At 37.9% G+C, this 72,089-nt stretch overlaps 1 protein-coding gene across 1 annotated transcript; it reads right to left on the bottom strand.

The window, feature by feature from the left end:
- Positions 1–55,758: 55,758 nt before the first annotated feature.
- On the bottom strand, positions 55,759–56,703 carry KIF4_1 (Kinesin- protein 4). The gene is made up of 2 exons (XM_051208266.1): positions 55,926–56,703; positions 55,759–55,889 (listed from the first exon to the last, which is right to left on the bottom strand). Exon 1 carries the CDS (start codon positions 56,336–56,338, stop codon positions 56,024–56,026), a length of 315 nt encoding a protein of 104 aa, XP_051063902.1. The 5' UTR covers positions 56,339–56,703; the 3' UTR covers positions 55,759–55,889; positions 55,926–56,023.
- Positions 56,704–72,089: the final 15,386 nt, after the last annotated feature.

The following is a 72,089-nucleotide window of genomic DNA, read 5'->3' as shown; positions in this document are numbered from 1 at the left end:
AATTATAGATTAATAGTATACACGAATCCCGACTCATTTGTCCTGGTGAATAATCCAGAATACAATCTTTTGGTGTAATCACTGTAACTAAGTAGTTTTTTGTCTGGGCTGTACAGCAAAGTTTGTGCTCATAGATATGATAGGCTCAACATTTCAAATAGAATAGCCGCTTCCAAGGAACAACGAGCGTAGTTCTACCACAATCGGTATGGCAACTCACCAGATAACATGAGAACAACCGGCCATGATGGAATAATGAGGCAGCCGTCAAAATACATTGTTAATTACGAAAACCTCGCGCAAGGGAAGTGATCTAACGAATGTGGGATAAGGACAAATGATAATAGTCTCATCTTGAACCAGTAAAACACGAAATGAAGGGAGTGAAATGTAGTGACCATACATTTAGCGATAAAAAAGAGGGACTATTAATACATAGTGTGTAATAGAGTGATCTCCATTTACACATTCGCAAAAAATGCTGCATCATTTCACAGCCCTCTAGCTTCAGATTACCACCTCTAATGCAAACTAAAATTAATAAAACTTGGCGAACAATCCTCAGATTCATTAAATTTATGTCCATTTTATAGCATCAAATCCCTTTACGTTTTTTATATCAACTAGAGTAGCTAAGTTTAGTTTTCTTAAACTGTTACTGGCTTTTCAGTCAATGAAATTTCACAGCCATGTACTTAGTGACATCATGAGGTATTGGTGCTTAAAGTAGGCGAACAGCTAATCCATTGTCATGACAGAAACGAATCACGGTTTCTGAGGCGTTGCTCTACTTGATTCATTAGAAAATAACAGAACCGTCAAAAATGTCAGAGGTCAACTTTTCAAACATGACTGGGGAAATCGGTTCTTATTCGTCCAATTGACAATTTTCCCAGCTTATTTTATAAATTTTTGTTTTGACTTGACCTGTCTTGAGGAGTCGGTTTCCACCTTGTCCTATTCCAGGTGAAGCGATAGTCTTGGAACCTGCTCAGGATGATGGTATGTCGATTTAAGTACTGACAGAATACGCGTCGCCAATCCCCTACTGTTGAAAATATCAGCAGAGTTTTGTTTTCAAGCCCAATTCAATATTAGAATAGTTCCTGGTAATAAACTGATCTTATATATGTAACGCTTTTACCATGGTAACATGAGTATTAACTTGGACCGAATACGTCAGTTTATGATACTAAAAAGTATTTGAATTAATGTACTAACCAAGAATTCCTTGAATGGTGAAATTTATAACAAACAAAAAGATGAACACAAGTGAATGTATTTAGTTTTAAATTTTTAATCAGTGCTCAATCAGGTACAATGGAATCACTAGTCAGTGGAAATACCACAGCCACCACTGCTTTAATGGACATTCAGATTCCCGTAATCTGTTGTACAACTTAGCTCCATCTTGGGTATTTCCAGTTGTGTATTGGACACAGACTGTATGATCTAGAATGCCGTCATAAGAAATATAATTAACAACCGAAATTGGAACGAACTCACAAGGGTCCTTTCAAGGTATTCGGTTGTTGTAACTGGCTTGCATGTGATTTATACATTTGTCGACCTGTTTTAGCAAATCTTCCGTAAATTGCGGAAAAAGAGTTCTTGTGCGAAGATTGTTTTGCTCATACAATTACATTGTGGTTTCTTCTGTGTACAGTCTGGCGATTCTGCACTGAACGGCTCCAAGATTGTGCTCAGTTTTTCTCATTTAGTTTCCGTCATTTGTAAGTTTTTAGACAGATAACTCACCAATATCATGAATGATGATCAACCATGACCTATCATAAGAAGCTCATGATGTTCTAAATTCTTGTGAGTCGCTCAATGTTTTGTTTTCTCACTTCAAGGTTTTTTTCAATTTTAAACTTTTGCATATTCTTTGATTTGCTTTCTATCCTTACCATCTCTAAACCACATAATCTGACCTATGATTCATAACTTTCACGATTAGCAGTGTGACACACTAAATCTATATCTAATCCACAAAACAGAAGACTTAACCATCTGATTTACTTGTAACATGGAACAAGTAGTGACAGTGTATTTCAGCAAGACTCTATGAATAAAACGATATTCATACACACCACAAACGTAAGAAAGTCCAACATGACAAAGGAGGGAAGATGTCGTTACTGACAGGCAAACATGATGGTGAGGAGATAACTTCGATTCACCCATGTGTTCAAGGCAGAATATTTTATTTAATTACGACTCATTGTGTTCAATTGGAACGTCACGAACCAGTGGTATTGATACTAATTTATTATGCAAAATACCCATTTAAATCGTGTTTGTGATGTGTAGATAGGCCTGACAAGCTTATTTTGTAAATAGTTTTTAATGTTATTTGTATTTATTTTGTCAATTTTGCACTTTATGTACATTTGTCATTAAATGACTGTACCTGTTGTTTTAGTAAATGACCTTGAGCACTTTTTCCGTTGTGTTACTAACATAGCGTGACACACTTGTGGCTGTTCGCAAATACACTACTACGCACACACTCCTTGTTCTATTCTCACTCGTTATCGAGCCAATTGCATTCTAAATCGAATATTATCCACATTTTAGACTGTTGTGTCATTACTATTACATCCTACGTCAAAGAAACTTACTGGAGTCATATTTACCTCATCGGAGTTATTACTCATTTATAATTGTGGATTTTGGTACCAAAACTCAACGGAATACGCGACAACTAGCTGATTTTAGTAACGTCTCTGAACTTTTATTTTGTGTTACTAATTTATAAATTACTAGTGTTATATTGACTTTTGGACGTAATAATTTTATTGCTAATGTTTGGTTAATATACTTTTGTTCCACCACAGTGACGTTGAATTGGTTTCACTTCGTACCGAGTAATCCTATTCTAAGCAAAACTGGACATTTCACTATAAACGAGGCGTGCTAATGAGCCTATTAACTCACTAAAGATAAAAGTGAGCTGAAATAGCTTCGACAAAAAGGGAGATATCCATTTGTGTATCAGAAATTTTTTTCAGAACTATATTTTAAAACTACACATAATCTTATACTTTCAGCTTCTCTTCTAACCCCCTCCCTTCATACAGTTGTTTGTCCATTCAAACCATATTTACATTTTTTCTTCAACCTATTAGAATGCTCTTGCTTAAAAAGTACCTTAATAATGGGAATTTAGTAGTCACACCTTCACTATTTCACCACATATGACTCAATTTCAATAGGCATGAACGTCGTCTATCTTGTTTCTTGTCCTTCCTTTGTCTTACTTCCTTTTCCAGCCCCCTCAAGATATGCCGCCGATAAAGCATATGGAACAGCTGATTTCGTTCTGCGCCACCATTATTACCTCAGATGTTGATGAAAGAAATAAGGTTGCGTTTTATAGAAGATCTCAAACTTTCGTGGATTTAAAGTGGCATTGGGCCCTGGCTACAAAATCCTGAAAGCTGAACACGGTACAATTGGGAAAATAGATATTCAATATTCAACGTGGAGAAAAACCCAACAATAAGGAATGCGGGAAGAATAAGTTGAATTAATTCGAGTTGATCAAATGGCATGGCTAGGACTTGCTGGCGTTGTCCTTGTTGAGTGTTACCTCATACCTTATACTCTAATTAAATATATTATTCTATCTCTAGCCTAAGTGTGTTCTTCATCATATATTGATGATTGTTACGATGCGACAAGGTGGTGCAGATAATATTGTGACTTCAAATCATAACAACCGAGAATGGGGAAACTTACGACTAGTAATACTTGGTTCTGGAGAAACATCGAATTATTACCGAGGGGTGTGTATACAGTGTAGGCGTTTGTTCTGTATTAATTCTTGCAGCTACCTAGATACACGAACTTCTCGACTACTTCTATCTGTTCACCATCCAGGGTGAGTGCAGGATTAGAATCCTGCCAGTCTTATAGAAGTACTTTGCACTTCGAAGGTGCAAAGCACATACCATACCTACGGACACTGATTGCCAACTGATTAAGTGCGGATTGCATGTCTTGGGCATTATCGCACAGTAAGACAATATCATCCGCATGCTCAAGGTCGAGAAGTCTTTCTCCAGGGAAACAGATCCACACCACCATTACTTACATCTATCAGAGCTGCTTCCAGAATGTCATCGATGGCAAAGTTGAAGAGGAATGGTGAGATTGGGCAACTCTGCCTAACCCCACTGTTCGAATGGAACAATGGACAGAGGTGGTTGTATGCCCTCACTCTGCCTGACGTGTTTTTATATAGGGCTTTTAGGATGTTAATAAACTTCTCAGGCACACCCTTCTTCAATAGACAATCCCAGAGAACAGTCCTATCCAACGAATCGAAGGCAGCCCTGATGTCAAGAAACACTACGATTGTTGGCCTTTGATAAGTATGGCGGTGTTCTAACATTTGGCGGAGGGTGAAGATATGATCAATACATCCTCGACCAGAACGAAACCCAGCCTGCTCCTCGCGAGTCAATCTTTCTCGAGTTTTGAACAACTTACGAAGTATGACTTAAGCCAATAGCTTGGACGCAATTGGAAGTAGACCAATCCCACGATAGTTGTTTCAGGAACGAAGTGAACCTTTTTTAAAGATAGGGACAACTATCGACTCATTCCATGACGTTGGCACACTCTCTAGCTCCCAAACCTTTGTAAACAACGCCGTCAGTTCCTTAGTCAGAAAGTCACCACCCTGTTTAAAAAGAGCCGGAGTTAAGTCATCTGGACCAGGTGATTTGTAACGCTTCAAGAGTTGGAGTTCCTTGGGGTAAGATGAAAAATTTGTGGAATGTCCAAATTTATAAGAATGTTTACACAATATACTGATCAGCTCGAAGGTGCTTTAAACATTTCACAGTCTTTCTGAGTTTTGAGGAAACAAATAGTATCACTACTGTATTTCCAGACCGTTCATAACTTTGACAACGAAATGCTCACTACTAACAATAATAAACTATCTGCTCATGAGTAAAAGCTCTCAGTAAACTTACTGCAGCTAATGATCTTATTCTTCAATAACCTATCTTGTTGACTTTTCGAAACTTTTCGTAGTTCAGCATTTTCGTTTTCTAACTGGTCAATGTGTTCATTAGCGGCTTGAGGACGAGATTGAATGTCTTTCATCTAGACATGAACAAACCAGGAGAAGACATTAGTAAGGACGTGAATAGACTAGTAAAGGTGGTTGGTATTTCCTTATAAATGCTTTCGCAACAAGGAGTGATAAACTGAGAGTGGAATAAAGGGGTTTAATAAAGAGGATAATAAATCGAGTGATTAGAATGGGAATCTGTGCCGTTTGGTGTGCCTGAAATGTGTCAGGCATGTCCAGCCATCGACTGTACGACACTTGAGTAGATTGAGAAAGAAGTTTAATATGATTGGACTAATGAATAGCATCTGCCACTGACTGTTAGGCTGAGACTGTATTGGATGAGAAAGATATCATTTTTCAGAGTTTCGTATCAAAAACGATACCTATGAATGAACACCATAAATTTGAAATCAATCGCAATGGAACAGATGTAGTTGTTCTGATGGATGGAAGGCTAAGTTATACCTTATGTTTATTTAATAGACTGATTCACATAACTTGATATGCAATTGCTACCGGAACACAAAAGCATATTATTACTATTATTATTGTAGATCGCTGAAGTTTTGAAGTGCGAGCACGTAAATTAGGATGTAAACAACGGATTGAGACAATTGAAGCTGCTATTCGTCAAAAGAATGTTCTTCTAATTAGTTTAGAAGCTGCAGCTGAACAAGGAGATGAATCTTATTGTTTATTATTAAACAAATACGAATCTCAAATTCGTGAACTGGAATCAAGTTATTGATTTTGAGCAGGAAAAATCCAAGCTTTTGGCAGAACACAGTAATGAAGAATTAAAAGAGTATGTTTTGCATTGTGTTTTGTATCTTTCATGAAAGATCCGCTTGATTGATATGAGAAAAAGTGTTTAGTGTAATCGATCCTTATAACACTACCATTAACTATGCGTTTTTATCTGCTTGTTGTATTGTGTGCTGTTTATAAATATATTCTACACATACTCTAGGTATTGAACATTCTCAGTGTATGATAATTCGAACTTATGGACGTGTCTTAGACGTGGATTTGATTTAATGCACTTTCCGAATCAAACTCGAGTTTACTTGATCAATCGTCTGTGTTTTAAGGTTTTTAAGCGATATCTAGTGTGTTGATTCATATAACTATCGCTTGCTATAATTAGAAAATGAATAAATTTCATGATACCTTTCATCTTTACAAAAAATACAACGCATAGTGCTTATCTTGGATTAAAACCATATAGATCACTTTATTTCATGTATTATGATCATTATTTATATATTTTAAGATTTCACTGTTAGTGATTACCGACGTACGGCTTACTGTATATATGTACCGGTTCAACTTGTCACACCTGGTCAGCACATCGGGAGGAAATCAATAGGACCATAAACATAGAATGGTAAATAACTCCTGATATAGCAAAAGCCTGAATACAACAAGCAGTTCAAAAATAAAGAACAATTTGTTTCAAGGATAAGTAGTTGTTGATGGTACCTAACTCAAACCTAGTGGATGTCGAAATTTTAATAGCTGTGCCATTGTGACTAATTTTGAGTCGTCACCCTTAACATCTTCAAAAACGATTTCGTAGTTGGACTTTGTTTCATGTTGATTGTTAATGATAAAGATCTACGAAAATTTGGAGTTTTATTTTATACCGAAAAGTGATAGGTAGTCGGTTCAACTGCCAAACCCGTTGGGTTACGAGGTCCAATCTCTTGACAACAGCGCTCTCTGAAGTTATTTTTTGCAAAATTTATTATGAACACCCGATCGGTAGTTGCCTCAACCATTTTCATGAAGATTTTCCTCCAAACTTAACGTCGCTACGTCAAACCTTATCAAGTAACCATTAATAAAGTGGTATGGTTTAATTTTTTATTATACTAAGTTTAATTGTCATACTTTTTGAAAAATCAGTTCCAAAACGCAACGAGAAGCACGTCCTAAGACTATGGAACAAGAATTAAATCAGACACGTCGTTGAACACAAATTACTTTGTGATGTAAAATGTGAACAACTGATCTACCTGCACCACTGAGCCTGATTTTAACCCATGTCACTAGAGGTCTTCAATCACAGATCATAATGCCTTGGTAGGACCGAGGGTGGGGAGCGTCCACTCTGCCTCTCGAAATGCTCTCACATGGCCACATATATACAGCCTTCTCGTGGCGAGGGTGTTGTTTACGAAATTGAGACGACGAAAAGAGGATCTCAGGTGCTTTTACCCAGTTGGTTAGTACAGGTCCACGTAGGGGAGTTGGGAAACCCTGATTCCAAACCAATAATGCACATGGACTTCAGGATCCTGAGGGAACAAATGACATACGAACCAATTGTTGGTCACCGATTACCATGGGGCTGCATCTCTCAACGTTGTTTCACTGTCTTGTGGATTAGACCTTTAAGTTAAAAAATCGGGGTATGGCCCCCTAAAAAACCACCTTCCTTGGTTTGGGCGCCCGGGCAGTATCGCAGCCCACAGACAAATCAACTGACGATTACTACTGGAAATATTTATCTTGCTTTAATTAGCATTCAAATAAATCACACTGACAATAATTGGATGACATCCATTTTTATTCTGTTTTATGTATTACGTCACTTATTTACTCTCTTACATTCTCATTTTGTGTATTCTTATTTTTCAACTTACACAACAGCTCTCCTATGGTGTAAACCCTCTCCTATCTAAACGACCTCATATCATTGACGGGTTGAAAGTTGAGTGCTACCACCGATTACGAATACTGAGACAGTCTGTCTGAAACTACGTATACCAATCAAACTGGTCTTCAATGTTCGCACGTTGATGCAGATCGGACACAGAAAGAGTTGGGTATGTCCTTAGAAAGTCTCAACATCGATGTTTGTTGTACGTCCGAATCCCGTATTTAAGAATATTGAAGCACTACGCATTTGCTCTCCATCTGTCACTTTGAAAAGCATGTTTCACATGCGTTTACTCGCAGACTCTGTGGTATCATGTGTTCCTGTTGGTTTTTGGTGTCACACTACGCCCCAATGTTTAGGCAGCACTAATCAACTAGATCCCCATTAGAAGCCGATTATATGCTGTTAGATAGGAATACCTCATCGAAATGAGAAGAAATCGGTGTGAGAAACGATGTCTTACGTTATCTCCACCTACACTCCGAGAGATTAGAACCCAGATACGATCAGTGATGAGTTTTACCACCAGTTAAGTGCTCACCAGAAAGTGCTTTCGACGGATATTGTAGTACTAACCGGGAACTTGAGTGCTCATGTCAGGCGTCAGCACAGTCATCGTCGATGTGCTACCTGGCTCCCTCCGTCGCATCTCAAGCCTGGATTCAAATTGATCATATCGCGACCAGCGAAACGTGGCCATTAAGGGTAGAGGATACTCATAAGGTACTACTATTTGACCACAGATGTCTTATAGATATTGCTCGTATCTACTGGGATCACCAGGTAAGTAATAGTGAGGTTAGACGCCAGCGTATTAGGGATGATGGTAAATCAGTTGATGAGATTGTCAGTCTACATCGACTGAAATGGTTGGGCCACGTATTTCGAATGCTTGAACATCGATTACCACGGTGCCCAAAGCTGACTAGTGTTAGGGATGGATGAGAGAAAGTTAGGGGCGTCCAAACCAAAACGTTGCACCAGTCCTTGAAGTCACTAACTTCTGGTCTGAGCCATGTTTGTAGATGCTGACTATTTGGTTGGGGTTCGCGCGACTATTATAACCAGTGGTTGGAGACCCTGGGTGTTATGACTCAGAGTCGATCACAATGGCGAAGGTCTGACCTTAAACCATGAGATTACAATTACTTTATTTGTATGAACCAATTATTTATCCCTGTGTCATATCCTTATACGCAATCTTTTGTCGAATATATTACTACCATTGAAGTAACTGCTTCTATGAATTCGGTGTTGATCTTGTTGTGCTAAGTAATTATGGCAATTTGGATCGATGCATATATGTGCCTGGTCATATGTTATAGCTGACTGACTGAAATAAATCATGATTACACTGTGAATCCCCTTACTAACAAGTTTTTGCCTACTAGCCAATCTAAGTTCAATAACCCCTAGAATTTGTAAATTCATCGTGCCACTTTATTTTATCACACTTCAATTTATTCTTAGTGGGCTGAATATGCGTAATAGTCACTTAAATCACCTTATTCGTCAAATGTTTAAATTATAAGTTTCAAGAAATCCTATTTAATAAGACACGCTCCGACTGTTATTCAGATAATCTTTTAAAGCTTTTGTGATGATATAATTTTGATCATTTTATGTAGGTGACAAAACTTCAAGAACATGATCGCCGGCTTCAATGTGAAATGTCTCGTATGGTTTCAGTGCACGAACGGCAACAAGCTGTATTAAAGCGCCGTGTTGAAGCTGCTGCGGCTGCTGAACGTCGACTTAAAGAATTGTTGTTATGTCAAAAGGCTATTAGAAATGGACGTGATAAATGTGTATCTGAAGGGAACAATGCTAAAAAGTAAGAAAGTATTTTATTTTGTGAATGAATGTACATTTGTCCCTTATACTAATAATAACAATCTTGTTCTCACTAGCGACTAACGTCGAGAGGTAGTTCCCAGAATTCCAGTGAAGGTCGTGGATTAGTCGGGTCCACTTGTATAGGTTATAAGGTGTTGCTAGATAGTTGCTCAATATCGCTTATTGAATAATATGAAAAATTAAAAACTGTTGAATAAGGACTAGTCCAAAGGCTAAGCACTTGTCACGAGACTTTAAGTTCTTAAGCCTAATCCTCGGTGTGGTCGTGGATGCTCATTGCGTCCCATTCTAGTACCAAACGACTTTCAAATACTTTCTGGCTTTTTAAATGATTGTCCATCTAAGGATAGGCCATGATATAAAATATAATATCCCACGTCTATCTGCTTTATATGATTGTTTAAAACTAGCATAAATTTTGGTCAGAATATCTTCAAATTTACTGTTTATCACAAACATTAATAACTCGAAAAATCGGGGATTCAGTCATTTAGTCCTAGTTTAGAACCCGTATACAGTGCTCAATGTTAGTCATAGTAGGAATCAGTCGTCAAGAAGCTAGATGTAGAAAAATGTCTGGTGAATTTTCCAAAAGAACAGCTGTCCACGCAATATTAAGAAATATCTATAAAACTTATGAACAAGCTCAAAATCTAATATAGAAATCCACAAGCCGATTATTTTACTATATATGAAGGACATCAGAAAGTACAACCTGATTTTTGAGGCTCTCTAGTGTATAGGTATGGCTCATAAACCTGCAAAATAATTTCGATAAATATTATACAAACGATAAAATGAAATGATCTAAAAAAATAAGTTGGATATCATGTACAAAATAGACTGCTCCAACTGTAATAAAAAGTACATCTGGCACGATAGCCCCGATCTTACTCTTTGTTTACATGAACACCAGTTACGTGTTCAAGGTCACGACGTATTTTCATTTACGTCAATGTATGAAGGCAATTGCGTATACGCGTTTGACTGTGGAACGGTATCTTGGACTGAGGCAACACAAGGAAAGTCAGAAAATTATTTAGAATCTCGGTTCTCAGGTCAATCAGTAGTCAAGAGATTTTTCAAAATAAAATCAATTTATCACTCATTTGAAGCAATAATAAATCAAGGTGAACACATAAGGAATGATCGATCAAAGACTGACAACAATCAAGAGCAAAGCTGACAGGATAGGCCATTTAGAGAAATTCCGATAGCTCACCTCTATCTGAAGTTCGTATTATCAAGAAAAACTGTGAAAGCCCCATGATTAAATCACCCAGCTGCGAGGTTGCAACTCCCTAAATATTCTCGGTACTTAGTTTTTCTTATTATCATTACCATTTGATTATTTCGATTTCTTTTGCTATTTATTTATCGAATTTCATTTCGGGGAATTACTGAGATCTATAGATCTCAGTAACTAGTGTTATAACACTAGTTTATTTCGAGGCTTGCCTTTCCACATGTTTGACATCATAAACGATGGAATTAGCTTGATGCAATTACCGAACATTATGTTTTACACTTTCAAAAAAAAATACTAGCGAATTCTTTAGGTTTAAAATACACATTGATATGAGTGTTTTCATTAATTCTATATTAGCATATCATTTAGTCCCTATTACTTATCGAAATTAAACAGAAACACACAAATATATCAGGTTAATTAATACGTAAACGAGCGTCTTGATATGATATTATTTTCACTATATCCAGGAAAATCATTTACTTTCCAGTGGAGAATTATGACTAGTTATCTGTTCTGTGCATTTTACAGTTATCATGTAGATTAGACTGAAACACGACTAACCTGTATGTAACTGGATGTGGATATATGTCCATACTAATTGTATGCTCATGGTATGTTTCCTCAAAATATTGCATATTTACGTTAGTGTTGTAAACTCGGTGAAAAAATACCGACCTTTGAATTTGAATGTGTTACTCACCGTCATTATCCAAAATTTCTCTGCATTTTGCTTGGTCTCAGCTCTATTCGCTTTTGAGTTTATCATCACTCTCTCAATAAGATACTTGAGTACATACAGTTAACCCATGATATATCGATTTCCGCGTGTCAGGCTTCGAGTTTTATTATGCTGACCAGATAATCCTACTACGTGCATGTCGGTATTTGTTATATTCAGTTCCTTTATAAGCACAACTTCTTTTGTGACTTTCAGAGTAAACATTCGTTCCATAGTTTAAACTGTCTAAATTCTTATCACATTTATCAGATATGATTTGGCTACACGAGTTCGCGCTTGGGTCAAAACAGATTTAGATATCCAAATCAGTATGGATGCTGTTAGGTATCATTTGAGTCATTTTATGGATTCGCGTAAAAAACTTTGTGGTCGTTTATGCACGATCGAAGCCAAAATAAAGTTGCCGACAAGACGGTCAACCTTATGATATGTATATTGAAGAAGTGAACAGTCTAACTGAATCGATTCAATGTCAAACACAAGTGATTAGCGATTTGCAACAAAAACTTATGGATGCCGGTGAAAGATCATCGACAGATGCCTCCGGTCCACCTGATTCGACTGGTCAAATGCTCTCGTCTCGTTTATGCCAACTACATAGCATCCAAGAAGCACGAATAGCTTTGAAATATCTATTCAGACAAGTAGGTTGTACTTTTTATTCTTCTCTAACCAGACTGACCAATTGATGAATCTGTCCAAATTGTCAAGCTACAGTTGAACAGTCAGTTGGAGATTGTAAATCATCATTATCATTATTTTCTGATATGGATGTACAAGTTTGTTGTTTGTTTAAATTATACGTTTCATTCATCAGTGTGTGAGTCATATGTTTATTTTTGTTGTTCTTCAATCAAATTTGTAGTGCACGAGTTTTACGTTTGGGACGTAATATAACGGGAAATCCAGATGGTGGTCCCATAACAGTTGCAGGATTTTCGATTGAAGTGACTATTTGACTGTTTTGCGATGATGAATCTAAACGATTTTTGCATAGACCTAATACACAGTGACAATGTGATGGGACACACGGACGACCAGAACGTTTACAACTACACCGTGCTTGACATGTTCCTCGGCATTTACATCGACGTTTATGTGAATCTGCATCAGATTTTGACTGATTAATGGAAATAAAAATGAATTTATTTAATAACTATTTAACCTCACTATGAATATGTACAAATATTGTTAAGTAAATACTTCGACATTAAACTGTAAAGTGAACTCACTCTTGAATTGCTCACCCAGAACACACTTTATATCACATCTCAATTCACGTTTCCATGTCAAAGAGCAAATGGTTGACAGTTATGATTAAACTTACAGGAAGTATGAAATAGCTCACGTCAGAACCATAAAGAGATAGAATATGTACGATATATGTATACCTGATTTCAATCACAGAGACCATTCCGTTCTAAGAAAACAGTTTGGGCCTATCTTAGCTGATGTATTCATGTCATATGTGGGAAAATATGACGAGCGAGCTTATTAGTGCGGCAACTCTATATAGAAGATGCATGGATGATATTCTAATTATATGTGATAAGGATTTTGATGTTTACCGATTATTGGATAAATTCAATGGTGTTCAAGATGATATTGTGATGACATATGAATCAGAAAGTAATGGCCAATTAGTCTTTTTAGACATACTTTTAAGTCGAAAGGATGATGGCACTATTAGACGGTCAGTGTGTAGGAAACCAATCTGGACGGGACAATACTTAAATTTCCATAGTTTCTGTCCACTGCAATGCAAAAGAGGTCTGGTTAAGTGTCTCTTTGAGGGGACTTTATTATTTATTTATTTTAACACATAGATATTGGTACAAGGAGGCACCAAATACATATGCGCCACACAAATCTCATTCGATATGTGTGAGGGCTGTGATACTGCACGGGTGCCCAAACCGAAGCAGGTGGTTTTCTTAGGAGGCCACTCCCCGAGCCTTCGATCTGAAGGTCTGATCCACAAGGGAATGCAGCATCGTAAGGAGATGCAGTCCCATGGAAGCCGGTGACCAACAATTGATCCATACGCCATTTGTTCCTTTTAGGATACTGGAGCCCATGTGCACCATTGATTTGGAAACCGGTTAAAGCGCCGGACGTTCGCTTCTCGTCCACTCATTTTCGTAAGCAACACCACCGCCACGAGAAGGCAGTGAGTAGGAATTCCCTGGCAAAGGCTATATACGCGTGGCCATGTGAGAGCATTTCGAGAGGAAGAGCGGACTCTCCCCACTCTCGGCCGTACCAGGGCATTTGGAGGCTCATAGAATTTGTACCTTTGACATGGTGGAAAAGATGAAAAGTTACTGACTGATACATTAATAGCAAAAGCGCAAAAGTCAGTTGATGCCAAGACCTCTAATTTATTCAGTTCCAAAGAAAAAGTTTATATCAATCTACCATATAGAAGTGAATCCAACAGCATAGTTTTAAGACAGAGATTGAAAGCAGCCATCGAGAATACCTATTATTACAATTTCTTATTCTTTCTCTCCCCTTTGTTACTCTTTCACTTGGATTTTCATTTAATTGACCTTTATTAATTTTCATATATAAAAATGCCCTGACAAGTATGTGTGACCAGATTGTTTGAATGTATAGAGCAAATACATCACATTTTTCAGATTAAATCCGTCTTCTCATTGTTCTATCGAAATTTATAAAAGGGACTAATTGCTTTAGAATTCTCTTAGATAAAAAATTTCCATGACCCTTATGAAGAACTCAATAAAAAACTACAGTAGAAATGCTATTGGCTTCTATCATCAGCTAATTCAGGTAATACCTCAGACCACTTAGTCATAAGCACTGACAGTTGCTAGCCCTAAACAGATTTCTTTCTAGTTATGGCTCATATACTATTTGGTAGACTAACTACTAGTGTTCAACCTAACTCTTTTTGGTAATTAGTTGAAACTGAAGCAGAGGTCCATTTTAGTATACCAATCCGTTCAGGATGAGACATTGACCGGCCACCAAAGCCCAAGATATGTCCAGGCTAGGAGGACACCCCGAGGTGACACATCGGTACCGCAAGTTGTTGCTGATCAGGAAACGGTTGAGTCAGTGCACAGCTGCAACAGGAGATTACAGTTTTCTGACCTGAGATTAACAAGCCACCAATAGCAAACGAAGCAAACTTTATGTAGCTAGAGACCTGTCCTGTGCATTTAAATCTCCGGTCAACACTATAGTAACCATCAAAAACGCTTTTTGAGATCATCCAATTGGAAGCAAAACTCATCCTTAATAACATTCGGGCTGTAATCTATTGTCACCTTGATAAAATCCTATTGGGAATCCATAATCGGTGAGAGCAGTGAAAATTTAGACCGGTCAGCAGCTTGAGTTTGTTTAGAAGTAACTTTTATCATAAGCAAGCTGCTATATGAGCTAGGAAATAAGAATTAACATTGAATGAAAAGAAGCACTTGAATTAAATGGATAAAATGGGAAAAGTATATCATCAAATCCATCATAAGTATTCACGATCGTATTTGCGAGTCGATTCAGTTATTGATCGAAGAATGTTTTATTAAGGAGCGTCGTCAACCTTTCAATCTGGAGGTCTAATCTCCAAGACAGGGAAGAAAAGTCAGGAGACGTAATTCTATGATACCTAGGACCAGTTCATGAGTCAGTCAAATCCTCAAGACTTTGAAGTTTATGGCCGAGAGTGGGGTGGGCCCGCTCTCGTCCTCAGATAACCACCTGCTTGGGTTTCGGCACACGGGGAGAATCACAGCCAACACAAATATTATCACTACTGTATTTCCAGACCATTCATAACTTTGACACTCGACCACAGGTGCTACCTTGGCGCAGTGGTCAGGCTTGCCTACCGTGATGACCCAACCGAGCTATATTGGCTGGGACATATTTCCTGTAGGTTCTACCATGACAGGCAGGTCGATTGGAGAACGGTTAGACTAAAAGCAGCAACTCAAGGTCGGAGGGCGAAGTCATACTGCTGACTGTAGATGGGTGTGACAGCAGTAAGTTGTTTCTCTCGGACAACCAGCATCTGCAGCGATGCGGCCTTCTCACAAGGAAGGAAGGGGTTAGAAAAGGTCGACCCTAAAATGTCACACTTACGTTACCTCATGGATTTCCGTCTCCGGTGTTAAGGCCCTTTGAAGAACAGAGCAAACACGTCAAAAACCTCCCACAAAAGGCCGTGCGCGACTGGCTCCAAGCAATTGTGGATGTCAATCCATCAACGATCGAACAAATCAGGAGTGGGAAAGCAGAAGGACCTGTAAATATACCGGCTGGGACGCATTATAGTGTCATTGATACTTCGTTCCGTTCGCCGATTTCTCAGCGATGTCGTGATCAATTCAAACATAAGTTTTAAAATTATGCCAAACGAATTTATTTGTGTAGTAGCATACTGGCTAACGCTCCTCTTCAAGAAGGCAAATATGGTATAGGATTTTTGCATCGACTTAAGAACTTCACAAATGCATTCGAGTATTGGTGTTTCAGTAGAAAACTTTTCATTCCAACTTACATTCTCCTCAGATTTTCGTTTCTCTGCATTCAGTTGGGATTCCAATTCACATATTTCAGTTTCTAAATTAATCTTAGAAACTTCAGATGACGATGCCTATGAAATAAATAAAAAGGGCAAGAATAAGCAAAATAAAGAACTGTTCACTAGTCAAATCAGATCACTACATTTTTATAGAGAATAAATAAGTGGAATTCATATCCTATTGGTATTACTTTGCGAAGCCTGTTTACAGAATCGACATTCTGCTGTAACTTACATCATTAAATTAATAAACCATATAGCACGGACGTATGTTGTTATATGTCTACCCAGTGACCACTTATATTCAAATGTAGCTTGACAATTTGGACAGATTCATCAATTGGTCAGTCTGGTTAGAAAAGAATAAAAAGTACAACCTACTTGTCTGAATAGATATTTCAAAGCTATTCGTGCTTCTTGGATGCTATGTATTCGTAGTGATGTTAAATAGTTATTAAATAAATTCATTTTTATTTCCATTAATCAGTCAAAATCTGATGCACATAAACGTCGATGTAAATGCCGAGGAACATGTCAAGCACGGTGTAGTTGTAAACGTTCTGGTCGTCCGTGTGTCCCATCACATTGTCACTGTGTATTAGGTCTATGTATTAGGTCTATGTGATCTGATTTGTATAGTCGTCGGTTCTTTATTTTGCTTATTCTTGCCCTTTTTATTTATTTCATAGGCATCGTCATCTGAAGTTTCTAAGATTAATTTAGAAACTGAAATATGTGAATTGGAATCCCAACTGAATGCAGAGAAACGAAAATCTGAGGAGAATGTAAGTTGGAATGAAAAGTTTTCTACTGAAACACCAATACTCGAATGCATTTGTGAAGTTCTTAAGTCGATGCAAAAATCCTATACCATATTTGCCTTCTTGAAGAGGAGCGTTAGCCAGTATGCTACTACACAAATAAATTCGTTTGGCATAATTTTAAAACTTATGTTTGAATTGATCACGACATCGCTGAGAAATCGGCGAACGGAACGAAGTATCAATGACACTATAATGCGTCCCAGCCGGTATATTTAGAGGTCCTTCTGCTTTCCCACTCTTGATTTGTTCGATCGTTGATGGATTGACATCCACAATTGCTTGGAGCCAGTCGCGCACGGCCTTTTTGTGGGAGGTTTTTGACGTGTTTGCTCTGTTCTTCAAAGGGCCTTAACACCGGAGACGGAAATCCATGAGGTAACGTAAGTGTGACATTTTAGGGTCGACCTTTTCTAACCCCTTCCTTCCTTGTGAGAAGGCCGCATCGCTGCAGATGCTGGTTGTCCGAGAGAAACAACTTACTGCTGTCACACCCATCTACAGTCAGCAGTATGACTTCGCCCTCCGACCTTGAGTTGCTGCTTTTAGTCTAACCGTTCTCCAATCGACCTGCCTGTCATGGTAGAACCTACAGGAAATATGTCCCAGCCAATATAGCTCGGTTGGGTCATCACGGTAGGCAAGCCTGACCACTGCGCCAAGGTAGCACCTGTGGTCGAGTGTCAAAGTTATGAATGGTCTGGAAATACAGTAGTGATAATATTTGTGTTGGCTGTGATTCTCCCCGTGTGCCGAAACCCAAGCAGGTGGTTATCTGAGGACGAGAGCGGGCCCACCCCACTCTCGGCCATAAACTTCAAAGTCTTGAGGATTTGACTGACTCATGAACTGGTCCTAGGTATCATAGAATTACGTCTCCTGACTTTTCTTCCCTGTCTTGGAGATTAGACCTCCAGATTGAAAGGTTGACGACGCTCCTTAATAAAACATTCTTCGATCAATAACTGAATCGACTCGCAAATACGATCGTGAATACTTATGATGGATTTGATGATATACTTTTCCCATTTTATCCATTTAATTCAAGTGCTTCTTTTCATTCAATGTTAATTCTTATTTCCTAGCTCATATAGCAGCTTGCTTATGATAAAAGTTACTTCTAAACAAACTCAAGCTGCTGACCGGTCTAAATTTTCACTGCTCTCACCGATTATGGATTTCCAATAGGATTTTATCAAGGTGACAATAGATTACAGCCCGAATGTTATTAAGGATGAGTTTTGCTTCCAATTAGATGATCTCAAAAAAGTGTATTTGATGGTTACTATAGTGTTGACCGGAGATTTAAATGCACAGGACGGGTCTCTAGCTACATAAAGGTTGCTTCGTTTGCTATTGGTGGCTTGTTAATCTCAGGTCAGAAAACTGTAATCTCCTGTTGCAGCTGTGCACTGACTCAACCGTTTCCTGATCAGCAACAACTTGCGGTACCGATGTGTCACCTCGGGGTGTCCTCCTAGCCTGGACATATCTTGGGCTTTGGTGGCCGGTCAATGTCTCATCCTGAACGGATTGGTATACTAAAATGGACCTCTGCTTCAGTTTCAACTAATTACCAAAAAGAGTTAGGTTGAACACTAGTAGTTAGTCTACCAAATAGTATATGAGCCATAACTAGAAAGAAATCTGTTTAGGGCTAGCAACTGTCAGTGCTTATGACTAAGTGGTCTGAGGTATTACCTGAATTAGCTGATGATAGAAGCCAATAGCATTTCTACTGTAGTTTTTTATTGAGTTCTTCATAAGGGTCATGGAAATTTTTTATCTAAGAGAATTCTAAAGCAATTAGTCCCTTTTATAAATTTCGATAGAACAATGAGAAGACGGATTTAATCTGAAAAATGTGATGTATTTGCTCTATACATTCAAACAATCTGGTCACACATACTTGTCAGGGCATTTTTATATATGAAAATTAATAAAGGTCAATTAAATGAAAATCCAAGTGAAAGAGTAACAAAGGGGAGAGAAAGAATAAGAAATTGTAATAATAGGTATTCTCGATGGCTGCTTTCAATCTCTGTCTTAAAACTATGCTGTTGGATTCACTTCTATATGGTAGATTGATATAAACTTTTTCTTTGGAACTGAATAAATTAGAGGTCTTGGCATCAACTGACTTTTGCGCTTTTGCTATTAATGTATCAGTCAGTAACTTTTCATCTTTTTCCACCATGTCAAAGGTACAAATTCTATGAGCCTCCAAATGCCCTGGTACGGCCGAGAGTGGGGAGAGTCCGCTCTTCCTCTCGAAATGCTCTCACATGGCCACGCGTATATAGCCTTTGCCAGGGAATTCCTACTCACTGCCTTCTCGTGGCGGTGGTGTTGCTTACGAAAATGAGTGGACGAGAAGCGAACGTCCGGCGCTTTAACCGGTTTCCAAATCAATGGTGCACATGGGCTCCAGTATCCTAAAAGGAACAAATGGCGTATGGATCAATTGTTGGTCACCGGCTTCCATGGGACTGCATCTCCTTACGATGCTGCATTCCCTTGTGGATCAGACCTTCAGATCGAAGGCTCGGGGAGTGGCCTCCTAAGAAAACCACCTGCTTCGGTTTGGGCACCCGTGCAGTATCACAGCCCTCACACATATCGAATGAGATTTGTGTGGCGCATATGTATTTGGTGCCTCCTTGTACCAATATCTATGTGTTAAAATAAATAAATAATAAAGTCCCCTCAAAGAGACACTTAACCAGACCTCTTTTGCATTGCAGTGGACAGAAACTATGGAAATTTAAGTATTGTCCCGTCCAGATTGGTTTCCTACACACTGACCGTCTAATAGTGCCATCATCCTTTCGACTTAAAAGTATGTCTAAAAAGACTAATTGGCCATTACTTTCTGATTCATATGTCATCACAATATCATCTTGAACACCATTGAATTTATCCAATAATCGGTAAACATCAAAATCCTTATCACATATAATTAGAATATCATCCATGCATCTTCTATATAGAGTTGCCGCACTAATAAGCTCGCTCGTCATATTTTCCCACATATGACATGAATACATCAGCTAAGATAGGCCCAAACTGTTTTCTTAGAACGGAATGGTCTCTGTGATTGAAATCAGGTATACATATATCGTACATATTCTATCTCTTTATGGTTCTGACGTGAGCTATTTCATACTTCCTGTAAGTTTAATCATAACTGTCAACCATTTACTCTTTGACATGGAAACGTGAATTGAGATGTGATATAAAGTGTGTTCTGGGTGAGCAATTCAAGAGTGAGTTCACTTTACAGTTTAATGTCGAAGTATTTACTTAACAATATTTGTACATATTCATAGTGAGGTTAAATAGTTATTAAATAAATTCATTTTTATTTCCATTAATCAGTCAAAATCTGATGCAGATTCACATAAACGTCGATGTAAATGCCGAGGAACATGTCAAGCACGGTGTAGTTGTAAACGTTCTGGTCGTCCGTGTGTCCCATCACATTGTCACTGTGTATTAGGTCTATGCAAAAATCGTTTAGATTCATCATCGCAAAACAGTCAAATAGTCACTTCAATCGAAAATCCTGCAACTGTTATGGGACCACCATCTGGATTTCCCGTTATATTACGTCCCAAACGTAAAACTCGTGCACTACAAATTTGATTGAAGAACAACAAAAATAAACATATGACTCACACACTGATGAATGAAACGTATAATTTAAACAAACAACAAACTTGTACATCCATATCAGAAAATAATGATAATGATGATTTACAATCTCCAACTGACTGTTCAACTGTAGCTTGACAATTTGGACAGATTCATCAATTGGTCAGTCTGGTTAGAGAAGAATAAAAGTACAACCTACTTGTCTGAATAGATATTTCAAAGCTATTCGTGCTTCTTGGATGCTATGTAGTTGGCATAAACGAGACGAGAGCATTTGACCAGTCGAATCAGGTGGACCGGAGGCATCTGTCGATGATCTTTCACCGGCATCCATAAGTTTTTGTTGCAAATCGCTAATCACTTGTGTTTGACATTGAATCGATTCAGTTAGACTGTTCACTTCTTCAATATACATATCATAAGGTTGACCGTCTTGTCGGCAACTTTATTTTGGCTTCGATCGTGCATAAATGACCACAAAGTTTTTTACGCGAATCCATAAAATGACTCAAATGATACCTAACAGCATCCATACTGATTTGGATATCTAAATCTGTTTTGACCCAAGCGCGAACTCGTGTAGCCAAATCATATCTGATAAATGTGATAAGAATTTAGACAGTTTAAACTATGGAACGAATGTTTACTCTGAAAGTCACAAAAGAAGTTGTGCTTATAAAGGAACTGAATATAACAAATACCGACATGCACGTAGTAGGATTATCTGGTCAGCATAATAAAACTCGAAGCCTGACACGCGGAAATCGATATATCATGGGTTAACTGTATGTACTCAAGTATCTTATTGAGAGAGTGATGATAAACTCAAAAGCGAATAGAGCTGAGACCAAGCAAAATGCAGAGAAATTTTGGATAATGACGGTGAGTAACACATTCAAATTCAAAGGTCGGTATTTTTTCACCGAGTTTACAACACTAACGTAAATATGCAATATTTTGAGGAAACATACCATGAGCATACAATTAGTATGGACATATATCCACATCCAGTTACATACAGGTTAGTCGTGTTTCAGTCTAATCTACATGATAACTGTAAAATGCACAGAACAGATAACTAGTCATAATTCTCCACTGGAAAGTAAATGATTTTCCTGGATATAGTGAAAATAATATCATATCAAGACGCTCGTTTACGTATTAATTAACCTGATATATTTGTGTGTTTCTGTTTAATTTCGATAAGTAATAGGGACTAAATGATATGCTAATATAGAATTAATGAAAACACTCATATCAATGTGTATTTTTAACCTAAAGAATTCGCTAGTTATTTTTTCGAAAGTGTACAACATAATGTTCGGTAATTGCATCAAGCTAATTCCATCGTTCATGGTGTCAAAAATATTTCAGTTAATCGATGAAGATATGTACCACATGTATCTGCTGGATACTGCCATTTTACTGTAATTCTAACTGTTATATCTTACTTCTGAAAAATAAAATTGCTATTTGCAGCAAATACAGACTTATTTGTTTTGATGGAGGTAGGGGGTTCATGGGATTTTTAGCACGACTGTAATAACATTCTCACTGAAGTGCTGAGTGAGTGCGTAGACCAATGTAATGTACCAAACAGAGTGCCTGAGTTACGCGTGTTCCATTAGTGTCGGTTGAGACATTACTTGCTTATCATATGACATTTGAATAAGAAGCTATGGGATTAGACGCAGGGACGGTTAGGATGTGTAACGCGTGTCCATCTATCAGTTGCCGTGGCAACTCATGATGGCTAGAATAAGTTGTGAGAGGACTCGAGTCTGTTAACTCCTCAAGAAAATGACGAAGATATGCACCAAATCAACTTATGAAGAGCGCCTCTAATCACTTAACCTCTACCCATTAGAGTATAAATGTCTTAGAGGTGACCTTCTAATGGCTTACAGTATCCTTAACACTTCTGGACACTCTCAAACACCTACTTAAGCTTGGTTCCAACACTAACCTAAGAGGTAACACCCAAAAACTGGAGACAACATAGCAGAACGGACTGTAGACGCAACTTCTACTCCTTAGGAGTTGTCAAATGCTGAAATCCGCTGCCCGCCGAGCTAGTCCAAGCGACTTCCCAGGAGTCCTTTAAGAGGCAAGTGGATCTATTCTTAAGGATTAAGGATAGTATCATACTATGATTTGCCAATTTCTCTTTCCTCCTTTATTGTTAACATACCTAGGTTCCTGTCTGGAGGTTTTGGTGACCCTCTGCTACTAGACACGGAAGCCTGCTAAGCGAAAGCTCCTTCCATTCCGTCCACAACCATTTGAACACATGAACTAGGTGCTGAGAGGCTCGCTTATCACAAGTTTCTTGCAACGATTAAGTAGATAAGACAAAGTACCATTAGACTCAAAAATTTTATTCAGGAACTTTCATTAAGAATCGAATATCAAACAAAGGTTTAAACCAAGTCCCCGTTTAAACGTTGTATTGGTAATGTTAAGCTGCAGTTTTTGCTGTTTTTTTTCCAAACGAAAGAGTAAAAGAAGTCAAAAAATACTGGAAGTGGTTGTGAGACTAAAATGGACGTCTAGCATTCTTTTTATTATCTGCTGTTCGTTGGGTCTCCCGTAAAAAGTTCCATAGGACCATAGTTCCAAGGCCGAAACAGTTTTTAGGGTCTGTGAAGGCTTGATAAGGTCAGCTACTATTACTTGCGCAAAGCATAACATGGGCTTAGTACCGTATTGCAATGCTTTTATTATTTTGCTCCCGTTTAAGTATTCCCAAAGTAGAAGAACAAACGGTGTAGATAGCGGTTCATAATTTATAAACCTCGCGGTAGTAGATTCGTATATTGTTCATCGAAACAATTATCATCGTCATTAACATGTAGTACAGAAAAACAACAGATATTGAATAAAAATGTGGGTACATATAAAGTGTGACAAACTAGAGAGAAAATACGATTTGTATTTTGTCTTTACCAAAAATCATTGAATATACGTCACCATAAGACACAGAACACTCATCTTCTAAGACTGTAAACTACTGTTTTGCGCGCAACTAAAAGCTCAGAAACTTAGCTATCTTGCTACCGATGTTATTGCTGAGGAAATTGTTTAATGACAGTGATAATGAAATATGGTTAGTGATAGATGTACAGTTTAGAAATAAACACCAAACATACTTATCACTATCTTATAATGCATGACAGCAACAGCATCAAAGGCACGTTTTTTCCTATTTTTAATCAGATTGATCTGAATCCGTATACTCTACTTACTAAACTGATCTGTTTCGTTACAGGCATCAAGCACTATACTTAAGTATATCATAATTCTTTCAACTAAACTGAATTATGCGACAACCAAGAACACTAAACTAAGCAAGTGTTATAGTTATTGTTTCATTTGCACAGACATGCTGCTCAAAGTAGTTAAATGGACATAATTAAACCGATGAAACCAAAACACGAAATATAGGCCAGTTGAAATTACCTAAGAAATTTCTTTTTTTAAAAGAAGGATACGTTTATACTGCTTTCATACTGAAGACAACAGGCAGTTGTTCATACAAACACAGTTTACAGTACAACAAACCTTTCTTCAGTAAAATCATGCACTGACAGTCTATCTGGAAACAATCAACTATGTGAATAAACTCACTATGACTTGGGATATCATCCCAGCGTGCAATGGACGTACAGTGTAACGCAGTCGGACGTGGCGAATAAAAATTAAAAACGGGGCAAAATTAACAAAATAATCTAGTTATTTAGTAAAAAATACATTATGAAATGACAAAATCTGTGGTTACTTGAACGCACAGATGACCCTGTGTGATACATTAAGTTTACATGGTTGCGTTGCGGATAAGTTCACCCTTAAATGCTTGTTGACATTCTGCGGTCCACAAAAATGTTCGTCCTTTGTGCGTCAGGCGATGCAGAGGTGCTGCCAGGGATACGAAATCGCGTACGAAACGTCTATAATAAGAAGCGAGTCTCAGGAAGCTGCGAACATCCTCGGCAGATTTCGGTTGTGGCCAGTTAATAATGGCGCTCGTTTTTTCCTGATCTGTTACCACTCCCTCTTCCGTAATGCGATGCCCTAAAAAGAGCACTTCTTTTTGCAATAGTCGACATTTAGATGGTTTAACTTTGAGGTTATGCTGCTTAACTCGTTGTAGGACTGCCTTCAAATTGGCATTATGCTGTTCCGGCGTGCTGCCATACACAATAATATCGTCAAGGTAAATTAAACACTGGTGCGGTACGAGACCGTGTAGAACTGTTTGCATTAATCGCTGGAAGGTGGCTGGGCATTAGTTAGCACGAACGGCATCACTTGAAATTCATATAGACCATTGGCTACTGTGAATGCGGTCGTTTTTCTATCTTGAAGTCGGACTTCCACTCGCCAATACCCTGATGCTAAGTCTAAAGTCGAGAACCAACGAGCACCTTTCATGGCATCTAATGTAGCGTCTATATGTGGAAGTGGGGGAGAATCACGTTTAGTTATAGCATTAAGGCGGCGGTAGTCTACGCATAGTCGTAGGGAGGAGTCTCTCTTTTTCACTAAAACGATAGGCGATGCCCATGGTGATGAAGATGGTACAATAATCTTTTTCTTTAACATGTCTTTTATCATTGATTCTAATTGAGGCTGGTAATGTACTGGTGCTCGGCGAGATGGTTGACGTAATGGCATGTGATCACCTGTGAGGATGGAGTGCTGTACAGTGGTCGTCCGATTTTCAGAGATATTCTCAGAGAAAACGGAACTAAATTGTTGGAGTGCATCAGTGGTTGCTCGACGGTCCTTTTCACTTATTATTTTGTTATCCTGTACCTGACGTACAATTTCTGAAATTCCCACCTGGGCTACGGACTTAGTTGGCATTTCATGGTGTTGTATGTGCACGACAACTCCACCAATACTCGCTTCTGACTTATTCATGTATATGGAGACCTGGTATTTTAACATGAAGTCGATCCCGAGAAGCATGTCCCAAGTCACTGTGGGGCAAAACCAGAATTCATGTTGAAAAGGCTTCTTGTCTATCGTTAGCTCTAACCCTATCTAAGAACACTCTTTCAAGGGTTCTTCGCTCGCGGTAATTAATGTCGAAGAGCATTGTTTACGCTGAGTGCTGTGGTTAAGTTTTTGCAAGAGGTTTTCCTTGATCAAGGATACTGAAGCTCCTGTATCTAATAGTATATTAATATCAGTACTTTGCACTCTACCCCGAATAGTAACAGGGCATAAATGTTTAACATAGCAAGACGATATATGCAAACGACACTGCCCACCTCTGTTTTTTACGCGGTTATGCCCGCTTTCTTGGCATTTTTGCCGAAACCTCTGCTGTGAAAGCATTCTGTTTGCTGGTCTCGATAGTTGTTCCTTGACGACCGTCCGTTCCATGTGAGAGTCAACTGCCCTCGTCTACTATTCCGGTCAGGGAACTCTCTAATAGCCGCGGCACTTTGAAAGCTATCTTGTCGATTAGGTTTGGTAGCTTCCTCAATAGTCATCACTGTTGGTCGATAGGTCGCCACTGGAACTGACAGTCTTTCAGCAGTCAAAAGTCGAAGTGCTGTTCGTTTCAAACCGGCTGTGTCAGCCGTTGTCACTCGAAGTAGATGTTCTCTCAGTGCACCTGACAGCAGTCCTTCAATAAAACGGGAGCGTGTAATTTCTTCTCGCCCCAAGATGTTCAGGCTAGGGAATGCCTGGGTTGCTATCTGCTGTAATGAATAAAGATAATAGATAGGGCTTTCATGCGGTTTCTGGTGGCGAGAAAAAAATTGGATGACTGTCTGCTGAGTATCCACCTTCAACGAAAAACATCCATCTAAAATCTTCCAATTTTGAGATGATGATTTGCACGCAGTAAAGCCGTTAGCTGTCGTTCGTTTCGCTGCTTCGTCATCTAAGTAGGACAGAAGGTAGTCGAAGTGTTCCGACGTTGGAACTCGACGTAGGCACGTCATTACTCTGATTCTCCAGATATCATAGTCTGGTGAAACTCCTAAAAGTGGCGGTTGGCGGGGCGTTGTGTTGGCTGTTACCTTGCCTGGGATGACTGCGGGTTCATCATGTTTTGCCATAGACAACCTCATCACCACTTGTAGTACGTATTATTAGCGTTTACTTGCAAGCAGGAGCGATCTGAAACACAACACAACAGTCAGGACTGGCAGACGCCACTCAAGTGAGAACACGGCGTGTGAGCACAACAGAGATATATTGGAAATTGAAATACGCGGTTTAAGTATAAGAAGGGAAGTCTATTACAAAATGGTTTTACTCATTATCCGGCAGGTTTAGCTTGCGCAAGCTTTGTTCTTCTCCTTCTAGTACGTTCACTTTCTGTTGTCCTACAATAAGGAAAACAAACTTGCATTAGTAAAGTCACACGTAATGATTTTTGATACTGTTACAATTGACGTAAATAAAAATATGTCGTGACCTTGAACACGTAACTGGTGTTCATGTAAACAAAGAGTAAGATCGGGGCTATCGTGCCAGATGTACTTTTTATTACAGTTGGAGCAGTCTATTTTGTACATGATATCCAACTTATTTTTTTAGATCATTTCATTTTATCGTTTGTATAATATTTATCGAAATTATTTTGCAGGTTTATGAGCCATACCTATACACTAGAGAGCCTCAAAAATCAGGTTGTACTTTCTGATGTCCTTCATATATAGTAAAATAATCGGCTTGTGGATTTCTATATTAGATTTTGAGCTTGTTCATAAGTTTTATAGATATTTCTTAATATTGCGTGGACAGCTGTTCTTTTGGAAAATTCACCAGACATTTTTCTACATCTAGCTTCTTGACGACTGATTCCTACTATGACTAACATTGAGCACTGTATACGGGTTCTAAACTAGGACCAAATGACTGAATCCCCGATTTTTCGAGTTATTAATGTTTGTGATAAACAGTAAATTTGAAGATATTCTGACCAAAATTTATGCCAGTTTTAAACAATCATATAAAGCAGATAGACGTGGGATATTGGTGATCGTCTGCTGCAACTGTGCTCAGACAATCGTCTAGTTTGAGCAAACACAAATTTTAAGCATAAGGAGAGACATCTTCTAACATGGTGACCCACTACACAAAACCAACGATGGACTCAAATAGACCATATTGCCATCGGTCATCATTGGAGAGGGTCGGTAGAAGATTGTCGCTCATTCTGGTGTACCTGCTTGGACTCCGACCATGCACTAATACGGACACGCATCTGCCTGCGCCTCACTGAACGCAAAAAAGCCACATTAAAAAGACCCATTAGAACTGAATTGAGTGGTGAGAAAATCAAAAGTCGGTTCCAGGAACAACTGAGGTCACACCTAGGTAGTTCTGAAAACGAGGCTAATCCAGATGTTGCTTGGAAAGATATACAAGCAGCTGTGGAAACGGCAGTGATATCTATCAGTGACTTAAACCACAGGCTTACAAAGAACCAAAGGATTTCTTCTAGGTCTATTGCACTGATGGATTCTCGTAAATTCATCCCATCAGGCTCTGAACACGATGAAGAGCGACAACAAATCAGATTTAGGTTAAGCAAAAGTCTAAGGAACGACCGTGAGCAGTGGTGGGCAACGAAAGCAAAAGAGATGGAAAAGGCGGCGACTATAGGGAACACAAGACAGCTCTACAGACTAATAAAAGAAACTGGAATCAATAAGTCAAGTGTAAGTCAGACTATTTCGGAAAAAGCCGACATTCTCATCTGCTCTCAGTCCAGACGTTTAGAACGATAGGCGGAACATTTCAGAGAACAGTTCAGATGACCTTCAGCTACTCTACAACTACCCTCCATTCCCAGACAGTGAATGGAACATTGAAGTACGTCCCCCAACTCTAGCTGAAGTTCAAAAGGCTATAGTTAACCTGAAACGAGGGAGGGCAGCTGGTCCAGGTGGATTGGTTTTACAGGTCTTTAAGGATGGTGGTCCAATTTTAGCGATTAGGTTGACTAATATTTTAGCTAAAATCTGGGAGTTAGACGTTATCCCATCTGACTGGTCACAATCACTTATCGTCCTGTGACAACCATAGAGATATTAGTTTGACTAAAATAGTATCTAAAATAATAGCATCAATAATTATCGGACGCCTAACAAAGACTCATGAACTGCAAACACGAGAGAATCAAGCTGGCTTCAGACCTGGTCGTGGCTGCATCGACCACATATTCAACATTCGTCAGGTTCTAGAACACAGGCATACTTATCGACGTCCGACAATGGTGGTCTTTCTTGACTTAAAAGCACCATTTGACTCTGTAGACCGCGAGATTCTGTGGCAGTCTGTCATTGATAGGTGCACCTCAGAACTGCATACACCTTTTGAGGGCTCTTTACTCAAGCGTTACTAGTAGAGTCATAGCTTATGCTGAACTGTCATCGCAACCTCAAGTGGTGTTCATCAAGGCTGTCCATTATCTCCATTTTTGCTCAACTTCATCATAGACCTACTGATGGAAATAATGTTATTGTTCACTGAATTTTCGGGCATTGATCCACTACGATGGGGTCCACTTAATGCTTAGAATACGCAGATGACCTAGTCCTGTTTGGTGAAGACACTGATAAAATGCAGTGTTTTGGTAGCACTGAGCAATAATGCCAGAAAGTTTGGGATGTGTTTCTCCCTCTCTAGATTCAGGTTGTTACTTCAGGACTGGTCTGTGTCAACACCTGAACTAAGGATAGAGAGTAGTCAAACGCATTGACACCTTCACTTATATTGAAAGTCTGATCACCCCTAATGGGTTGGTGTCTGACGAAATCTCTGCGCGATTCAGAGAGCTCGTTTAGCTTTCGCCAACTTACGTAACCTATGATGAAGGCGAAATATCCGTCTATCAATAAAAGGATGAGTAGCAGTTTTTTCTGCTCTACTTTACGGCTGTGGAACGTGGTCATTAAGTGTGAAGGATGCTCTTAAGATACTAGTATTTGATCACAGATATCTTGTAAATATTGCTCGTATCTACTGGGATCATGTGGTGTTTGAATGAACGAATGATTCCTTTGTACATGTTAAATGCTTGATTTCGAGCCATAAGTTTCTGGAAGAAGCGGTTGTAGTTGTTTCGACTTGTGTTGACTAGTGTAGGTGTGTCTTGGTTTGAGTAATGTTGATGAATGCAAACCATTCGTTTAATATTCGTTCAATTATAGTGATCGATTGCTGGAGACAATGGTTGACTAAGTGGAAATTCAGTCACTATGGTGCAGATATATCCACTCGTTGTTTAACTGTGGATATTGAGTTCTAAGTTGTTTCTTACATTTTACTCGTTATTCTTTCTTGTTGATCTACTATTGTGCGATCTTTGCTTTACTTGTAACTTGTTATTCGTCTGTGTTCAACGACTTCATCATATAATCAATCAATTATTTTTTACCGAATCTGATGATCCAGAATCTTCTTTCACATATATTGTGAGCCGCGAGGTGGCTACTCTGAATTCCACCGAATAAAAAACTCCAAATACCCCAGTACGACCACAATACTGTTCCCTAATCTCCAATACATCAGAACACGAACCGTTGGATGGAGGTTGTTTATGGGGTCAGATGAAGAATAATAATACTCTACAGACAATGCATATTTATACAGTTAGGACGACCGTGAATATTGACCAACAGTAAAACGACACGTAAGGTAAGTGAAAAGTCTGAAAACATACCATCTCACGTTCAAGGATAGAATTAGACTTTAAAGAATAATTTTTGGAATATTTCATGAATATCCTAACAATATATTACATTTATTTACAGCTTTTATTATATATCTTCACTCTCATTACTCCACAATGATGATCCATTTTTACTGTTATATTGTGGAGATAGACCTGTATATATTATTTTTCTATGCATGTATATATCACATTCTTACATTTTTTTGTTATTATAACCAGTGTTACCTCCGGACACTCCAGGGAGAGCTACGTGGAGATAGATCTGACAAGCTCATTTTATAAATAGATTTAATATATTATTTGTATTTATTTGGTCAATCTTTCACTGTATATATATTTATCATTAAATGATTGTAACGTTTGTTTTAGTAAATGACCTTGAACTCACTCTCCGTTGTGTAACTACATAGCGTGGCACACTTGTTGTTGTTCTCAAATACACTGCTACACACACACACTCCTTGTTCTACTGTCGCTTGTTATTGAGCTAATTGCATCCTAAATCGAATATTATCCACATTTATAGACTGTGAGCTGAGACATATCGCACATAACAGTGGGTTACATTATTGGAGAGTTCAACAACCTGTACGGAATTATCGAATATTTATAAATGTGGATTTACAGTACCAGACCCAATTACAACACGCAACACTTGGTGAATTTAAGTAAAGTCCATATTTTCATGTTGTATTAATAACTATTAACATTATTATTTACTCTTTATAAATTGGTTAACACTTTTTCGCGTTCATATTTGTCTGGTCCATCACAATATGTTATGTAAACTTTACAGTGACTTTGGTTCTAAACATTATAGGTTGTAAGCAGCTGATGAGAATCTGGCAAAATAAAGTAAATTCATGTTATACTGTTATTATTCTTTGTTCTTGCTCGATTCATGATGATAATGTAAAATAAATGCATTAAAGTAACCAGGTTTCCCCACTATATGTAATAATTCAACATTTATGGGTGATTATTAGTGTCGAAATTACGAAACCACTGTTAGTTTGTTTACATTTTATGGTTAACTGTTTTGTAACTAAACACATCGATTAATTGACCAGTCGCCCAAGGTCGTTGTTATAGCTACCCTCCATTTTCTTTAATCGTAGATAGTTCTATTGACTTAACTAACTAACCACTAAAACCACTAAACTGAATCAGGTTTCACTATTTCTGTCTATGCCTCTGACCTATTTGTCCCCTGTTCTCAGTGGGTGAGAAATGGCTTGAAGATCGTTAGGGCAACTTAAGAATTCCTGCGACTATGCTTTTAACCACTTAATCGTCATCAGACAGATTTGCATTACTACTATTGGTTCTAAATGTTTCTGTGACCATGTTGTTCGAGTGACTTTCGCAGCACTTAACCAATCATCACTGTAAATAGTCAAGTTATCGACATTTCGTAAGTGAATAATTAGTCATACACTTTGTTGATCGGTTGTCCGAAACTTTTCGGTGAACAAGGTAGGTGATATTGATTGGACTATGAAATCGATTCACTTCAGAGTTATAAATGGCTGCTTCACTGGATGATCGTCATTAATTCAGTAAGTTAACCTTCCACAAGTTGTCTTTCGTATTTCTCTTTAGCTAGAACTATAACTATCATGTTGATTAGAAGTATCCAAACTGGTTTGCTAAATAAGAATTCCCGAGATAGTGCAATCTAAGGAAGATAGAACTAGGTGAGCACAACTGAACGCATTACATCTGTGATCGACTAGTCCGTTTAGAGATATAAGGCAGTAATCATCATTGAGAATATCAATCGATGTCAGGCAGTAGATCTTGTGGTAATAAAATGCCGTCACCAGTTTTAATTGAGTTTAGGTTCATCGAAATGACGAACTGGTTAGTTGAATACTGTAAATGATATTGAGTATGTAGTTACCTACTTTTATGGAGAGAACCGGATTGATATAATGAAAATAATAGTTATTATAACCAATTAAGTTGAATGACACTTATTCTAAAGACCATATTTTCACCACTGTTTTCTCTGTAAGATCACTAAATAATTTTATGGCGCCAGTAAATTATCGTTGTGGTAGCCCTGAATGTCATTTTCCGGTCGACGATTTAATGCTATGAGACAACCGCAATAACGGATGTTGCAAGCCACTACCACGTTTGCTGTGCAAAGTATGTTGTTCTACGAATTCCCTGCTTATTCTTGTAGCATTTGAGCTGCCAAAAGTAACTAGAAAATCGCCTTCAAATAAGCAGGCAGCAGTAGATCGGCAGAAGTTTGCTTTTGAGGAAATAGCGAGCGTTATCATGGGCCCAGCTCTGGATTTGAATCGGGTCTAAAGCCGGACCATATTAGGGAAGCGGATAATAAGCATGCCGATGTAGGGCACTGCTATAATGAAGAGCAAAACGTACTTTGAAAAGAAACTAATTATAGACAGTACTGAGGTACTTGAGTCTCAATTTCAGTTCTGGATTTACGTATCAACGCAAAACACACTATGGAGGAGCGAAATCTCAGTGGTGTAAAGGATGTGATGAAGAGACAAAACGAGGTAAATGACTAGCTTACAGCTACACTTACAAAAAGAAAAAGAAGGAAGCATAGTGGAACCTTGGCATCTGAGGTCGAATCAGAATGCAGTGAGGAAATGGTCTCAGGAAACCAAACCCCACAGCGTGTTAAAACGGACCTCGCTTAAAGGTCAGTCGCTTTTCATAACTTAAGATAATCTGTATAATTATGGTCTACTATGATATTAGTACTGCTCTAATAATAGACCTAATCCTAAAATCGTAGATTTGTCATGATACAACTGCCTAATTCATAGGATCTTACGTCTACACCAACTCACTACATCGTAGCAACTACCAATACATGATGGAGAACAAGGTTAGGCTAGAGAATGAACAATATAGTCATTATGAATAGAAGATATATGGTAACATTCCAGAGGGACCACACCTGCATGACGGAGCGATGCCATCGGATCAACTCCAATTCATTCAATACATTCTTTCCGCCTTCTCCATCGCTAGGTATTTCTCCACGTTAAATATTGAATATCTATTTTCCGAGTTGTCTCGTGTTCAGCTTTGAAGATTGTGTGGTTATGGTTCAATGCCACTACAAATCTTCTGAAAAGGGACCAATTGCTATATTTAACACGACCTCATTCACATTAGGTCCTTTATAAGCAAGCTACTCACAGAGACAGTATCACGATAACATCTGTCGGTGCTCAAAACAGTGGGAGATACAGAAAACCCTGATGTCACTGCCATCTCAGAAACATGGTTAACGTCAGAAGCGCTTGATAATGGAATACAGTTATTTTACTTTTATTCAGTAGGGCTATTAGAATAAACCGTGGGAGAGATGGGGTTATCCTGTACACAAAGCTGTTGAGACAGTGGCACATGAATTAAGAACGTGTGAATTGGTGCGCTGCAAGCCGAAATGAGGATGGCAAGCCAATGAATTATTTGTAGCATACCGCAGTTCAGAATGAATGGTGGATGATATACTCCTATGCAAACTTACATCATGGTGTAATAAGTGGAAGGTCCATTTTGAATGTTTTGTGTGTTTGTGAAAATCCCTTCACGTATATACTTGTACTTTGTTCCTATTGATCCCCTTAGTTGTACATTGTTGTCTTTTGATTACATTTGAATTGTTAATACTTGTATTTTTTATTATAGTTTTTATTTTTCTTACGCATCCACTAAGTTTGTGTTTCTTCCCGAACTGCATCTGTGTTGTTTCACTTGACACTTGTTCTTGGCGGTAGCCATATTGATTTGCTCCTCCTTTTGTGTGTTCTATCCAGTCAGGATAGAATAACGTTCATTTGTTGTGACTGGTAATTTTCCCTCATCTTTCATCAACTACTTTATTTATTGTAATTTGGATTTTATTGATTGAACAATTATTGGTTGAATAGCCGGGTGGTAATATTTGTTTAGGTAACGATTTACATTTAAATTTATGATGAATTATAGAACCGCTATTTACCCGATTACTTGTTTTGATTTCGACGGGAAAGGGCGCGTGTCTAACATACCTGGAAGGCTATTCAGCAGTCCAAACCGTAGTTTGGATCTTACAATAAGCGTAAGAGCCTTATAGTAGTTGACTAACGCACTGTCTAGAAATTGGAGAAACGTAGAAGTACGGTCATCAAAAATGATCCGTTTTTGCAAATTTCTCGAAACCATTAATCGTTCTAACTTTACTCCAGCAATTATGACACCCCACCTGATATGGCCTACAAAACTCCCCGTCTCTTTAGGACCTAATCTTCACACACGGAGATGTCACTCAAATAACTTTCCTCCTACCTTTAGAGTGAAGCGATCGTGCGGCCATTTTATTCAAGTTCATGGCTGAAATGGCATATCGAGCAGTTGCGCCTGCCCGTCCTAAAATATGGAAGGCAAACATGAAGGCAACTAACTAACTTACTAACAAAATGGATATATGCAAACAAAAATATAAAAATCAATTTAACATTTCTTGAGATGTCGTTGTAAATCAACTGATTTTACTTGGTTTGTGCCAGGTATTTAAATAGGCCCCATATTTCCTATTGAAGTGATTCCTGTCAGCTATTCAGTCTTATTTTGGAAAGGACAAAAGGCTGGGTGGCCTTTGTTAGTCCAAGCAGTGGCTGTCTCTCAACTGATCACACTTTATTTTGAAAGCGTTGACAGCTGGAGCTTCATTCTCTTGTTGGGGTAATGAATTCCATTTGTTGATGATTCTATAGGAAATTCGATAGACAGTCTTCAGTTTTAGGTAATAATTTCTTCAGTAACATTATGTACTCATGGGCTATCTGGAAACAATCAACTATGTGATTAAACTCACTATGACTTGGGATATCATCTCAGCGTGCAATGAACATACAGTGTAACGCAGTCGGACGTGGCAGATAAAAATTACAACCAGAGCAAAATTAACAAAATAATCTAGTTATTTAGTAAAAAATACATTATGAAATGACAAATTCTATGATTACTTGAACGCACAGATGACCGTTATTACACTGGGCGATACATAAAGCCTACATGGTTGAGTTGCGGATAATATCACCCAATAATTATAGTATGTTGGTGGACCTGTGTTGACCCTTGCATATTGTTTTCTAGTTGAGGTCCAGCTTCTCCTGGAAAATGGTTAGTGATATGTCTGGCGCTATTTTTCCTAGCAAGGCATTCCAGACATTGACTACTCAATGAGAGACCAAACCCCGCCTTTAGTTTAGGAGAGAACTGACAAGAAATTTGTTGTGAGCTTATAAACCGTTATAAAGTGCCCTCGTAAATTCTCTGTCCTGAAAAGCAGGAAAAATGAGGGCATATCATGTGCAAACTTACCACTAAGTAACTTCAAAGCTGTGACTAAGTGACCTCTGATCCTTTTATGTAACAAGGGAATAATATTTATTTTATATAATATATCGTCATACGAGAGATTCGTCATCTCGGAAGTAAGCCTAATTTGTGGTTTTCTGAACTTCTTTCAGTAGCTTACTTTATTGTGACAGAAGCTATTTTCTTGTACTTAATCCTCACGTTTAGAACGAACGAACACTGTATACGAAGTCAAAAAGATTTTAGCATCGACATGGCTAAAGGCTCTTCGTGTTGACTTCAAAGTTCTTAAACCTTCTGGTGGCTATCGCACAGCAGTGTGCAGTAGTTTTTAATTCTTGGCTAACGCGGACTCCCAGGTCATGGTGGGCTTGGACAACGGGTAGCTCAATGTTATTCACCATGTGTGTTCCTGTACCTTGCAGACCAATATGCATCATAATGCACTGCCAAATCCTAGACCATCCAGCTAATTTTTCCATGTCATCTTGAAGCTGTAAACTATCAACTTAATTTTTTATCTCTCCACATATCTTGACACCGTCGGTATGTAACAAGACTGATAATGATAGAAGGCTAGAAAGGTCATTAGCATTCAGGAGGAACAACACTGGACCCAAAACTGTATTTGAAGCACTCTTCTAAGCACAGTTTCCAAGCCAGACAACTTTGAGTTCATCTGTGCTTTTTGTTGACGTCAAACTATGAAGTCCTTGATCCACATAAATAACCTGCCTTCTATACCAATATTACTTGACTTAAATAACAGCCGGATGTGAGAAAACTTGTCAAAAGCCTTACTTAAGTCAATGTAGGCCATATCTATAGTTAACTCTTGATCTTTAGGATTGCACAAATTTTCATGGACTGCCAATAAGTTTGTGAGACGTAACTGACCTGTTTTAAAGTCATTCCGTTTTCCAGGAAGAGTCCATTTTACACCTAGATACTCAAGCATTTCCTTCTAAATAATTTTCCTAGCATTTTAACAAACACACTAGTCAGGCTTATAGTGACGTGTATATTCAATGACTTTTGTACTGACAAAATAAAAACTACGCTTGTGTTTATTGTTTATTGTTCGCTAGAATTATGGTCTACTTCGGAATTCGTTCATTTAACTTTGTTTCTATAATAATAGACCTAATCCTGAAATTGTAGATTTGTCATGATGTGACTACATCATCTGTAAGTCCCTACTTGGAAGTCACGTCGTTTTCTATTCTGACTTGTATCGTGACAATCAGCAATCCGATGTTTAGCGTGTAGTGTGGTGTCCAGTCGAGTTGGACTATGAGCACCACTACAAGGAAACGCGTGCCAAATAAACCAGAAGGCGAATATAAGGCGGAACCAAGTTTATTTTGTTGGCGATTTCGTGGTATCGAACAAATGCAAAGATCGCGCCAAAAAGGATACAAGTAAAATCGGCGGGCGAGAGTACGTGCGTACGAGATCACAAACCGCGGAAAAGTTAAGGAGAATAATAGAGGAGTAAAATGACGGTCACTAGCACAGTTAAACAAACGAGCACAGTAAAACATTCACTGGTACAACTTGTTATAATAATAATTGTTTCCATTAAACCAATTTCGTTCTCTTGATAAAAGTAGGTCACTACAAGCGATTCTGAAGAATACATCTGGGTTGGAAAGAAAGACGGAGGTTACATGGGGTGACCACGCATGTATGGTCGAGCTATTTCATGTCGACTATTTGTCCCCGAGTTTGCTACTGTTGGCCTGAACTTAGGGTTACATGTTGAACGTAAATTTCCTCAGTAATCATACACTCAATTTCAAAGATCTTGCGCTTGGGAACCAATACTACTACAAGCTTTTCCGCTGTGATCGAGTCCTTAAGAAGGTTAGTGGTTGTCTAATATATGCATCTAAAAATATGAAGATGGAAATCTTTAGCGATGCTTTCCTCAGCGATTTTCCTGATTCTATATGGCTTACTGTACACTCTCATGGATGTAAAATGCTAACTGAATGTGTATATCGAGCTCTAAACAATCCTGATTCAACCGAAAGCACTATAAGTTGATATTTCGCTAAGACTGCCTCTCTTAATTTCGCCAGAAAAATTATTTGTGGTAGTTCAAGACTTCCCAGCACTAACTGAAAGAAACTCCAACCCATCGTGCTTTGAAAACATACTCAGTTACTTAGACACACGGTTGGCAGCAACATGTACACATGGGTACACAAAATCACAACATCCTCAACTTGATATTCTGTCACGTCACACCAACATATGTAGTGATTGGAGAGAATTCTCAGAACAGCGATCATAAAACAGTCCTCTATACTGTACTGTTTCTTATAAAGTGCAACAAACCCAAGACAATAACTATGCGATTCCAATATAGAGATTATGCACACGCTGAATGGGAAAACTTTCGATTTCTAATTAGGCACTTTGACTGTAGCAGTTTCTCTACTGATGTTAAGCTCTCAGAAACAATAGAAATATTCAATATTGCTAGACGCTACTATCCCCTCCTAAATTGCTGTGTCTAAGCCGCGGAAACTAAAAGGATTTATTGTACATCTAAAGATCTCAGTACTCAGGATAAAAAAGTAAACAAGAAGAGGAACATACTGCGCTCACTACCTCATGCGAATCACTCAGCTTATGTTGTCTCCTTAAAAGCGCATAAGAAAGAGTGTAGACCGCAACACTCACTCCATACGGTACGATGCTGTGACGTATTATAACCAAACAGTTATATGTGTACTGCTAAGTGAATGGTTTTTCACAATTGGAATAAATCTCGTGCCCAGCACATTAACGTCGAATGCATCGGCAAAAATAATCTTAGTACTATCAATGCTGATCCAGTTACCTACTTACTTACTCACTCCTGTAACCCCTTATGGAAGAGCATAGGCCGACCACCAGCATTCCCTCATCCAACACTGTCCTGGGCAATCCTTTCTAGTTCTTTCTGGTTGATACTCATCCCTCTAATATCTGCTTCCAACTCCCGACGCAGTGTTCTTCGGCCTTCCTCTTTTCCGTTTTACTTCAGGATTCCAATTTAGTGCTCGCCTCGCAATACAGTTTGATAATTTCCTCGATATGTGGCCTATCCACTTCCATCCCCTTTTCCTAAATCCCTCCTCAGCTGGAGGTTGGTTTGTTCTCTCTCACAGTAGACTGTTGCTTATAGTATTCGGACAACTGACATCGAGTACCTTGAGTAGACGATTATTCGTAAATACCTGCACATTTTTGATGGTGGTTATGGTAATTCTTCAAGTTTCAACTCTGTATTGACGTTCGTATTGGAGGTTCTGGCTTTGATATTGGTTGGAATATGTTTCGAGTTCCATGTGTTCTTCGATTGTAGGAATGCTTTGCCTTGAACTCCGCATTAGATCCTGCTTCGATAGATGGTCTTGACATCTATAGAAAGGTCTATGTGTGCTGCTTCGATGTCTAACAATGGGCTCAATGGAGCTGGTCTATTCAAGAGTTCCTCGAAGTGTTCCACCCATCTGTTCCTCTGTCCTTGAATTTCGGTGATGGGGTTGCCTTATATGTCCTGAAACGGTCTCCCTGGTTTACTACATTTCCGTGCCAGTTTCTTCGTTTTGTCATATTGTTGAACCTTTGTAATTGACCTTCTCCAGTTGTCAAGCATTTCTTTAACTTCAGTTTTATCTTGGTCACAACTAGGTGGTGATCTGGTAGCATCAACCTCTCTGCTTGTTGTCATGTCTTCCATTGATATTGTGAGTTTTTAGTGATACAAATATGGTCAATCTGGTTCTGTGTGGTGTGATCCGAGTGAGACCCATGTAGCTTTGTGTATGCGTTTATGCATGAATTATGTACCACCTATGACCATTTTGTTGAATTCACAAGTTTCGTTTCTCTCTCCCAGTCTATGTCGTCCTTGGATATTTCCATATCCAGTGTTATCCATTCCGACTTTGGTGTTTAGGTCTACTGTCAGGATGATGAGATCCTATCTGGAGTGCTTCGCTATGATTGACTGCAGCTTCTTGTATAACTGATCCCCAGTTTCTTCGATGCTATCATTTTTGGATTCAACACATTGGATAACATCCATCATGATTACTTTCTTCTTCCTTTTGAAGGAAGCTTTGACGATTTTGGATACATGAGATTCCCATTCTCTAAGTGCGATTCATGTTTCCTTGTATAGCTTCAGAGCTATTTCTTGATTGTGAGAGGATTTCTGATCGAAGTACAACAGAGTTTGGCCCGAATCTAATTTTTTCTGTCTAGCTTGGCTCCAATGATGTTCACTGATTTCGAGAATCATGAAGTTGTATCTCTTCGTTCTTGTAACTGACTGACTAGTCCTCCTGGTCTCCAATATTGTCCGAAAATTCCATATATTAATAACAATAGTGATTCTGGTTGTTGGAAAGAGCATCAGCCTGGTGACCTTCAAAGAATCTTGGCTGTAATTCTGAGGTGTCATAATTATTCTTTGAACTCAGAGGATAGGGTCTAAAGGTTAGTGTATTTCTAAAAAAATTGATTTCTACGGGATTGGATTGCCGATCACATGCCCAACCCTTCTCCTTTGTATGTGCTTGCGACCGGTGGTAACCCTGGAAAGGCTACGGGCGTAGTTAATGGCAGCTAGTATGAGTTTAATCTACTAACTTTTCATACCTTTGGCTGTTTTCCTACAAACTGTTAAGCATTGTTTACGGTTTATATCCAAGTGACCTACTGTCTCTTTGTTTCGCTTCGTTTTCGGCACCACGTTCTCAGTGCACAGCTATGGGGCTTCTTACGCCCAAAACAGAATGACATACGCTTTTTAAAGCCACAATTCATCGTAAGTGCTCTTCGAGTTTACTTTATAACACATATGATCTTGCTAAACAGTTGTATTGCATAAATATTTGGCATGACCGGGATTCTTACACAATATTTCCGAGTTTGGACCTGCTGTGCGTTTCCCATGGTTACAACGTGGACGCGATTCTGTCCTTGAAACAAATAATTAAAACTGCACGCACGGCACGGTACTGACAAGAAATACTTATTAACTCTTCCGTATATCTGCACAAATATACTGCCTTATATTCTCGTTGATATATATTTGACGACATCACCTGGGAAGCATTTTATCTGTGGACCAGTTTTGTAAATTACCGATCATCCCTGTAAGAATCCTATGTACCTGCTCTATTAAATACATAAACATTATTATCACATTACTGCGCAAACTCTTCTTCTACCATCAAATATCACTATTGTGGTGGACCAGATAATGTACGAACGTAAAACGTATTGACAAAGTTATTAAGGATCAATAGTAATATTAATATATATAAGTTAATTGTTACAAATGCAATAGAAACTAGGGACTTTACTTAAATTCACCAAATTGATGCGTGTTCGGATTTGGTCTGGTGTTGAATATCCACAATCATAAATGTTTGGTAATTCCAATCAGGTTGATGAACTCTCCAGTAGTGTAATCCAATGCAAGGTATGATATATTCCCAATCGCACTCTATAAATGTAGATAATATTCGATTTAGATTTCAGTTAACTCAATCACAAACGAAAGTAGAACGAGGGATATATGTGCAACGATGTATTTGTTAGCAGTCAACAGTATGTCATGCTATGAAGTTACACAACGGAAAGTGTGTTCAAGGTCATTCATTTAAACAACACGTAGAGTCATTTAATGATAAATGAATATACAGTGAAAAATTGACAAATTGAATACAAATAACATTAAAAACTGTTTACAAAATAGGCTTGTCAGGCATACTTCCACACTATATTGATGATTTGTTTTTAACTCTCTCTCTCTCTACATATACTAACTTTTATCATTATCCTGTTTTATAAACATGCTTATTCGGTTATTAACAATTTTTTTAATTTTCATCGCTCTTCCTCCAGACCAACTAAATATTATTCTTAATACTGGAGAATCTATTTCAATGTAACAAACGTCATATAAACAATGTTAAAATAACGTACAATTGTATTTCTGGGGAGACATGAAATGGTTTCTTCGCACCACCTACGTACCAATGAACTGTTTGTGATTAATGATAACAATAAACGTTTTTCTCCATGTCCAAGATAATGGGTTTGTTGTAGTTATTCTCCTATTACGTCCCAGGTTTACGGTTCCGAAACTCAGCCTAAATGTTATTCTTTGGAAAACTTCAAAAAAGTGGGCATATTTTGACAGACATTTACTGCAGTCAGATCCTTCAGAAAGGCTAAGAATTTTTAGAATTATAGATTAATAGTATACACGAATCCCGACTCATTTGTCCTGGTGAATAATCCAGAATACAATCTTTTGGTGTAATCACTGTAACTAAGTAGTTTTTTTGTCTGGGCTGTACAGCAAAGTTTGTGCTCATAGATATGATAGGCTCAACATTTCAAATAGAATAGCCGCTTCCAAGGAACAACGAGCGTAGTTCTACTACAATCGGTATGGCAACTCACCAGATAACATGAGAACAACCGGCCATGATGGAATAACGAGGCAGCCGTCAAAATACATTGTTAATTAAGAAAACCTCGCGCAAGGGAAGTGATCTAACGATTGTGAGATAAGGACAAATGATAATAGTCTCATCTTGAACCAGTAAAACACGAAATGAAGGGAGTGAAATGTAGTGACCATACATTTAGCGATAAAAAAGAGGGACTATTAATACATAGTGTGTAATAGAGTGATCTCCATTTACACATTCGCAAAAAATGCTGCATCATTTCACAGCCCTCTAGCTTCAGATTACCACCTCTAATCCAAACTAAAAGTGATAAAACTTGGCGAACAATCCTCAGATTCATTAAATTTATGTCCATTTTATAGCATCAAATCCCTTTACGTTTTTTATATCAACTAGAGTAGCTAAGTTTAGTTTTCTTAAACTGTTACTGGCTTTTCAGTCAATGAAATTTCACAGCCATGTACTTAGTGACATCATGAGGTATTGGTGCTTAAAGTAGGCGAACAGCTAATCCATTGTCATGACAGAAACGAATCACGGTTTCTGAGGCGTTGCTCTACTTGATTCATTAGAAAATAACAGAACCGCCAAAAATGTCAGAGGTCAACTTTTCAAACATGACTGGGGGAATTGGTTCTTATTCGTCCCATTGACAATTTTCCCAGCTCATTTTTTAAATTTTTGTTTTGACTAGACCTGTCTTGAGGAGTCGGTTTCCACCTTGTCCTCTTCCAGGTGGAGCGTTAATCTTGGAACCTGCTCAGGATGATGGTATGTCGATTTAAGTACTGACAGAATACGCGTCGCCAATCCCCTACTGTTGAAACTATCAGCAGAGTTTTGTTTTCAAGCCCAATTCAATATTAGAATAGTTCCTGGTAATAAACTGATCTTATATATGTAACGCTTTTACCATGGTAACATGAGTATTAACTTGGACCGAATACGTCAGTTTATGATACTAAAAAGTATTTGAATTAATGTACTAACCAAGAATTCCTTGAATGGTGAAATTTATAACAAACAAAAAGATGAACACAAGTGAATGTATTTAGTTTTAAATTTTTAATCAGTGCTCAATCAGGTACAATGGAATCACTAGTCAGTCTAAATAACACAGCCACCACTGCTTTAATGGACATTCAGATTCCCGTAATCTGTTGTACAACTTAGCTCCATCTTGGGTATTTCCAGTTGTGTATTGGACACAGACTGTATGATCTAGAATGCCGTCATAAGAAATATAATTAACAACCGAAATTGAAACGAACTCGCAAGGGTCCTTTCAAGGTATTCGGTTGTTGTAACTGGCTTGCATGTGATTTATACATCTGTTGACCTGTTTTAGCAAATCTTCCGTTTTTGCTGCTTTTACTCAAGTCAATGTATTTTTTCAGGCAATCTGGCTAGTCTTGTGTTATAAAATGTCGGCCGGCTTTTTTCGTTCTGTGTTTTTTCCGCTATTTCTTTCGTGTAGCTATGGAATTTGATGTTTCAGTGTGCTAAAATCCAGAAGTTAGCGTAATACTCTGAACGTTGGAGCAAAATTTTTCCTGATTTTGCTTTGTTTTCTGGGTTTTACCTGCTGCTAATGATGTCACTGTATTTATTCAGCTAAGCTGGCTAGTACTAACATAAGACGTTACGTTTTTAAACGACAATCGGTTATGTTTTACCTTGTTTTCTAGATATCCGAAGCCAAAGTTCATTTTCATTTAGTTAAAATAATTGTTGCTGCCGCCTGTGACTCTAACTGTTCTCATGTTCGTTCCTAACTGTCCTTTATGATGTTATCGGCAAAATGAAAGGAAACAATCTGCGTTTTTTTAATTTTCTTCAGTAGTATGGACAACACTATCCCACCAACGAGTCAAACTAATACAGAGTGCCCAGCAGTAGGGTATATCGGTACTGATTTCGAAAGGACCCAGACTTCCGACAACTATAGATATAGTCACAGATGCTACCAATTTATTGCAGGGGGTTTGTTATAAAAAATATGCCATATAGCAGTAATAGAGGGATTGTACTCATTACTCAGTGCGTTAAAGCAAGCTTAACATTGAAAAACCGGGAATCTGCTACCAGTGTCTAGTGTATGTTTGTTGTTTTGACCATAAAAGGAAGCCGAAGGGTCATGATCAGGGAGTAAAAAGGTAATTAACTGTTATTAAGCTCACTTTTTTATAGATCATATTTCACCACTCGCAAATTTGTGTTTTTTTACGGTATGATGTCAACTGGTACCTAATATGTTCACCCTCACGATGAAAAGTACCTGCAAATTTTCACCTCCATATTCGAATTATTTTTGTACAACTGTCTTACAGTCTGAGTGCTTCGTACGCCCTGGGAGACTAGATTCCTACATTATTCGTAGTTCCAGTATACTTTTCTCAGTAAGTTCAAAGTAGACACTAGTCTTTCTAAATAAGCCTGTTAAACTAATATCCGTATTCTCTATTTCAGCTAATCGATGAAGACATGTACAATGTGCATCTGCTGTATACTGCCATTTTACTGTAATTCTAACTGTTATATCTTACTTCTGAAGAATAAAATTGCTATATGCAGCAAATACAGACTTACTTGTTTTGATGGATATAGGGTGGTTCATGGGATTTTTAGCACGACTGTAATAATATTCTCACTAAAGAGCTAAGTGAGTGCGTAGACCAATGTAAGGTACCATACAGGGTGCATTTGAGTAACTAGTGTTGCATTAGTGCGGGTAGGGGCATTTCTTGCTTGTCATATGGCATTTGAATTAGAAGCTATAAGATAAGAAGCAGGTACGGTTAGGATGTGTAACGCGTGTCCATCCATCAGCTGGCGTGACAACCCATGGTGGTTAGAATAAGCTATGAGGACCCAAGTCTGTAGGTCTCTCAAGGAAATGACGAGGATATGCACCAAATCACCTTATGAAGAGCACCTCCAATCACTTAAACTCTACTCATTACAGTATAGACGTCTTAGAGGTGACCTAATGGCTTACAATAACCTTAACACTCCTGGATATCCCCTAAAACACCAACTTAAGCTTAGTTGCAACACTAAGCTAAGGGGTAACGGCCAGAAACTAGAGACACAACATAGCAGAACGGACTGTAGGCACAACTGCTCCTCCCTAATAGTTGTCAAATGCTGGAATTTTCTGCCGGCCGAGCCAGTCCAAGCGACTTCCCAGGAGTCCTTTAAGAGGCAACTGGGTTTATTCTTAAGGACTAAGTATAGTATCATACTATGATTTACCAATTTCTTTTTCCTCTTTTATTGTTAACATACCTAGTTTTCTGCCTTGAGGTATTGGTGATCCCCTGCTACTAGACACGGAAGCCTGCTAAGCGAAAGCTTCTTCTATTCAGTCCACAACCATTTGAACACATGAACTAGGTGCTGAGAGGCTCGCTTATCACAAGTTTCTTGCAACGATTAAGTAGATAAAACAAAGTACCATTAGATTCAAAAATTTATTCAAGAACTTTCATTAAGAATCGAATATCAAACAAAGGTTTAAACTGTAGCAGTAAATAAATCCCCAAAATAAATAGCTTTAAGTTTTCGACATTGGATACTAACAATATGTTTTAGTGGACTCATCTAGCTGAAGGCGCTCGGTCATGCATCCGCACCAGATCACGTGTGGTAACGCCGTGCTCAACATCAACCGCAATCGCTAGCAAGATTAGATCAGAGAATTCCGATATATTGGTTATCGCCAAATACACTCTTCCGATCTCCTCGACTCTGTCTTTTGATTTCTCTGGGTGGGAACGAAATATATTAGAAAGTGTTACTGGTAGAAGCGTTGTCAAACACTGAATACCTGTGACATCATCAAAACCAAGTTCCCGTTTAAAAGTTGTATTGGTAATGTTAAGCTGCAGTTTTTGTTGTTTTTTCCAAACGAAAGAGTAAAAGAAGTCAAAAAATACTGGAAGTGGTTGTGAGACTAAAATGGACGTCCAGCATTCTTTTTATAATCTGCTGTTCGTTGGGTCTCCCGTAAACAGTTCCAAGGGCGAAACAGTTTTCAGGGTCTGTGAAGGCTCACTCCTGTTGCATTCTAAATGAAAAAAATGATGATGAATTTAGTCAGAAATGTGAAATAGATAAATAAACAAATTAAATGTTTTTTAGCAAAGAATTTATGCAGTTGTGATTTAACTTGAGTTCATGAATATTGGATAAGGTCAGCTACTATTACTTGCTCAAAGCATAACATGGGCTTAGTACCGTATTGCAATGCTTTTATTATTTTGCTCCCGTTTAAGTATTCCCAAACATCTGCGTCTAGTTTATTAACAGGAAAGCATACAAGCAGAGTAAGTGTATGATAAACTAAAAGTCCTAGTTGTCAAAAAGATTCTTAACATTTGTCCACAGCCAGCTGCATTTAATTGAGACACAGAACACTCATCTTCTAAGACTGTATACTGCTGTTTTGCGCGCAACTAAAAGCTCAGAAACTTAGCTATCTTGCTACCGATGTTATTGCTGGAGAAATTGTTTAATGACAGTGATAATGAAATATGGTTAGTGATAGATGTACAGTTTAGAAATAAACACCAAACATACTTATCGCTATCTTATAATGCATGACAGCAACAGCATCAAAGGCACGTTTTTTCCTATTTTTAATCAGATTGATCTGAATCCGTATACTCTACTTACTAAACTGATCTGTTTCGTTACAGGCATCAAGCACTATACTTAAGTATATCATAATTCTTTCAACTAAACTGAATTATACGACAACCAAGAACACTAAACTAAGCAAGTGTTATAGTTATTGTTTCATTTGCACAGACATGCTGCTCAAAGTAGTTAAATGGACATAATTAAACCGATGAAACCAAAACACGAAATATAGGCCAGTTGAAATTACCTAAGAAATTTCTTTTTTTAAAAGAAGGATACGTTTATACTGCTTTCATACTGAAGACAACAGGCAGTTGTTCATACAAACACAGTTTACAGTACAACAAACCTTTCCTCAGTAAAATCATGCACTGACAGTCTATCTGGAAACAATCAACTATGTGAATAAACTCACTATGACTTGGGATATCATCCCAGCGTGTAATGCACGTACAGTGTAACGCAGTCGGACGTGGCGAATAAAAATTAAAAACAGAGCAAAATTAACTACATAATCTAGTTGTTTAATTAAAAATACATTATGAAATGACAAAATCTGTGGTTAATTGAACGCACAAATGACAGTGTGCGATACATTAAGTTTACATGGTTGCGTTGCGGATAAGATCACCCATAACTTTCACGATTAGCAGTGTGTTACACTAAATCTATATCTAATCCACAAAACAGAAGACTTAACCATCTGATTTACTTGTAACATGGAACAAGTAGTGACAGTGTATTTCAGCAAGACTCTATGAATAAAACGATATTCATACACACCACAAACGTAAGAAAGTCCAACATGACAAAGGAGGGAAGATGTCGTTACAGACAGGCAAACATGATGGTGAGGAGATAACTTCGATTCACCCATGTGTTCAAGGCAGAATATTTTATTTAATTACGACTCATTGTGTTCAATTGGAACGTCACGAACCAGTGGTATTGATACTAATTTATTATGCAAGATACCCATTTAAATCGTGTTTGTGATGTGTAGATAGGCCTGACAAGCTTATTTTGTAAATAGTTTTTAATGTTATTTGTATTTATTTTGTCAATTTTGCACTTTATGTACATTTGTCATTAAATGACTGTACCTGTTGTTTTAGTAAATGACCTTGAGCACTTTTTCCGTTGTGTTATTAACATAGCGTGACACACTTGTGGCTGTTCGCAAATACACTACTACGCACACACTCCTTGTTCTATTCTCACTCGTTATCGAGCCAATTGCATTCTAAATCGAATATTATCCACATTTTAGACTGTTGTGTCATTACTATTACATCCTACGTCAAAGAAACTTACTGGAGTCATATTTACCTCATCGGAGTTATTACTCATTTATAATTGTGGATTTTGGTACCAAAACTCAACGGAATACGCGACAACTAGCTGATTTTAGTAACGTCTCTGAACTTTTATTTTGTGTTACTAATTTATAAATTACTAGTGTTATATTGACTTTTGGACGTAATAATTTTATTGCTAATGTTTGGTTAATATACTTTTGTTCCACCACAGTGACGTTGAATTGGTTTCACTTCGTACCGAGTAATCCTATTCTAAGCAAAACTGGACATTTCACTATAAACGAGGCGTGCTAATGAGCCTATTAACTCACTAAAGATAAAAGTGAGCTGAAATAGCTTCGACAAAAAGGGAGATATCCATTTGTGTATCAGAAATTTTTTTCAGAACTATATTTTAAAACTACACATAATCTTATACTTTCAGCTTCTCTTCTAACCCCCTCCCTTCATACAGTTGTTTGTCCATTCAAACCATATTTACATTTTTTCTTCAACCTATTAGAATGCTCTTGCTTAAAAAGTACCTTAATAATGGGAATTTAGTAGTCACACCTTCACTATTTCACCACATATGACTCAATTTCAATAGGCATGAACGTCGTCTATCTTGTTTCTTGTCCTTCCTTTGTCTTACTTCCTTTTCCAGCCCCCCTCAAGATATGCCGCCGATAAAGCATATGGAACAGCTGATTTCGTTCTGCGCCACCATTATTACCTCAGATGTTGATGAAAGAAATAAGGTTGCGTTTTATAGAAGATCTCAAACTTTCGTGGATTTAAAGTGGCATTGGGCCCTGACTACAAAATCCTGAAAGCTGAACACGGTACAATTGGGAAAATAGATATTCAATATTCAACGTGGAGAAAAACCCAACAATAAGGAATGCGGGAAGAATAAGTTGAATTAATTCGAGTTGATCAAATGGCATGGCTAGGACTTGCTGGCGTTGTCCTTGTTGAGTGTTACCTCATACCTTATACTCTAATTAAATATATTATTCTATCTCTAGCCTAAGTGTGTTCTTCATCATATATTGATGATTGTTACGATGCGACAAGGTGGTGCAGGTAATATTGTGACTTCAAATCATAACAACCGAGAATGGGGAAACTTACGACTAGTAATACTTGGTTCTGGAGAAACATCGAATTATTACCGAGGGGTGTGTATACAGTGTAGGCGTTTGTTCTGTATTAATTCTTGCAGCTACCTAGATACACGAACTTCTTGACTACTTCTATCTGTTCACCATCCAGGGTGAGTGCAGGATTAGAATCCTGCCAGTCTTATAGAAGTACTTTGCACTTCGAAGGTGCAAAGCACATACCATACCTACGGACACTGATTGCCAACTGATTAAGTGCGGATTGCATGTCTTGGGCATTATCGCACAGTAAGACAATATCATCCGCATGCTCAAGGTCGAGAAGTCTTTCTCCAGGGAAACAGATCCACACCACCATTACTTACATCTATCAGAGCTGCTTCCAGAATGTCATCGATGGCAAAGTTGAAGAGGAATGGTGAGATTGGGCAACTCTGCCTAACCCCACTGTTCGAATGGAACAATGGACAGAGGTGGTTGTATGCCCTCACTCTGCCTGACGTGTTTTTATATAGGGCTTTTAGGATGTTAATAAACTTCTCAGGCACACCCTTCTTCAATAGACAATCCCAGAGAACAGTCCTATCCAACGAATCGAAGGCAGCCCTGATGTCAAGAAACACTACGATTGTTGGCCTTTGATAAGTATGGCGGTGTTCTAACATTTGGCGGAGGGTGAAGATATGATCAATACATCCTCGACCAGAACGAAACCCAGCCTGCTCCTCGCGAGTCAATCTTTCTCGAGTTTTGAACAACTTACGAAGTATGACAGAAGCAAATAACTTGGACGCAATTGGAAGTAGACCAATCCCACGATAGTTGTTTCAGGAACGACGTGAACCCTTTTTAAAGATAGGGACAACTATCGACTCATTCCATGACGTTGGTACACTCTCTAGCTCCCAGACCTTTGTAAACAACGCCGTCAGTTCCTTAGTCAGAAAGTCACCACCATGTTTAAAATGAGCCGGACGTAAGTCATCTGGACCAGGTGATTTGTAACACTTCAAGAGTTGGAGTTCCTTGGGGACTTCCGCCTTATTTGGTGGATCAGTCATCACCGGCCATGGAGGGCAGGACAGTCTGACCGATGTTGCCGGAGCAGCAGGCCAGTTGAACTGCACTTCGAAAAATTCTGCCCATCGTCCAAGACGTCGATGGATGTTAGTGATTGGCATCCCATCATCCTCGCAGATTGTTTCACTCACACCAGACTTCTTGCTGCCAGTGGCTCGGATGAGTTGGAAGAGCTTCCGGTAATTACCAGAAGCAGCTGCTGTTTCCAACTCATTAGCAGGCTTCGACCACCAGGCTTCTCGGTCCTTACGCAAGCTTTGCCTAATTTCCTTACGTAACATCCTTCGTTTATGGTCAAACTCACGGTCACCCGGAGTAGACCGACGGGCTTCAATGAGTTGTAAGGAGCCTGAAGAAACTCAGTGCTTATAAGCGGGACGTTTCGCGAACTCACAACTGATTGTACCCGCCATTTTCATGGCGTCATGCAATTGCAACCAATGCTCATCTATACTTTTCGGTGGAGTGGTAGCTAGCTTAGAATCTAGCTCGGTTCGATACTTACTAGCAACAGAAGTTGCAACCAGCTTGCTAACATCAATCCGTTGGTGGTGGTCACTTCGTTGTCCAATGAAAAGTAAGGCAAGATTGGCGCAGACCAAAGCATGGTCAGAGTCCAGGTAGGTACTCCAGAAGGAGCGGCAGTCTTGAAAACAACCAGAATGGTCAGATCTCTTGCTGACCATTTCTCTAGGATGAGCTACAGCCTCTCATGAAATTAGTCTTTGTCATTCTCCTTCCTACTGTTGGTGATTTGGTAGCACTGGATGATGTTCATTGTAATCATGTCCGCTTTTATTTTGAAAGATGCTTTAATGTATACATGTGGCCATGTGAGAGCGTTTCGAGAGGAAGAGCGGACTCTCCCCACCCTTGGTCCTATCAGGGCATTTATGGGCCAACACCTTGTATATGGGAAGCATCGTGTGCTTCATGACCATAATAAGACAGCACCTTTTTTAAAGTTTGTCTTTTCTACCCAGACTATATTCAATGGGTTTCGCTTCTTCCAAATACAGCCAGATTGTTTCGTCTTATTTTTGCAACTATCTTAAAAACTCATTCCGTCTCTCTTATTGTTCAAACATTTCACGTCCATTTATTCGTCATTGTTTTCGGTTGTCAGAAAAAGCGTCGGCATCTTGACTTTCAAAAAATCTCGACTTCACAAATTCGACACTATAAATCTTCTATATGAAGACTCATCAAGTCACAGCTGAAGGTCTAATTAGTTTTCTGTGGTTAGCGTTCTTTTCAGTAGACTTATTTTTCACAAGGTAGATTCGTTAAGCTTACGATCAACTGTGGTCCTAAAGGACCGGGACTAGCTCTACGCGGAGTTACTTGTACTCAGTATTATTAAATATTTTGAATAATTTCAGTCGCTTGATTAATATTTTTATTTGTCCATCTTTTTTTCTTTAGAATAGTCCACCTACTACTAGACTGATTGTCGACAACAAATCATCCAACACCCGTATACTTCGTCAATATAGCAGTAATAATAATTGTACATTTACTTTGTTAAGTGATGATGAGGATGAGAATGTATATCCGCAAACAAACATTGCTACCGATAAATTCCTAAACTTCGGTGATGATGTAAACACTAGTGATGAAGACAAAGAAGGTGTGAATTTAAAAAAATTGAAAGCGAACGAAGTTTACCATTTACGGTAGTGACTGATATTAATGTGAGTACATGTGTAATGTTCACTCTCCTCTTCATCGCCTATCATATTTATCTGGATAGCCAGGATTTTTTGTACTATTGATATATTGTAGAATATGGGTACAAACCTAGGTAGAGATAGTTGACATGATTTAGCTTTTATCTAGAAAACCAATAAGCAAACTGAACAACTGTTTTTTCTTAGTGTGTAATCTTTAAGTAGTGTACATATATTATACTTCCAAGAATCAAATCTTAGACCTTCAACTCGTGGCAAGTATTTAATCTTTAAGAATTAATGAATTCAGTTAGTTTTAATCTACGTAGACGCAGGCACAAATGTGCTTTGATCCACGTTTTCCTTCTAAATCAACACTGTGACAAAATTAACTCGATAAATAGCTATGTAATTGAAGTAATCGTGGTGGTAATGATAATATGAATGACAACATATTGGACATATGGTTCTCAAAGAAGGAAAGTATGGAGGAACACTGAAAATGAAGATGTAAAGGAAGATGAGTGGTAATTACATATGTGCCACTGTATTGAACTTTACACCATATCACCCTGTTCTTCCAACCATTGGTCAGGATAATCACGCAGGCCCCGACTACTGACTCCCTTTAGGCGAGATGTTGGTCAGTAGAGTAGTAGGCTAAAAGAATACCAACTCTCCACATAGAAATGAGGGAGCAATTTCTGAAGCTATTGGCTGTTGGGTTGAACTGGTTCAGAAGTGAACAGTCCCTCTGAATCGATTCAATGTCAAACACAAGTGATTAGCGATTTACAACAAAAACTTATGGATGCCGGTGAAAGATCGTCGACAGATGCCTCCGGTCCACCTGATTCGACTGGTCAAATGCTCTCGTCTCGTTTATGCCAACTACATAACATCCAAGAAGCACGAATAGCTTTGAAATATCTATTCAGACAAGTAGGTTGTACTTTTTATTCTTTTCTAACCAGACTGACCAATTGATGAATCTGTCCAAATTGTCAAGCTACATTTGAATATAAGTGGTCACTGGGTAGACATATAACAACATACGTCCGTGCTATATGGTTTATTAATTTAATGATGTAAGTTACAGCAGAATGTCGATTCTGTAAACAGGCTTCGCAAAGTAATACCAATAGGATATGAATTCCACTTATTTATTCTCTATAAAAATGTAGTGATCTGATTTGACTAGTGAACAGTTCTTTATTTTGCTTATTCTTGCCCTTTTTATTTATTTCATAGGCATCGTCATCTGAAGTTTCTAAGATTAATTTAGAAACTGAAATATGTGAATTGGAATCCCAACTGAATGCAGAGAAACGAAAATCTGAGGAGAATGTAAGTTGGAATGAAAAGTTTTCTACTGAAACACCAATACTCGAATGCATTTGTGAAGTTCTTAAGTCGATGCAAAAATCCTATACCATATGTGCCTTCTTGAAGAGGAGCGTTAGCCAGTATGCTACTACACAAATAAATTCGTTTGGCATAATTTTAAAACTTATGTTTGAATTGATCACGACATCGCTGAGAAATCGGCGAACGGAACGAAGTATCAATGACACTATAATGCGTCCCAGCCGGTATATTTAGAGGTCCTTCTGCTTTCCCACTCTTGATTTGTTCGATCGTTGATGGAGTGACATCCACAGGAAGGTTTGTGTGTGCTGCTTCGATGTCTAATAATGGGCTCAATGGAGCTGGTCTATTCAAGAGTTCCACCCATATGTTCCTCTGTCCTTGAATTTCAGTGATGGGGGTGCTTTCTCTGTCCTGAAACGGTCTCCCTGGTTTACTATATTTCCGTGTCTGTATCCAACTTTAAGAAACGTAATTGGAGTATTCCAGGAACATCAAACTACATTTGACCGGTGGGAAAAAACATAGTATCTAGTGTCATCACTAAAGAATAAATTTTTCTACAAGCAGATAGAAGTATTCGAGAAGTTCGTGTATCTAGGTAAGTGCAAGAATTAATATAGAACAAACACCTACACTGTAAACACACAACTCGGTAATAATTGGATGTTTCTCCAGAACCACGAATTAAATGGCTTAACTACTTCCAAACGACTTGCCTGTGTCTCTAATAGCACTTCGTTAATCTGAATACTTAAATACGTAAAAAATATGACACACTTAACTTTTTCACTCTGTAATTTAAGAAAGGAAGGAGAGTATTCCAGGACCATCACCCTACATTCGACCGGTGGGAGAAAACATAGTATCTAGTTTCATCACTAAAGAGTAAAATTTTCTACAAACGCTCATATGCTTTGCAAATGACAACAGGGTCTTTGATATGATGGCAATATCGTTTAACACCCTTGTCGAAGATAATCTCGTGAAACTTCTCAATCGACTGAGTTAAATGCCACTCACATGTTAAAGAGCATAGAGAGTCCGTAAGTATGGGGATGAATTCTACTGTGTCAATAACACATTGCTTACTAACTGGGCCTTTCCAAGCGTAACCAAACCTGATGTGATGAAAAAAAATTGAATGTCGAGTAACTACTAATTGATCTGTTTGGCAAGACAAATGAAGAATATATTTATGTCGACCACGTAATAAAAAACGCCACCAAAAGCTAACAGTAGAAACATCCAAAGATACGTATAAAATACACATACCTTCTTTAAGTCGGTCACCTTCAGCATGTGTTTTCTTAATTCGTTCAGAGCCAGCTAGGTCGACTAACTGTAATTTAACTGTTAATGTACCCCCTGTATTCTCCCCATTTATCTCTGTTATCTTTGGCCGCAACAAAAAACATAGAGCAAGTATGGTATAACTGCGACTGGATCTTAAATTCCCCACCCCCGTACTCGCAACGATTCTTTTTGTTGAGCCGCAGCGAAGAAGATAAAGAACTTCTTCTGGAGATGTGACCACTGTTTCAGTTAGGCCAGGAACGTTCGGACAATGTGGGAGACCGTAAGTACTGTAGTGAACACAAACACCAGTGGGGAGCAATCGAATGCATATGACACAAAATTACAGAACCTTTTAATAAAATCTAACAATCAAATAGTAAATACGTAATTTGCAAAATGTCCTTCAATTGTCTCATAATGACTCAGACTTCATTGTTCTTGCATTTTCATAAAAATTGCATTCCGTTCCCATTCTTTACTGTTCGCTCCTCTTGTCTCTCTGCTGCTAGACATTCTGTTCACGACTAACATCATCTACTACTTATGTCAATATAACTAGCTCACACCACAGTACTACTAAAATATTTACGGAACCTCGGAGATACAAATTGACGGTTTTCGGAACCAGTGAAAAACAATGAACACATGCTGAACAGAAAAAGCTAGATACGGGAGAGATACCTCTGTACTCCAGTCACGAAGAACATAATTCTTTCAACACTCAGGGAATCGCTCTGATGCCGTTCAAAGAAGTACGTAATGCATTTATAGGACGGGTTTCTCAAGGATCCAGAATCATCAAAATGTCCTTCAAAATAAAGAAGGAGGGAATCACAATGAATTTTATTCAAGGATATGCACACACCATTCATTGCAACAACGACCATAAAGATCAGTTCCATGAGAGGCTGCAGTCAATCAAAGCGAGGCACTCCAGATAGGATCTCATCATCCTGACAGTAGACCTAAACACCAAAGTCGGAATGGATAACACTGGATATGGAAATATCCTGGGACGACATAGACGGGGAGAGAGAAACGAGTCTTGTGAATTCAACAAAATGGTCATAGGTGGTGGTGGTGGCCTGGAATCTATGCAGTAAACTCTAAATACGAAGTGAGGAAATAACTTAACAAGTTGGTTCTCTTCACGTATTTGTTGGGATGCAGATACATCTTCGCCTAACAGATCATGTATATCCTCTTTATATATCTGGGAAATAACTCAATACAAAAATGTGTATATTACCTCCAGGATTGAAACCTTCACTGTATACTCATACTCATAATTTGGTATTTTCTCAAATAAATCCTTAGTAATTCGAGGAACAATACCAGTGGATTCTTCTACCACACTTTCGGAGATACATGTACCCATTGTATATGTTTTCCACTTCCAGTTTGACCATAGGCAAACACAGTAGCATTGTATACTTTGAGAATATTTTCAACCATTGGAAGTGCAGCCTTTTTGTAAACATAGTCTTGAGAATCTGTTTCTTTGAAAACATAGTCAAAGCCAAAACGCTTGTCGTTTCCAATTATTAGCTGATTTCCTTCATTTGGATATGACAAACAGGTCGAACTACCGTCATTCACTTCACTGTCTGACAATGGTCGAACACGAACACCAACTTTCACACTTGTGTCCCCAATTCCCATTTGTACAGGGTACGGAAGTATCAAAGCGCTAAGAGCTGTTGACAGATAATAATATATTCCTAGCTGTAGAAGTTTTTAAACAAAACTTTCAATGAAAAACAATAACATCAATCGGAATGTTTTTGGTACATAACAGAATAGAAGACATCATTTAGTGGCTACAAACTATCAGGAACATAGTAACTCATGAAAACTAAACATACCTAATTGTCGACGTTTAATAGGAAAGAATGCATTTATATGAGAATTGAAGTAACAGAGAATTAAGTAACATTCCACTCGAGAAAGTTTAACTGCTGAAAAGTTTGTAAAACCTGAAGGAAATGTGAGCACTACTTTAAACCATAGTCACGTACTATTGGGACACTTTGTATTGAACTTTTACCAAGAATTAGGAAAGATATTAAAAACACGTGAGGATAACTACCGAAGGTGTGATATTAGAACAAATCTGTTGAAAATGAAAAATGTTTTCGCCCCCGAATTCCCTGGTACGGTCGACAGTGCGGAGATTTCGCTCTCCTTCTCGAAATACTCTCACACGGCCGTGTGTATACATCCTCTGCCAGGGAAATCCTGCTCATTGCCTTCTCGTGGCGGGGATGTTGTTTACGAAAATGAGAGGACGAAAAGCGAATGCCTGGCGCTTTAACCGGATCACAAACCAATGGTGCACATGGGCTACAGTATCCTGCGGGAACAAATGGCGTATGAACCAATCGTTGGTCACTGGCTATCATGGGATTGCATCTCCTTACGATGCTCCACTGCCTTGTGAGTTAGACCTTTACGTCAAAGGCTTGGGGTGTGGCCCCCTAAGATAACCACCCGCTTCGGTTTGAGCACCAGGGCAGTATCACAGCCCACACACAAATGATGAACTCTTTATGTCTATGGAAATTACTTTTCTCGCTTCGAAAAACAATCAATTGATTCAAATTATGATCATTACAATTATTGTCATTATTAATACTATAATTATTATTACTATTATCGTCATTATTATTATTATTATTATTTTCCGCATTATTCACCCCCTTTTATTCTTATACAGCGGCTTGTCTTTGGTGGAAATTCGACTGTATCTAAACGTTCTCGAGTCACTGTCCGGTTGAAAATTGTATGTTACCACCGAATACGAGAACTGAAGCAGTTTTTCTGAAACCACGTGCACCATTCAAACTGGCTGCCTTCAACGTTCGCACATTTATGCAGGTCGGACAACAGATAGGGCTGGCTATGTCTTTGGAAAGTCTTCATATCGATGTCTGCTGTCTATCCGAGACCCGTATTCAAGACTCTGGTGAAGTACTACAAATTCAATCTCCATCTGTCGCTTCGAAAAGCTTGTTTTACGTGCGCTTATCCGGAGACCCTGTGGCATCTTCGTCTGGTCTTGCTGGCGTTGGTGTCGCACTAAGCGCTAGAGCTGAGGCAGCACTAATCGACTGAATCCCCATTAACAGTCGGTTATGTGCTGTTAGATTGGAAAGTTCCATCAACGTGAGAAGAAATCGGCATGAGATACGATGTCTTTTCGTCATCTCCGCCTATGCCCCGACAGATTGCAGCCCGGATGCAATCAAGGATGAGTTTTACCACCAATTATCTGTTCCTCTCCAGACAGTGCGTTCGACAGATATTGTAGTACTAGCCGGAGACTTGAATGCTCAGGTCGGGCGTCTAGGCACAGAAGAGAGTCATTTAGGTGGCCGATGGGGACTCGTTGGTCGCAGGTCAGATAACGGGGACCGTCCACTGCAAATTTACACAGACCACAACCTGTTTCTGGCTGGTATTAACTTTCGGCACAGTCATCGCCGATGAGCCACCTGGCGTCCTCCGTCTGCATCTCAAGCCTGGACACAGATTGATCACATCGTGCGTGCGTATGATGGAGTTAGTGAGTGATTGGTTGAGTGGGTTGGTGGTTGAGTTGTATGTGTTGCAAATTGTAGTGATGAAGAATGTGTTGTTGGATATGGATGTAGAGTGAATGTGAGGAATTTGTGTCTGGTTATTGATCAATGGGAGTTGAGTGATTGTGAGTTAGGTGAAGTGAAGTGAAGTGATTGATTGATTGATTGAGTGGGTGGGTGAGTTAGCTGTGAGGTTAGGTGGGGTGATGTGAGGTAAGCGATACACATGAGATGTATGTAATTGGGAAAAAGGCCATCCGAAAGTAGCGGATGTTTCATGCCTCAGGAGAGTGGGCATCAGATGCCCTGTCCGACCTTGTGCAGGGGACTGCCAACCATCTCTCCTTTTCTGATGCACAATTTGTAGTCGACAACACTAGCACAGCTCACAACAACACACTTCACACTCACATCTGCAACAGCTTTGCACGTCTCAACGCAATCTTCTTCATACATCAACAAACACACCACACACCCTTCGACACATCATCCATCATCATTTCAGACAGATTTTGTGCATGGGCTCCAGTATTCTGAGGAAACAAATGACGTATGAGCTTATTGTTGTTTACTAGCTTCCATGGGATTTCATCTCCTGACGTTGCTCCACTACATGTTTTATTATACCTGTAGGTCGAAGGCTCGGGGTTTGCCCCCCTTGAAACGCACATGAGCCGGTTTTTACACCCGCACAGCATCCCAGCCCTCACATAAATTTAATGATTCATGTGGAGCATATCTGTTTAGTGACTCCTCGTATCAATGTTTATGTGTTTAAATGAAATAAATAATAATAATAAACGAGTGAGTTAGTTTGTCTTATAACCGACTGAGACCTCAGTAGTGAACGGGTTTCAATGATGATATCTTCTATTGAATAATATCTATCTAAATCCATAGAGGAGCATGCGAGTTTTTCAAAGTGTAAATATGACTTGCTGTTCAATGTTAAATTTAGGGTTCAAGGATTTCTTGTCAATTTACTGGAAAACATTTAATTACACTACCACAATGTGTTACTTTTTCAGTTTGCATTCATGAATATACATATAATTTAAACGCATAATCATAGGTACAGGGAGGGACCACATAGACATTTATTACACTTCACCGTTCGATTTGTGTGAGGGATAGTGCTCAGGTGCTATAACGGAAGCAAGTGGTTCTCTTAGAGGGATACACCCGGAGCCTTTGACCAGTGGTCTAATCCACAAGACAATGGAGCAATGTTAAGAGAAGTAGTCACATGGCAACCGGTAACCAACAATAGATTCATACGCCATTTGTTCCCTCAGGATCCTGGAGCCTTTGTACACCATTAGTTTGGAATCACGGTTTCTCAACACATTTACATGGACGCTCCATATCCAACGACTAGTTGAAGTATCGGACACTCGCTTCTCATCCTCTTAATCTAGCAAAAACACCCTCACCACAAAAAAGCAGTGAGTAGGACTTCCCTGGCAGTGATTGTATACGCGTGGCCAGTTGAGAGCGTTTCGATAAGAAGAGTGGACTCTCCTCAGCCTCGTCTACACCAGGGCATTCGAGGGTGATATATCACAAAGACGACTTTTTACCACTGTTATACAATATGCAATTTTGCACCACAGCAACTAACTTAAAGTTGGAAAAACAATATAAAACAATAATCATTGAACAAAAATATTTTGTTTTCATTCGAAATGTGTCGACATTATAGTATGTACATGAACAATCACCTGCACATCATGAGATCCCAACTAGGTTATTCATGTTTAACAGTGAACATTAGAATCAAAATCTGAAAATTTACCACTAAGAAGTTTCATTTTATAGTTAATATCACGAAATGAGTTTAGCTATACAAGTTGTTAAATTAGTTGCCTACTCTCCCTCTTTCTCTTTTTTTGGTGGTGTTCGATAGGTGTATGAAGACCTTGACGAAAAAGAGGAAGGCCAAGGAACACATTGAGTTGGGAATTGGAGGCAAACATGAAAAAGGATGAATAGCAACTGGGAATAAAGTGGAAAGGATTGCCAAGAAGAGATATGAATGGAGAATAGTGGTGGGAGGCCAATGCTACTCGACGAGAGGTCAAAGGAGTAAAGAAGTAAGTAAATAATTAGGTTCCCTCTTTGCTTGTTGATAAACTCTGTAATTTGTACTATAGTGTGCCACAACTATTCTTTATTTTGTTATTACAGTCAGCCGTTTTAATTTCAGACACACAGATGCGCTAAGAGCCACAGATACCTCAAAAGTTGAGGTTTGTTAGTAATGAATGTCTATTCCTCCATAAAGAAATGTTTTTAGACAAATTGTTGTATTGTGAACTTTGGTTTCGCGTGTATCTTAGTTGTATGATCAGACACATCGGTATTCAAAAAACAGGAATTAATGTATAGTTGTTTCTTTCTATTAAGCGATTACACACATAACTCCACCAGGAATGACAGCCGTGAGCTTCAGTTTTATTGACTAATGTTTTATCATTAGAACAATTGGTTGGGGGTCCACTAAAATTATGTTCAGTTCAGGATAGAGAGCAACAATCATCTACTGTCATTCAGTGAATACTTGTTGTTAAGTTTGTCATACATTGTTCCTACTCGCTCCCTTTCCACATCTTTGTATATTGTGTTTTATACTACTTATTTACATTCAGTAAGCATTTGTATTTCCAACAATGTTCACACTTATGTTGTAATGCAGGTTGTACTGTAATATTCTGAAATGTTCACATATACTTATAATGTTTATTGTACTTATCATTGTATTTATCATTATCATTACTGTGGCTTAATCACTGTAGTGGTTATCCACAGTTTTGTGCATTTGCTTAAACACAACAGTTTCCATAATGTTTTGCTCTTGGTTCGGGTTTCCATTGTTCATAAACTGTTATCAAACACCGGTATCAACCGTATTTTGTACTATCGTATGTTGTAATTATTCTTTATGTTACTGTCACAGGAAAAATTTCTATTTTCATACTTGAAAGACGCGTTTAAACGCCCTAGACACCTCACAGGATGAAGTTTGTAACAAAATTTTGTGTATTATTCAATGAAGAACCGCTAATGTAGACAAATCGTTGTTTTGGAAAATTTGATTTTGCGCGTATCTCAATCGGGTGACTTGGACGCTTCGATAGATCTAACACTAACGCTAAATTAACTGCTTCTATGAATCCAGTGTTCATCTTGCTGTGCTAACGGGGTATGGCAACTTGGACCCATGCATATATGTGTCTGGCCCTACGTTGAAACACTACTGTGATGTGTGTGCTACTGAAGTTGACAGATATAAGTAGTATGTATCATCAATAGAAAGTGAAATACATGGTGCACAAGGTTTTGCAGATCAAAGAGAATAGAACAAAAACAGAGAATGATTTCTGTTGAAACGAGTGAACAATAAATTCTGAGACGCTTTACGAAGAATTCACTGCATGGTTCTCAGATATTCTGTAGATATTTCCATACTTCTCACTTTTTGATTTTCAGTATAAAGTTCAAGAGAACCTGAATCCTAAAGATTGAGTAATTGTCAAGATGTCAATACTTGAACAGTTTTTTATATCTAAAATTTATTCATATTCAATCACTAAGCAACAATGTTCTCAAACAGGTGTAGAAGAGGGTGGGATGGTGGTGAGGATAGTAATAGAATCAATCTTACTAGCATGTAAACTAAATTTAAAAGAGAGAATAATGAATTGAAATTAATCAGAAAATAATGTAAGAATGTTGTTATTGTTGTTATGCCAACAAGATAGATACAGAATAAACTAATGAAAGTAGTAGGAAAGATAAGAACGAAAGACACCGTAGATCTTGGGATAAAACCCTGAGCATTAGTGAGGACACGTGCTTCATCCTATTAGGGATTCAACGGCTGAATAAACCCCGATAGTACTTTTATTCACAAGCATTCTAAACAAAGATATTAAGTGACTAGTAATGAAATCCAAGACACAAGTTTCGTCCTATTTAAAACTCATCAACTAGATAGATCTACATTCCAGTGTTCATCTATCACTTCACAACTCAAACCAATACCATACACCTACCCAACTAGTAAATCTCTCATCCATGGAAACATTCAAACACTACCTTCTTCTTTCTCTTTATTAAATATTTCTTAAAAGTGACCTTCACTTTTTCATTTCTCTATCAATTCAAAAATTAAAAGAAGAATTTTTAAAGAAAAACGCCATTGATCATATTGATTGATTTTTTCTACTTTTTTCTTATTTTTTTTCTTTATTTTCATCATCAGTAAGAAAATTACTATCTACACGTTATACGAAAATAATTGATCCAATTTTGTTTCTCTTAGAGATTAGACAAACAATCTGGTGGTGGGCTGATGTTCACATTTGTAAGCTTCATATACATTTACAGTGATCTTCAAGAATGAGAGTTCCTGGGATCGAATCCAGGTCATGATGACGCACTGCTGAGTTATTAGGATTTTACAAATACATCCTTCTTCTTCAATATTAATTACAGTTGACATCCTGAACTCATTTTAAATACTTGCTCATTAAGAATCAAAAATCATTAGACTACAGTATTCTCTTAGTATGAGACTTGTAAGCAGTGAGCATTCATGATCTAATACAGGATAACTATATGTCACAAAATGTCTTCAATATACTTGTCAAGGCTCTAGTTTAATTAGCTAATATAATTAGAAGGAGGGTTTTGTGAAGATTGTAGTGGTATTCAGTATTTATAATCAAATCTCTTGTGCATTTATTTGTCAATACTGCTTGAATGAAAGTGATTTTCATTGGAGATTTCTCTTCAGGCAGAGCTTTGTTCTTTATGGCATACTGCCAATCAGTGGAATAAGAAACACCCATTCAGTAATGACTAGAGCTTTCAATCTAACGCATAACAACAAGTATACTTTAGTATGAGATGAGAACTGTCTATCGTATTTCTTTTTCATGACTGCTGAGAAATTGAATTTGGCCGGTCACTTTTGTGACGTAATTGGTTTCGACGGGACGTACAAAACGAATAACGATAACGTTAATTGATATCAAGTCGTTGCCCTTGGTATGAATTTTAAGGCAGTACCCATCTGCATTGCATTTTTAAGTCTCGAAACGTCAACATTGATTTCTGGATTCCTGCGTTTTTTCCAATGGTGTACCAACAGTTGACAGCTGGTAGGCGTTGTGACCGATGATTCACCTGCAATAGCTGCTGCTATCACGCAGGTGTATCCGAATGCCCAGCATATTCTGTGTCGCGTACACCTTGTTCGGAATGTGATAAAGAGGGTAAGTGTATAGTATATTAACATTAACTCATGAACCGTAAATGTAGAGGGTGCGATCAGAAATTGTACAGCTGTTCTTTCACCTCATGTTCACTCGAACGGTTGAAAGGTAAATCGAAATTTGCACAACATGATTTTGTAGTTTTAACAACGTAATGTCGGACGGAACGTTTGGCAAATACATCAGAGACCACCTTCTACCACGGAAACACAAATGTTCCACTGCTTTTCGACCGCCATCTACTCTGTTTGAACTGAACAATACGAACTTCGCGGAGACGAGTCACCGAGTGTTGAAGATGAATCACCTTAATCGAAAAACTCCGGTTCTCAGATCGATTTTCAGTGTGCTGCTTCGTACTGGATATTGGATGGAAGCAAGAATACATAAATATTCAACGGATTGTTGGAGCAAAGCCAACATTGGTGAGGAGCCGGAAGTACGTCGACTTTAGGAACGACTGACACCAGCTGCCTGTCAACTACTGAAGCGACACCTTCGCATTCCCATAACGCAATCTGTGTTGTCCGAAGATGTATTCGCGGCTACGGACGCCACGGGAACGTACTATGCACACGTCGATACTAGCCGGTGCTCGTTTCCATTCTTCATTGAAAACGGATTACCAGACCGTCACATATTTGCTTACTGCACACACAGTAATACTGATGTGAACGTACAGTCAATTTGTGACAGGTGTTTACACAGTGACGGTTATCTGACTCATATTGCAGTTGAGAATTCTTTCCCAAAGCAGCCGAGCATGAAGAATGCAGTGATAGCGTTAGTCAGGCGAATGTCTGAGGAACAATGCAGTTCAATTCATGGCTTCATAGTTCACGGTCGACTACCAACAACGCCGTTGAACTTGCATGGAGAACAGCATTCGTACGCCCATTCAACCACCTTGACTAACGTTGCACAGCCGTTCATGCAACGAGGAACTGTTGGTTTGGATGAAACGATCGTTAACGATGAGGAGGAAGTAATTTCCATTAACTCCGAAACGTTAACTGAATGGGACATCCAAATCAACAGTTACAAACTAAAACGGGAACGAGTAAAGGCCTTTTTCAGGACCACCCACAATTCGATTTCCATAATGTCTTCTTAATTTTTTTTTCCATTAATGTCTAACGAATTTAGTTTTGCCTTATAGTTTAATAATTGAAAAGCCATTGTTGCTCATTTATTAGTAAGCTGGTTTCCCTCGTTCATTAGGTATGGGGGTTAAGATAAGTTAGACAAGGTTTCGTTATCTAATGAATACTAATGCAAGAGTATGCTTATCGAGTGTAAATTTACAGATATGTGAATGAGTCAACGATTAAATTACATTGGGATAGTGTGAATAATTCAGGTCAGTGAGTGTAAACAAGTAAATCATCATGATAATAATTATTATATACAAAGACCAGTATTTGAACGAAGAATATTCTTTTCGATAAATTCTCTCCAGATTCTACAATTCATATATATCCAAATTAATAATCCGAAAAAATGGCCAGGTTAAGAGTGTAGTGGACCAGACGATATATAAACGCAAAAAGTATCAACAAAGTTAATGTAAAGCAATAGTAATATTAATATATACAAGTTAAATTTTACAAATACAATAAAAAATGGGACCTTACTCAAGTTCACCCAAAATGATGCGTGTTCAACTTTAATCTGGTACAATAAATCCACAATTATAGATGCTTGGTAATTCCAAACGTATCGATGAACTCTCTATTGGTTTATTTCAAAGTAAGGTATGGTGTATTCGTACTCACAGTCTATGAATGTAAATAATATTTATTTTATATCTCAGTTAACTCAATCACGAATGAAAGTAGAACGAGGAATGTGTGAGAAGCAGTGTATACTTTCGATTCGTTGTTGTTTATCACTAGATTACTTATTTTAATTCGTTCGTTTATTCTTCAACCTTCCAAAAGAATGTTTGAAAAAATATAAAACTCAGTAATGTTAAGTCGTAGATGGTTACCATAATTTACCTTTCAATCACCTCAAGGGATAAATTATATTCTACTTTGATTCTGACTAACAAATGTCAGTATGGTATAAAACTAATCACAATAGTTGACGTAGGATTTTAAACTCGGGTTCTTCGTGTCACACTTCCATTGTTCTGAGGTATTGACTGATCTCGAAGAGATGAGAGAATAGGTCCTAGATCTTAGCGCGAAACTCATTCATCCACTTGGCTAAATAGCGTTTTTGGCGTTGTAGCTCATGTCAGTTCGTGATGAAAACCCATTTCATCTAATTCCTTACGTTAAACATCAACTGTTGATCATAATCTTTGTTCTTCACACTGGTTTATAACCCTCATTTAGTCCTAATTATTAGGTGAATACTCTGAAATTCACTTGAACGTCACGCAAAGGTCGTCTATAAATTATAGTGTCATCGTGTCGTATTCACTACCAGTAGTAGTCATTCTTTCAATCATGTTACATACTAAAGTATAGTTCTCGTTATACATTAGATTGAAAGCCTTAGTCATTCCTGAATGTATGTTTCTTATTCCACTGATTGGCAGTATGCCATAAAGAACGTAGTTATGCCTGAAGAGAAATCTCTAATGAAAATCACATTCATTTAAGTGGTATTGACATATAAATGAACAAAAAATTTGATTATAAATACTGAATACCACTACAATCTTCACAAAACCCTCCTTCTAATTATATTAGCTAATTAAACTAGAGCCAGGACAAGTATATTGAAGACTCTTTGTGACATATAGTTATCCTGTATTAGATCATGAATGCTCACTGCTTACAAGTCTCATACTAAGAGAATACTGTAGTCTAATGATTTTTGATTCTTAATGAGCAAGTATTTAAAATGAGTTCAGGATGTCAACTGTAATTAATATTGAAGAAGAAGGATGTATTTGTAAAATCCTAATAACTCAGCAGTGCGTCATCATGACCTGGATTCGATCCCAGGAACTCTCATTCTTGAAGATCACTGTAAATGTATATGAAGCTTACAAATGTGAACATCAGCCCACCACCAGATTGTTTGTCTAATCTCTAAGAGAAACAAAATTGGATCAATTATTTTCGTATAACGTGTAGATAATAATTTTCTTATTGAATAGACAGATAAATGAAAGTGGCGGTCATTTTAAAGAAATATCTAATAAAGAGAAACAAGAACGTATTGTTTGTTTGAATGTTTCTATGGATGAGAGATTTAGTAGTTGGGTAGGTGTATGGTATTGGTTTGAGTTGTGAAGTGATAGATGAACACTAGATTGTAGATCTATCTAGTTGATGTGTCCTAAATATGACGAAACTAGATTCCTGGATTTCATTACCAGGCAATTACTATCTTTGTTTAGAATGCTCGTGAATTAGGGTGATATCGAGGCAATCCGTATAGGATGCACATATGTTATTAAGAGATTGATAAATTGCAGTCCTTAACAACAAGGAGAAGAGTGAAGTAAAAATGTGCCAAGTGAATTTTAACTTACCTCCATTGCACAGGCATGTGGCTTTCAGCACTCAGTGGCTATGTGGATAACACGAACGATACTACGTTCGAGTCCCATAGTGAACATCAACTCTCAGATGCTGTTTCATTCATGTTGGTCTAGCTTCAATTGACTCATGATCTTAACTATTAAAATAGTTTCTTATCTAAGTTGGTTTTAAAAGCATTTCTCCGGTTACAGAAGAATTCAAGAAACGGTTTAGTCATCATAACACAAAATAGGACATTTACATATAAGTTAGTGTGTCTATTTCTCCTATCAGTCAATAATAAATTTTTCATGGTAATGGAAAGGAAACTTTGAGTTTGATGACTTCGACATAGGATGATGTTGCAGTACTTGATGCTTACTCTAAGACTCCAACCCAATACCGTTCGCAGGTATATTCATCCGATGAGTCCCGAATAGGATGAAACATGTGTCTCGAACTTAACTGCTAGCTACTTTTCATCTTTGCTTATTCATCTTGTCTGTTCTCACTGACTGGTTTAATATTTTCTCAGAACATCGTTTCAGCGTCCTGACGGGACAGTAAGCATAGGTAATTGTGAAGCCGGTCATGCATTACGAACAAGGGAACATGTATATTGTTATCAAGTAGTCACCTTATATGAGTATAAATGTACTGTGAAAATTGTTTGTCGACAATTAATAATGAAGTATTAGTATTGTTTTTTTCTTCTTTGAATAACTGAGTGATTGAATATGAATAAATTTTAGATATAAAAAAATGTTCAAGTATTGACATCTTGACAATTTCTCAATCTTTAGAATTCAGGTTCTTTTGAACTTTATACTGAAAAACAATAAGTGAGTAGTATGAAAGTAGCTTGTCTGGGAAGGTAAGTTCATATTTATACATAAATATGTATAGAATGAATAGGATTTCAAGTACATAGAATGTTTAAACTAATCTACAGAATATCTGATCACCATACAGTGGATGCTTCATCAATCGTTTCAGAATTCATTATTCATTCGTTTCCAAAGCAATCAATCTCAGCTCTCGATCTATTCTCTTTGATTTGCAAAACCTTGTTTCACCACGTATTTCAATTCCTGTGAATGATACATACTACTTATATCTGTCAACATCAGTACTACACAATACAGTACTGTTCCAACTCATTTCAATTCATATTATTAATTCCAAATCTCTGTGGCGATATTATATCTTGTTATGATATACATTTGTACCAGGAATAATATTGTTTTGCTGAACTCATTGGCTGACCGGTACAATAAACAAGATGAAGATAGTTTCCTTGAAAAACCAAGGGATGAATCAGAAACCAGCAACACAGTTAACTGCTGTTTCATTACATGTCAGTATTATGTTACAATAAATTTATATTGAATCTAATTTGTGGATTAGTTTATGTGAAGATAATGACAACTTAAGAGGTAATGTCAGTCAGTCAGTCACTCATTCACTCAGTTAGCTACAACGTAGGACCAGACACACAGATGCATGGGTCCAAGTTGCTATGTCTAGGTAGCACAGCAAGATGAATACTGGATACATAGAAGTAGTTAATTCAGTGGTAGTAATATATAAACGAAATATTGCATATAAGGTAATGTAAGAATCTAGGGATCTATATATCGGTATCCAATTAGCTTCATAGACGGCACCATTTGTGTAATGAACAAGAACACAAATCGGTCAACCAAACTTTATTGACCCCGAATTACAGAGTCTCTTGATAAAATCTGTGGACCGTATTTCATTTACAAATTGTAAATCAACTGTCTCATATTTCATCGTTCCTTCGTTTCCATACTAATCAAATTCTATTCTCGTACTCTTCTCTTTGAATTTTTTTAACCTTCTACCTTCAGACATTTCACTTTTGATTAATGATACATACTACTTAAATCTATCGATATCAGTAACACACACCATAGTATTATTAGAGTAGAGCAAATCCGTAGAATATGAAGGAGTAGTAAACTCAGTTTGTTAGACGTATCAATATATTGTCTATTAGCTTTAAAGCATTTCAAAACTATACACAAAAATCAATAATTCGTCAAAGATCTTTATAGTTAGACCATCATTGAAAATCAGAGATTCATCAACAATGCTGATCGACGATATTGTACGTGGGATCTTCGATTTCGTGTGCGTACACTTATGAATGACTGAGCTGGTCAGAATCCGACGGTATTAATGTGTAACTACAATCAATCTACGAAATTGCGTTACCGTCCACCATCTATAGAAAATTAATATCACACAGTGTAAAAGAACTTGTCAATGACAAAAATCTTCTACTTAGTCTTATTATTGATCTTAATTGTGAACGTTTTATTACTTACAAGTTGTTAGTAGTTTATTTATAGTAATCAAAGATGAGCAATGATTTACGCAAATTCAAGCGTCTCAATACATTTCAATATGAACTGAGTTTGATACGACTTCAAGCTGGGAATAATCCAATGAATTCAACATCAACTTTCATCTGATACCAAGTAATTTCAATAATTTTTGTCATCAATAATCAAGTTACACAGTTGAAGTAGGACTGAAATTATTGATCTGTTCAGTGAAATCTATTCGTTGACAGTCGGATTCGCAGAATGGTGTTTTCCATGATGGTCTAGCTATAATTGATCCATGAAATCAACTATTAAAACCTACTACAGTATTGTTGAAACCCCATTTGAACAATAATCATCATGTGTTCACCTGTGACTGACTTCGTGAGGTATTTCCTGAAGTTCTAGGGAGAATCCGTGGTCAGTGTAGTTCAACCGTGTATAGTGTTGAGGCAGTAAATCAGTGAAAACAATGGTGGATTGTTTATTCTAATTGATTTGTAACTGTATCGTAGCACTAAATGTTTGTTCTGCATCTAAATTATTTGGAAAATAGTTAAGCATGTATATGACCCACTCAAATCTATATTGTTTGTTCAGCTTTCAGAAGATGAAGGATTTGTGTATCGTCCATCTAGTAATTCAATTTTTCCGCAATCTTCAGTTATGCACATGGATTGATTTCAGATAAACTATGTCAACGATTCTCACCTCTAGCTATTGTTTCTTGAACAATATTTACTTTGTATAATGTAATTCTCCTATCAGTCACAACTATTTATTTGGTATATGACGGTTGGTTTGCCTACAGTTGTTCTTGTGTTCTTTAGATTATACGGTATAGATTGTGAAGATTTATTTGGATTTGTACGCTGACACTTATTCCTGGAGGACTCAAATAATTCATTTTTGTGATTTCGTAGGTGTTTTTCACGTGGAATAGGATAATGCCACAACATGACTTCATAATTTCAAGTAGCATGGAACGAACATATTTTTGTCACGTGACAAAACCATGAATCAGTATCCTGATATTATTGAACTAAATCTCTGTACAAGAAGCGGTAGTTACCATGATTCAAATCCTTATTAAACCACAATGACATGGGTTCACACCTCATTTCTCTCAATTTGAAAAGTCAGTAACAAGCCTTAACTAACAATGTCTTACGAAAGCAGACGTAACTTGCAAACAGACATACCAGGCCATATGAAATTACAAAATGGAAAATATACATGAATAAGTTGGAAGGTGGTTATGATTAGAGTAGGCCAAAAACAATAGGCTGAAAAAAGACTACGGAATGATGAATCTGATAACAATATTGAGTGGGTTATTCGAAAGATCATGTTGAATGAAGTCATTCTCTATATGTATCTATATAATCTGAACACTTGATAAGTATACAATAGAGTTATAGTCGATGAACATTCGAAGAAATGAGCTTCTGTTCTGTTAACGCTTTTCATTCGATTATGACAAATAATCAAGTTAGACATGGAAATTCACGATTTATTTTCTTGACTAAAGACAGATGATGCCTAACTGCGATTCATTTATGTGTATTCGATCGCAAACGCCTGGGTATCAAGATAGTTTAAGTTGAACTACTCTTCTGCTAAAACTAGAACATTATTCGGTTTTGATCTCATCTCAGAATCTATATACGCTATATATGTTCACAGATTTCAGTTACTTGCAATGATATCTACTTAAAGCATCCATGTACTTTGTCATTGTCAAATAATACATCTTTTCTCTATATCTTTAAACAATGTGATAGATGAAAGGCTGCATTACATCACAGGGTTGTGTAATGATAGAAATATTATTGATCATTTGTGCATTCTTTGGAATCTCGTCAGAATGACGTTGATCACATTGTCATATGTTGTAAGAATGGATTGAAGACAAATCTTATTTGATTTCGTAAACACGAAATTCAAAAACTGTGTTTCATACATATAATTCCCTGTGCAGGTCATCCATGTCATGTGTGATGCTATTGCTCATCGAATACAACGGAGTATGGTCGCAAAATCATGTTGAGGAATCCCATCATTGGACGGATCGGTTGTCCACTGCTTCAAGGTTTTCAATGTTCAACTAACATTATTCGATTCCACACCTCAACTAGTCATGATACTTGCAATATAAATAGAATTAGTCATGGTGGAAGTAAATGATAATTAGGAATCTTAGAATTATAGTATGAACTAAGATTCTCACAAACAACGTAATTCAACAAAGAAGTACTTGACAAGCACGAACGAATGTAATGCTTTTGAAATTCGAATGAAGCAAGCAATCAAGTACAAAAAGAATCCTATATTCATACAAACAGCACAAAGTAGTAAAAATAATGGTAGTATAACTTTTGATTAATGTGTGTGTGTATGTTTTACTTGTATGGACAGAAGAATATAGTATCGTTGAAGAATTGAAAGTAGAATTCGGACGAATAAAAGCGGAGGGAAGAGAAAAGAGGAGAGAAGATAAAACGGTTAGCAACTAAAATAAGAACGGAAATGAAAGGACGATGGTGTTTGTGTAAAAACAATTAAAGGAACTTAGGCAAATTATTTACATCATGTACTTTTTACACATTTCAGTTATGCAGTATGTTTATTGACATAATTTAATAAATATGTTTACTATTACCTACTCTCTACATTAATAACAGATGTAGTATTGGTAGTGTTGATAGTGATAGATT

The sequence above is a fragment of the Schistosoma haematobium genome (genome assembly GCF_000699445.3).
Source record: "Schistosoma haematobium chromosome Unknown HiC_scaffold_557, whole genome shotgun sequence".
Taxonomy (NCBI): Eukaryota; Metazoa; Platyhelminthes; class Trematoda; order Strigeidida; family Schistosomatidae; genus Schistosoma; species Schistosoma haematobium.
Note: the sequence above shows the minus strand (reverse complement) of the source record. Positions and strands in the feature narration are given on the sequence as shown.

What these genes read in the sequence shown, in the direction of transcription:
- KIF4_1 (XM_051208266.1), bottom strand. Translation starts at nt 56,338, where the DNA reads ATGGGAATTGGGGACACAAGTGTGAAAGTTGGTGTTCGTGTTCGACCA.